This window comes from Pelobates fuscus, chromosome 6 (assembly GCF_036172605.1).
Source record: "Pelobates fuscus isolate aPelFus1 chromosome 6, aPelFus1.pri, whole genome shotgun sequence".
NCBI classification, from domain to species: domain Eukaryota; kingdom Metazoa; phylum Chordata; class Amphibia; order Anura; family Pelobatidae; genus Pelobates; species Pelobates fuscus.
In genome coordinates, this window is record NC_086322.1 from 169,307,493 (window position 1) to 169,379,581 (window position 72,089).

The following is a 72,089-nucleotide window of genomic DNA, read 5'->3' on the forward strand; positions in this document are numbered from 1 at the left end:
ATTCTCTGCCCGAAGAGGTGGCTTCATCAGAGTCTGTACAGAGTTTTAAACGGCAGCTAGATGAATGCAAAGGCATAATAATCAGGGTTATAATATTTTATATGTGGGTGAACAGCTTCTTTATCCAAGAGGAGAGCTGACTGCCATTCTGTGGTTGAGAAGGATTTTTCCCCCTAGATTGTTGCAAAACTGGAAAGAGACTCAAACTGTTATTTTTGCTTTCTTTTGGATCAACTGCAAAAACTAATGCAAGAAAGGCAGAGCTTCATGGATGCAAGTCTCTTTTCAGACTGTGCAACTATATGTATCGGTACATTTTGAAAATTATTTGAATCCCCCCTTTACACTGTATATGGAATGGGGAACAAGTGGGTGGGCAGCATACTGCATATGGTGTGAGGCATTGGCGTACATACCGGGGTTGCAAGGGTCGGGGCCCACCAGGGGGCCCGGCCCCCTTAAGACCCGGTATGTACGCCAGTGCCTCGCACCATTTGGGGTTCCCAGGAGCTGGCGAGGCTGACCCTGGTGTCACTGGGCAGGCTTTTGGGCTGGCTGGCACGCGAGGGGTCAACGGTGAGAGATCATTAAAGAGGGCCACATCGGAACCTCTGTATGTCCAATGAGCGCGGGATCTGGCCTTCCGCATTATTTGTTCTTTGATGGGGAAGGAGTGCAGGTATCAGACTTTATCACGAGGGGTCCCATCAGCTATCTGCGGTCCCCTGAGCGCTCTCTGCCCAGCTCCCTTGCGCGCACCGCACTGATGCCGGAGCCAGAATATGACGTCGTTCCGGCTCCGGCATCAGTAAGCAGTGTGCGAGGGAACTGAACAGGAGGATCTCAGTGCTCCCTTGCGCACACGCAGGACCGGCCGCCCAGCAACACCACTGGACCCCAGGGAATCACCTCAGCACTCCCAAAGGTAGGGAGGCTGGGGGATTCAATTTAAAAAAAAAACGTGTGTGTTAGAGTGTGTATGTGTGTGTGTTAGTTTTTGTGTCAGTGTGTGTGTTACTGTGTGTGTGTCTGCTAGTGAGTGTCAGTGAGTGTGTTAGTTTTGTGTGTGTGTGTTAGTTTGTGTGTGTCTGCTATTGAGTGTGTGTCTGCTAGTGAATGTCAGTGTGTGTGTTAGTTTGTGTGTCATTGAGTGTGTGTGTGTCAGCGAGTGTGTTACTGTGTGTGTCTGTTACTGAGTGTTTTAGTTTGTGTGTGTCTGTTAGTGAGCCTTTGGCGACTGTCAGTGAGTGTGTGTTTGTCAGTGAGAGTGTATGCTTTGTAAGTGAGTGTGTATGTGTGTCTGTCTGTCAGTGAATGTGTATGTATATATGTCGCTGAGTGTGTCTCTGTCAGTAAATGTGTGTCTGTTAGCTAGTGTGAATGCGTCTGTTCGTGAAAGTGTGTGTGTTTAAAACCCCTTCAGCACTTACCTTTCTCCAGCGCCGGACTCCCTTGGCGCTGGGGATTCCTCCGCCCCGATCCGCCTCTCAGCTCCGAATGCGCATGTGCGGCAAGAGCCGCACGCGCATTCAAACCTCCCATAGGAAAGCATTACTTAATGCTTTCCTATGGACGTCTAGTGTCTTCTCACTGTGATTTTCACAGTGAGAATCGCGGAAGCGCCTCTAGCGGCTGTCAGTGAGACAGCCACTAGAGGCTGGATTAACCCTCAGTGAAACATAGCAGTTTAAGTGTGTGTGTATCTGCATGCACTGGCATACATACCGTGGTCGCAGGAGTCGCAGCCCTGCAGCCCCAACGACCAGGTGCCCGCTGCCATGTGTTGCTGCCCCGGCCTGTGCGGAGGGGGCCCACGGATCAATTTTCGCACCGGGGTCCCATGGGTCGTGTCTACGCCACTGGTGTGAGGATATAGCGTGTCAGCTAACCCCTCTTAAATAATGAAGTTCCAAGATATGTATGCATTTTTTAAATACATTTTATAGCCAACATGTGTTTAGTTATTGGAGGATTTTATCATTTTACGTGCAAATATGTATTATTTATTATATATCTATATATAAAAGCAGTTTTAAAAACTTCCCATGTGATACATCTTTTTTGTAAATATAGTTTTTATTGGTTCAACGCATAATCAGATGTCATGGCAAGGATTTGAGACTCGCAGGTAGGAGGGCCCGCTTGACATCCAGGGTAAACAGTGAGAGATCATTAAAGAGGGCCACATCGGAACCTCTGTATGTCCAGTGAGCGCAGGATCTGGCCTTCTGCATTATTTGTTCTTTGATGGGGAAGAAGTGCAGGTAGCAGACTATAGCAGCTATCTGCGGTCTGAGAGCGTGGTGGGCTCAAAGTGGAACTGGTCCGGAGCTTCCTCTCTCAGGATAATAGCTGGGTGAGTGTTTCCTCCACATTTTCCCCCTCACTGTCGGCCTCAGGTATGCCCCGGCCGGTGCCCGCATTTATCAAGATCCTCTAATTGCCTCCTCATAGTGAGGATCAAGGAACCGCATGAAGGGTGGTTGAAACCTGCTGCAGATCCTCCTTAGTGACCACCAGGGCAGCCATGCACTTTAAGTCTGCGCTGATGTAAGCCAGAGTTGCAGGTTCCACGCTGGAGCATAAGGAAGCCGGGTATATCGGCGTCATTTTGGATGCGATGGCCTCGTGCGAGGAGCAGGCCGGCATGTGGACAAAATCATCCATCCAACCCATTTGAGACCCCGATATTTTATTCTTTGGGATCTGTGGGGGGCCTTGTCACTTGTTCCTCCCCATTTGGTTGCGGCAGTCTAATGGTTGCGGCGCTAATTATTGCTGGGTGGTGTGGAGCCGAAGGTTTAGGCAGCCATCACACTCGGGGTCCAGGACACGCCCCCATGTAATACATCTTTATACTTCTTCAGACTTATTGTAAAATCTTCTTTTTTAAAAATGATGCAGTTTTCTGTATGGAAAATTGACGTGCAGGTGATTTTTTAACTCTATAAGGGAAAGAGAAAGCAATAAATACACATTTACAATTTACAAAATACAATTGTATTACTTGTGCTGCATAATTGCTCAACACATGGTATAGAACTGAGCCCTAATATACATATATAGCTTATAAATACTTGAACTCTCTAATTCATTTTTGTTTAAAATCAGAGAAAATAAGTGGATTCATAATTACTAAATAAATATCAAAATGGTGCATTAAATCAGATATGACCAGCACTTTAATTCTGAGCATTGACTGTCAGTTCATTCCAAAGTTTTGATATGTGGTAGGGAAATTACCCATGAATATTAAAATAAGCATATTTATTCTACTACATGCACAGAATAAATGCATGCTGAAGCTATGTGAGCTGAGATTTCTCAGCTCACAAGGGAGTGCTTTGTGCAGGTAGAAACACTCAAAGAAAGTTTTCCTAATTTGTATGTGTGCTGAGAGGCATGATGGAGAGAAATATTTCAGTGTATCAAAACGTTTTTGACATTTATAAATATATCTGAAAAGGATTATTTCAGGGGATTTTCAGGATGGTTGCTACTTAGAAAAGAGGAATGATAGCAACTTAACAGAATCAAATAGTGTCTCTAATGATAATGGCTGGTATATGTTTCAGTGTTTCAATGACATTTCGAATAACTTACAAAAATGTTTGATCAATCTGAAAACGGCCTGGGAAGCCCTAAAATTAAGGGGAAAGGTGCTTATAGTATCGCTTTAACAAAAAAGCCCAAATGCTAAACAGTAAATTAGTGATCAAAGCCCACTGTAGTGGTTATGATGCCAGGAGTTCACTAGTATTGTTATCCAGTAATGGGGCAAAGCGTTTCGCAACAGTTTGATCAGGGTTCAAGTCCTGGGGGGAAAAGTGTGGGAACTCACCGGAGATACCCCCCCCCCCCAAAGATACACTTGTATGCATAGACGCACGCACGCGCGCACGCACACACACATACTGATGACATTCATGCACAAACACTCTGACAGGCTCACACACAAATACACTCACAGACAAATACTCACTCACAGACAGACACACAGACAAACACACTCACAGAAAAACAAACACTCACAGACAAACACACATACACTTACAGACAAAGACACATACACACACTTCCAGACACTCACAGACAAATACACACACACACTTCCAGACATACACACTCACAGACAAACACACACTCACAGACAAACTCACTAACAGCCACACACACATAAGCTCACACTCACAGACACACACACTCCCAGACACACACACACACACACTCCCAGACACACACTCACAAACAAAGATACATACACTCACAGACAAAGACACACACACACACACACACACACACACAGACAAACACACTCACAGACACACACACTTCCAGACACACACACACTCCCAGACAAACAAACACACTAACAGACACACACTCACAGACACACATAAACTCACACTCCCAGACACACACACACACACATACACTCCCAGACTCACACTCACAAACATACATTTTTACAAAATGCTTAACAAATGTCCACCCAGCCTCCCTACCTGGGGTCCGGGGGTCCAGTGGGGCTAAAGCCCAATGAGCGGCTATGGTGCCTGATACACGCGGCGAGGGAGCTGCTGGTCTGTCTCCTCTGCTCCCTCGCGCGCTGTCTATTAATGCGGAGAGCCGAAATATGACGTCATATTCCGGCGTCCGTAGACAGCACGCAAGGGAGCAGAGGAGACAGACCAACAGCTCCCTCGCCGTGTGTATCAGGCACCCCAGCCGCCCGCAGGGCTTTAGCCCCACTGGACCCCATAACAGGGGGAACACGGGGGTTCCTGCAGGAAAAAGTGCAGGAACGCCGTTCCCACGCGCTCCTGCAGGACTCCTGCCCTGAATTTGATGCCTTACCTGGGTCCATGCAGGGCTTCAATGCTCCCTGGTTATCCGTTGTGATTCAGTTGACATTTAGTGGCTGAGAGTGTCAGCTAACCGCTCACTGCTAAGGACTGTCATTCTGTGTTATTAACATGATACAGAATTGACATTAGCCAACAAAGGATTGCAGGTTGATTGACGATACTCCTATGATACAGCAGTAGAGGGGTTAATCTCTGTATGTGAAGCATTTCAAAGCAAAATGTGTTCACACAGACTCCAGGCACCAACTAAGTGGTCAGGGTGCTTAGAGTTTACCCTTTAACCCAGCGGTTCCCAAGCTGTGTTCCGCAGCGCCCTGGGGATTGGCACACAGGGGCGTTGTGGAATGATTCCCTGGTGCTATGATTATAGCACACAGGAAACATAACTGATGAACTAGGGCCTAGTCCTTTAAGACCTGGACCTGGCCCCTGTAGTGTCTTCCGGCAGGGAGGAAGTGACAGCCTGTTTCATCCTCCCATCAGCCAGCAGGATTCCAAGCCACCCTCATGGACATACAAGGTAAGCTAACATGACATATGCATAGTCGCCTTTTGGAATTCGCTTAATTAACCCCTTACCCCCCCCAAAATACTCAGACACCTTGTATTGGGAAAATTAATATCACAGCTTTAATTATATAAAAGGTAACATGTAAAATAAATGGTCATTGTCAACACAATACATAATACACTATTAACCCCCATTCCTTTAACATAGCTACCCTGACAATGACCCACATAAACAATTATTGATACCAACTATAAAATATAAATAAATGAACATAAAACATAAATCATTACCACCAAGGGCATGATTTTCCAGCTTTTCACAATATACTCAGTGTGCACTTCCTGTCAGTCCGGCCGGGTACAGGAAACAGAAACTCCTGTACCGTGGAACGGAGAGGAGCTCGGCCACGCTACAGGCAAGGGGAGGTGTGGAGAACACAGGGAGGGGGGAGGGGGTTAAGAAGAACTGGGGGAAGGGGTGGAGTAAGAAGAAGGGGGAAGGGGAGTAAGAAGAAGGGGGAAAGGGGAGGGGGGTAAGAAGAAGAGGGGGAGTAAGAAGAAGAGGGGAGGGGGAAGTAAGAAGAAAACAGGGTAAGGGTGAGTAAGAAGAAGAAGGGGGTAGGGGGAGTAAGAAGAAGAGGGGGGAGGGGGAGTAAGAAGAGGGGGAGGGGGATAAAAAGAAGGGGGAGGGGGAGTAAGATGAAGAGGGGAGGGGGAAGGGGGAGTAGGAAGAAGAGGGGATGGGGAGGAGGAGTAAGGGGGAGGAGGAGTAAGGGGGAGGGGGAGTAAGAAGAAGAGGGGAGGGGGAAGTAAGAAGTAGAAGTGGAGGGGGAGTAAGGGGGAGGGGGAGTAAGAAGAAGAGGGGAGGGGGTAAGAAGAAGAGGGGAGGGGGAAGGGGGAGTAAGAAGAAGGGGGAGGGGGAGTAAGAAGAAGGGGGAGGGGGAGTAAGAAGAAGAGGGGGGAGGGGGAGTAAAAAGAAGAGGGGAGGGGGAGTAAGAAGAAGAGGTGGAGGGGGAGTAAAAATAAGAGGGGGAGGGGGAGTAAGAAGAAGAGGGAGAGTAAGAAGAAGAGGGGTGAGGGGGAGTTAGAAAGATGGGGGAGCTGGATCAGGAAGAAGAGGGGGTAAAAAGAAGAGGGGAGGGGGAGTAAGAAGAAGAGGGGGGAGGGGGAGTAAGAAGAAGAGGGGGAGAGGGAGTAAGAAGAAGAGGAGGGGGAGTAAGAAGAAAACAAGGGGAGGGGGAGTAAGAAGAAGAGGTGGAGGGGGAGTAAGAAGAAGAGGGGAGGAGGGAGTAAGAAGAAAACAGGGGAGGGGGAGAGTAAGAAGAAAACAGGGAGGGGAGGGGGAAGTAAGAAGAAAACAGGGGGAGAGGGAGTAAGAAGAAAAGGGGGAGAAGGGGGTGAGGAGAACACAGGGAGGAGGAGGTGAGGAGCACCCTGCGAGGGTGTGGGGGGTGAGAAGAACACAGGGAGGGGGGGGGAGTGAGAAGAACACAGGGAAGGTGGGGGCTGAGAAGAACACAGGGAGGGTGGGTGGACATGAGAAGAGACCACTAGGGGAGGGTGGATGAAAGGAGAGACCACTAAAGGGCAGGGGGGAGCTTTAAGGGACAGAAGGGAGAGCTCTATAGGACAGGGGGCAGGACATGGAGCTCTTTCACACTACGGGCACACACACAATGTATCCCTATACATACACAGAAACACACAATGCATCCCTACACACACAGAAACACAACATGCTTCCCTTACACACAAAGAAACACACAATGCATCCATTACACACACACTAAATGCAACCCTTACACACAAAGACAATGAATCCTTTGCACACATACACAGAAACACAATGCATCCCTTACATACACGCAAACACACACACTGCTTCTCTTACATACACACAGAAACACAATGCATTTCTTACACACACTCAAAGCACACACATACAGACAAACACCTTGCATCCCTTATGCATACAAACACAGATTCACACAATGCATCCCTTACACACAACCAGAAATACACAATACATCCCTTATACACAAACACACACTGCTTCCACTACACACAAACACACTGCATCACCTACACAAACTGGTATCCCTATACACTACATTCCATAAGAATACACATTAGATCCTCTACAATAACATATAACACATCCCCTACTCACTCCTGTTCCGCAGCGCCCTGGGGATTGGCACACAGGGGCGTTGTGGAATGATTCCCTGGTGCTATGATTATAGCACACAGGAAACATAACTGATGAACTAGGGCCTAGTCCTTTAAGACCTGGACCTGGCCCCTGTAGTGTCTTCCGGCAGGGAGGAAGTGACAGCCTGTTTCATCCTCCCATCAGCCAGCAGGATTCCAAGCCACCCTCATGGACATACAAGGTAAGCTAACATGACATATGCATAGTCGCCTTTTGGAATTCGCTTAATTAACCCCTTACCCCCCCAAAATACTCAGACACCTTGTATTGGGAAAATTAATATCACAGCTTTAATTATATAAAAGGTAACATGTAAAATAAATGGTCATTGTCAACACAATACATAATACACTATTAACCCCCATTCCTTTAACATAGCTACCCTGACAATGACCCACATAAACAATTATTGATACCAACTATAAAATATAAATAAATGAACATAAAACATAAATCATTACCACCAAGGGCATGATTTTCCAGCTTTTCACAATATACTCAGTGTGCACTTCCTGTCAGTCCGGCCGGGTACAGGAAACAGAAACTCCTGTACCGTGGAACGGAGAGGAGCTCGGCCACGCTACAGGCAAGGGGAGGTGTGGAGAACACAGGGAGGGGGGAGGGGGTTAAGAAGAACTGGGGGAAGGGGTGGAGTAAGAAGAAGGGGGAAGGGGAGTAAGAAGAAGGGGGAAAGGGGAGGGGGGTAAGAAGAAGAGGGGGAGTAAGAAGAAGAGGGGAGGGGGAAGTAAGAAGAAAACAGGGTAAGGGTGAGTAAGAAGAAGAAGGGGGTAGGGGGAGTAAGAAGAAGAGGGGGGAGGGGGAGTAAGAAGAGGGGGAGGGGGATAAAAAGAAGGGGGAGGGGGAGTAAGATGAAGAGGGGAGGGGGAAGGGGGAGTAGGAAGAAGAGGGGATGGGGAGGAGGAGTAAGGGGGAGGAGGAGTAAGGGGGAGGGGGAGTAAGAAGAAGAGGGGAGGGGGAAGTAAGAAGTAGAAGTGGAGGGGGAGTAAGAAGAAGAGGGGAGGAGGGAGGGGGAGTAAGGGGGAGGGGGAGTAAGAAGAAGAGAGGAGGGGGTAAGAAGAAGAGGGGAGGGGGAAGGGGGAGTAAGAAGAAGGGGGAGGGGGAGTAAGAAGAAGGGGGAGGGGGAGTAAGAAGAAGAGGGGGGAGGGGGAGTAAAAAGAAGAGGGGAGGGGGAGTAAGAAGAAGAGGTGGAGGGGGAGTAAAAATAAGAGGGGGAGGGGGAGTAAGAAGAAGAGGGAGGGGAGGGAGGGAGAGTAAGAAGAAGAGGGGTGAGGGGGAGTTAGAAAGATGGGGGAGCTGGATCAGGAAGAAGAGGGGGTAAAAAGAAGAGGGGAGGGGGAGTAAGAAGAAGAGGGGGGAGGGGGAGTAAGAAGAAGAGGGGGAGAGGGAGTAAGAAGAAGAGGAGGGGGAGTAAGAAGAAAACAAGGGGAGGGGGAGTAAGAAGAAGAGGTGGAGGGGGAGTAAGAAGAAGAGGGGAGGAGGGAGTAAGAAGAAAACAGGGGAGGGGGAGAGTAAGAAGAAAACAGGGAGGGGAGGGGGAAGTAAGAAGAAAACAGGGGGAGAGGGAGTAAGAAGAAAAGGGGGAGAAGGGGGTGAGGAGAACACAGGGAGGAGGAGGTGAGGAGCACCCTGCGAGGGTGTGGGGGGTGAGAAGAACACAGGGAGGGGGGGGGAGTGAGAAGAACACAGGGAAGGTGGGGGCTGAGAAGAACACAGGGAGGGTGGGTGGACATGAGAAGAGACCACTAGGGGAGGGTGGATGAAAGGAGAGACCACTAAAGGGCACAGGGGAGCTTTAAGGGACAGAAGGGAGAGCTCTATAGGACAGGGGGCAGGACATGGAGCTCTTTCACACTACGGGCACACACACAATGTATCCCTATACATACACAGAAACACACAATGCATCCCTACACACACAGAAACACAACATGCTTCCCTTACACACAAAGAAACACACAATGCATCCATTACACACACACTAAATGCAACCCTTACACACAAAGACAATGAATCCTTTGCACACATACACAGAAACACAATGCATCCCTTACATACACGCAAACACACACACTGCTTCTCTTACATACACACAGAAACACAATGCATTTCTTACACACACTCAAAGCACACACATACAGACAAACACCTTGCATCCCTTATGCATACAAACACAGATTCACACAATGCATCCCTTACACACAACCAGAAATACACAATACATCCCTTATACACAAACACACACTGCTTCCACTACACACAAACACACTGCATCACCTACACAAACTGGTATCCCTATACACTACATTCCATAAGAATACACATTAGATCCTCTACAATAACATATAACACATCCCCTACTCACTCCACTCCCTGTGAGCGAACATATAGGTGGACTTATGGGTGGGCCTTATGGGCATACTCACCGTCAGGCCCTGGGGCCCAGACCTTGAGCTGTGTAAGGGGTCCCAAAAAATGGTGCTGCTTCCTGTTCTCCCAGAACATTGAATTTTGTGACCACAGTTACAAACAGCCTCCAGAGATCCTGTTCTACACCAGACCAGTGGAGCCAAACTGCAGCCAGAGCCCATCACCATCCTCATCTGGTTGTAAGTAGGCAATCTAGTATATTATTAGCTACATTAATCTCTAATTTACCTCACATTAAAGGGACACTATAGTCCCCAGAACAACTGCAGCTTAATGAAGTGGTTCAGGTGTGTCCCTGCAGGCATTTTAATGTAAACACACACTGTGTGCAGCACTGGCATTAGTTCATATGGCAGATCATATGGGTGGGGCATTGTGATGTCACATGGGGGGGAGGCGGCGGCAAATTTTTATTTTGCCTAGGGTGACACAAATCCTTGCACCGGCCCTGCTCACAAGCAGAAACGGCTGCATTGGGCAGGAAAATACATGAAGACTAATTTTCAAACAGTCCTGTTCACTGATGAGTGCCGTGCAACCCTGGATGGTCCAGATGGATGGAGTAGTGGATGGTTGGTGGACGGCCACCCTGTTACAACAAGGCTGCGACGTCAGCAAGGCGGTGGTGGAGTCATGTTTTGGGCCATAATCATGGGAAGAGACTAGTCGGCCCCTTTAGAGTCCCCGAAGGTGATGACCTCTGCAAAGTATGTGGAGTTTCTGACTGACCACTTTCTTCCCTGGTACAGAAGGAAGAACTATGCTTTCCGTAATAAAATCATCTTCATGCATGACAATGCACCATCTCATGCTGCAAAAAATACCTCTGCATCAATGGCTGCTATGTGGATAAAAGGAGAGAAAGTCATGGTGTGGCCTCCATCCTCCCCTGACCTCAATCCTATTGAGAATCTTTGGAGCATCCTCAAGTAAAAGATCTATGAGGGTGGGAGGCAGTTTACATCCAAACGGCAGCTCTGGGAGGCTGTTCTGACATCTTGCAAACAAATTCAAGCAGAAACTGTCCAAAAACTCACAAGTTCAATGGATGCAAGACTTGTGAAGCTGCTATCAAATAAGGGGTCCTATGTTAAAATGTAACGTGACCTGTTAAAATGTTTAAAAAGTTAAAATGTTGTTTTAAGTTTGATTGAAATAGCTTTTGATTTCAGTAAATATGATGCAAACACAACAAATGACAATTTTCAGTTCTTTACATCCTATAAACTGTTTTGAAACTTACTGTGCGTAATCATTTGGAACAGTGCATTGTAAGTTTTTTATATTTAAAAAAATACTGTTATCATTAGGATGTTTGTTCAATAAAATTTGAATTGTACTCTTAATAGTTGATAACATGAGAATTATGCTGATTGTTATTTACATCATTTATTTAGGTAAATGAGAAAAATATAATTTGCATAATAATTTGGAATAGGGTGTAGAGCTAAGCTGTAGTTAAACTACAACTTGTATGATGATTTGCCAGCTTTAGGGTCTCCCCAATACATTAAACTTGTGGTTCACATCAGAGGTCAGTTATTCTTTAGATTCTAATATGAATATGATTAGCTTGCAGGGTGTGATTAATGACATAGGATGGATGATCATGATATATTTATATATAATTTAGTTTTACATCATAGTATAACAATGCATAAATGTGAAGTATGCTGTTTTCTCATAGTTGGGTGGGCGTTATGGGAAATGTAGCCTACAACAGCTGGAGTGCAAAAGGTCACCCAGCGCTGTGGCAGTGTATCTCATAACTAGCTATATGATTGGCATAATAGTTAACTGTACCTTCATGCCACACATGTACAAACATTAGCATTATATAGTCTGTATCCTCAGCTAAAGGAGTCAAGTTATGGCAAAATGTTTGCTTTCCCATTCCCCAAATATTTATTTATTTATGTGTTAGCATGTAGAGATATATTTTGCTGGGCAAGAAAAAACACAGATTATTCATAGATTAGTTTGTTTAAAAAATATATGCAAATGGTTCATAAATAAGTCTATAAAAAGATCTAGCGTGAAATGTGCACATTTTTTGATGGTAGATTTCCTAACTAATGTCTTTGTTGTAGTTTTGTTATTTGATATAACAGTTTCTAGAGGCTGTGTAAAAACATTCAGGGTAATAACACACTTAATAAGGCAGTCAGCCACCTAAAGTATATTTTTACTTATATTTCGATATAAGATGGCACTCCTGACCAACAACAGTTAAAAGTATGTAACATTGGTCCAAGTTTAAACTGACACTAAAATCACCCAGACCACTTCATCTCAGTGACGTGGTCTAGGTGCCATGACCCTGTCGTTTTAACCCGGCAGCGGAAATAATTGGCGTTCTGCAGGAACAGCAATGTTTACACTGTAGGGTTTAAATGCCCCTAGTGGCTGTCAAACTAACAACCACTAGAGAAGCTTCTGACTAACTGTCTCTCTTTTGGTGGGAAAGTCCTGATTTTGGTGTGCTGTCCCACTTCCCACTTTAGTTCCCTGGTGTCACGCATTTGTAGATACCAGGAAACTGTCCTCATGCAGCACAATGTGAGCACATCATTAGATGCACTCACACTGTGCAGCTGGCACTAGGACCATCAGTGCTTCCTGCATGGTCCTAAAGGCTTGGGGTTGATCAGGCTGCCTGTCAGGTAGTAGGCTTTTGGGACTGACCTACCTCTTTTTTGACATGATCACCCCTTTCCCAGGCGACCCCACCTATTGCATGTGACGTGCTGTGCATCACTGGTGATGCCTCCTTAGGACTCTGTCCACCGTTCCAGATTTGAAGAAGAGCAATGTTCTGAGGTGTGTGAGTGAAACTAGGCTATTTCAATCCGATGGTCTCATCAAATTTGAAATTCACTTTGAATTCTCAACAATTCTCACTTTGGTGAATAATATTTTGTTCTAATTGTATTGAATTGTACTAATAGCAAACCGGCTTGCTTGATTAATTAGAGCTATGAATCTTGTCTATCATGTATGTTACACATATGATGTGCCACATACCTGCAAAAGTAAAGATTTTCCATTTTTCCAGAAGCTTATCAAATTTGACATAAGTGTATTGAAACTTTTTTTTCAAACAAGGTCATTCACTAAAGTGAGAATTCAAGGTGAATTCAAAGTGATTTCCAATTTTAAGGTCAAAAGAGCCAAACTTTAAAAATTCTCTAAGCCAGCTATGCTTTCCGTTTTGCTGCTCTAGCCTTAAATTTGAAATTCACTTGAATTCTCTCTTTAGTGATTAACTCTGATAGTTTTATGGGAGTTTTTTTGCAAACCAGCTTGGGATATTAAAGGACCGCTATAGTGCCAGGAAAACAAACTAGTCTTTAGGTCCCCACCACCCTCAGGGTCCCAATCCCGCCATGCTGAAGGGGGAGGAAGGGGTTAATCACCTACCTTTCTCCAGCTCCAGACTCCCTCGGCGCAGGGGAAATCTCCTCCCTCTTCCGAAGTCAGTGCTGAATGCGCATGCTTCGCAAGAGCCGCATGCGCATTCCATCAGTCCATAAGAAAGCATTTCCTATGCACGTCAGCGTCTTCTCACTTTGATTTTCACAGTGAGAAGCGAGGAAGCGCCTGTAGCGGCTGTCAAAGAGACTGAAACTCTCTGAAACTGCTATGTTTACAGCTGCAGGGTTAAAACTAGAGGGACCTGGCACCCAGACCACTTCATTGAGCTGAAGTGGTCTGGGTGCCTATAGTGGTCCTTTAAGTCTTCCTAATTACCTAAGGTCCCGTGTGAGTATTTCCTTACATATTTCTACATTTTCATGAATTAATATTGCTTTATTAATATTTTGCATAATAAGGAGATTTATACATTAAAGGAATACTATAGTGTCAGCAATACAAACATATATTATTAGTAAGCACTTATTGTTGGACTGAGGAGACAGAGAGCTTTTCAGGTTTTCAATAAAGATATATAAAAAGCCTGTAGGAACCTGAGGGAAAAAAAACTATAAGTCTGACAACAGCTATTCTGTGTGATCAGAGCAGCAGGCCATGACCTCTCATGGGAGTGGTGCAACACTGCTGAAATCCTGTAATGTGATAGTAAAGTAGGTGTGCTCGGGTGAAAAGGAGAATAGCTCTGTCCCCAGCTTCCAGCCAGCAGCCAAAAGAAACTACAAGTGAGGGCATAGAGATGACATTAGCATCATAATCCTGTGCGATTTCCTGTATCTCTGGCTGCCTGCAGGGCAGAAAAGAGATGAAGAATTGTTTAACCCCTTAAGGACCAAACTTCTGGAATAAAAGGGAATCATGACGTGTCACACACGTCATGTGTCCTTAAGGGGTTAAGCAGCGGGACGGAAGAACAGGTATTTTAAGGGATAAGAAAGAAGAGAACAAGTGAAGGAAGGAGAGAATGAAAAGGGGAACAAGTGAGGGTTGGAAAGAAATAAGAGGTGAACAACTGAGGAAATGAGGAGAAAGGAGAGGGGAACCATTGGAGAAAGGGGAGGGGGATTATGAGGTACGGGCATAATTAAAGAAAGGGGGAGAAGAAAATATATAAGGGAGAGATAAATTAATAGAGGGGCTAGAAAGACATAAAAAGGGGCAGATGGGAATTGGAAACTCAGTGCACAAACACAGCTATACATATATACTCACTACCTATACATGCACACTAAAACTTCACACAAATATGCTCCAGCATGCACATACAGGCACCACATAGAAACACATCACTGTATTCCCACACCAGCACGAAATGCAAATACACTTGTCTTTCACACGAACACTCTAAAACTCCACACAAATATGCCCTGATGTACACGTTGCCATTCAGCATCGCAAACCAGCCATATGCTCCAAACTGATCATATTCTGCTATATGCCCACTCATAGATGACTTCCAGTCATAGATACTCACCGTGTCACATTCACACACTTGGCCACATAACACCTATCCCCACCCACCTTGCACTTATTGTCATTCAACCAAACACCTAGTCATACTTACCATACAGTCATACCCCATACAAGTAACATTCATCCATTCAATCATATACCCCAAAGTAGTCACAATCATCCATCCAATAACATACACCAAGCTTTATATTTATGAGGGGCTGGGACACATTAAGTATACTGACCTTGGGGCAGCAGGGAGGGTAAATCTGCATTATCAAGCATAACTGAAGGACACCCACTGTAACACTCAGTCAGCAACCCTGACATTAGCTGAAGTTAATAAGTAAGATAGGTACCTTTCACATCAGCATTTGTACAATAATTAGGCATTTTTGGGGTTGCCCTTTTTAATGAAACAAAATGGCCACCTTCTTGTACCATGCACAGATTTTACGTATGATAAGGTACAGCTGCATCAGGTGATAGTACAGGTCATTGTTTTCTCTATGACTTTATCAGTCTCTCACATTGTTGTGGAGGAATTTTGACCAATACTTCTTTAAAACGTTGCTTCCATTCATTGGGGTTTGCTGGCATTTGTTTATGCACAACTCTCTTAAGGGCCTGCCATTGCATTTTAATCGGGTTGAGATCTGGACTTTGACTGGGCCATTGCAAAACCTTGATTATTTTCTTTAGCAATACATTCTGTTGTAGATTTTCTGGTGTGTTTGGGATTATTGTCCTGCTGCATGACACAATTTCAGCAAAGCTTTAGCTGTCAGACATCCTCACATTTGACTCTTTAGTATACAGAGGAGTTCATGTACAACTCAATGACTGCAAGGTTCCCCGGTCCTGTGGTTGCAAATCAAGCCCAAGTCATTACCCCACCACCACCGTGCTTGACAGTTGGTGTGAGGTGTTTGTGGTTATATGCTGTGTGGTTTTCACCTAAGTGGCTCTGTGTATTATGGAGAACCATCTCCATTTTGGCTTTATTTTTCTTTACAAAAATCATGATACGGTTTGATATGTCATGTGTTGTTGTTCAGGGGTTCTCAAAAAGTGTGGAAGTCTTAGTTCACCGACCGCACAAGAGGCTCCTGCCCAAAACATGAATTCAGTGTGTGCGGTCGGTCAATTTTGAAAAGTGCATAAAAAATGAATAAAATCACGAACGGAGCCTCCTGGCTCATAGGAGTGATTGCTCCCCTTGTTCGTGGGAACCAAACTACCGAACGGCGCTCTCCTAGCTGTTCGGCAACAAAAGGAAGCAGGCGTTTGAATATTTTCAGCGGTGTTCGGGAAGTCGAGTGTCCGATTTTAGTTCCAGACACTCGACGACCAAGTCCTGCTGCTCCCTTTCGTGCAAACAAGATGGCCGCCATTTACTCTTCCCCGTGGCGTTCGACTATGCGGCCGCCAAGAGAGCGCTCAATTGACGGTTCCCTTTGTAGATAATGAGCCAGGAGGGTGGTCTGCGTTTGGTAGTTAAATCTACTGAACCAATAAAACTTAAAATAAATGAATGACAGAAGAAAATCCCGAAATCAAGTCTATTGTCTTCACAATATTCTATAAAAGTAATGGTCCAATTAGTGAACTTCCTCTTTCTTGCTGCTCCTTCAGACCAGCTAAGTATTTTGTGGATAATTTACCTAACTGTGTAAGGCTTTTATTTTCTGTGCCCTACTGGCTTGTAGTCTTTAAAATTTTATTGTATGTTTACTAGTGGCTGGGGTGCACCAACACCCTGCTGGTTGGGCAGACTGAGCCACGGATCTCCATCCCTGCCCCATATTGATCAGGTTTTTGGTTCAGCTCTTCAGTTATTCTGTTACTCAACCCTTTACTTAGGTGCTATTAGGTATCAGGGCTGCCCCATACAGTAATGAGTATTTTCTGAATTAGTTTTGGGGTTATTCTACCTGCCCAGTGTTCTGTACGGCTTCTCTGCCAGATCATAACCACAGAGTAGTGGCTGCTCCCCTGGGTTTCATTACTGCCTCTCCCAACTTTGGGTGTTAACTTTGACCATGCAGGCACGAGGCAGTGAGCTGGAAGGCCCTCCCACTACCCCCATTATTCCACTCCCAGCTACAGGGGGCAAGGAAGGAGTTATGCCCTCGGAGGAGTTTTGACCCGGACAACCTTCGTCATCCACGTTCGGCGTAGTGTGAGCCCCCCCAGCACATAGCCCGATATCTAGCGCTTAGAATGCGCACCCCTTATCTAAAGAGGGGCGCAGTAAACAGCGGGCAGAATGCCCATGCCACTTGGTACCTGATGCAGCCTGTAAGACCCCTGAGGTGGACTCGCAAATAATACAATTTTTGGCAAAAACAGGTTGAAAACCGGGGAAGGGGCTGGAGTTCTCCCTGCATAGCTGTCAGGACAAGATCCTGAACACGCCGGGACCGGCGGCTAAGCTCTTTGAGCTCCTTGAGTCTGCCAAAGTGGGAGAAACATCACTCAATTTTGATGTGGCCATTGGATGGGTACAAAGGCTAATCTGCCTGCTCGACAATGCCAACATTGCTTTGTCAAAAGAACGGCGTAAGGCCATTCTGATCAAAAAAGAGCCCAAGTTGATGCATATGGCAACTAAAGAGCTGGGCCCTTCAGCCAAGGGTTTGCTCTTCGGAGCATCATTTATTAAAGACCTCGGCTCATTTGTGCAGACATTTACAGCCTTGGACAAGGCGCAGGCTATCATTAAGCGGGTCTTTAACCCTCGGGTTTTCACTGGGGCCGGGAGATCAAGGAGCTATCCACCCGGCCATGGATACAGAGGCCCACATAGAGTCAATAGAGGTTCCTTCGGTGCACATAGGGCCTTTCAGGATACCAAGCAATCGCCCTTCTTCCCTTAATGAGGAACTTTGGGACTTGCTGTCTTCAGATGCTTGGGTACGGCAGACGGTCAGGGGTTTCCATCTCTATCTGCTTTCCTCCCCGTATCAGGTTCACCAGCCTTCTGAGCCCTGGCTACCCAAGGATCAGGAGAATCTGATCTCTTCAGATGTGGCAGAATTGTTCACAAAAAATGCGATGGTCATCACCAGCTCTTCATTTCATTTCGGAGACCGCATCTCCCAGCGTCTACCTTTTCACTAGCTTGTTTGATATGTGACGTAATGGCAATGGCGGGAGTGGATACATCCCGGTTTTTGGCACACTGCGTCAGTGGCGCAATGGCTTCAAAAGCTTCTGTTGTGGGTTGCAGACTGGAGGACATTATGAAAGCTGCAGACTGTTCTAAAGACTCTACATTTCGTAATTTCTATTTCCATCCGATTGAGCCTATTTCCTCTCAGGTGATAGCTCAGCTTTGAACTTGCATAATATGAGCCTCCATGTCATTAATACAATTTCCAGATTTTACTATTAACATGACTTAAAGTCATGGTTTTATTAATGACACGGAGGTGAGTATTATTCCCACCCACCCCCAGTAGGGTGGGGGCACCATGACTAGGGTATGTGTTTTCGGATCCTCACGGTAAGTGTGAGTAAGTATGTATCTTAGAATGGTTTATGTTTATTATAGTGTGGTTGTGGAATACTAGCTTATACAGGACATGGTTGTTTATGTGACACGCAGTCATAGAAATTAATATTACCATCTATTTTTATCTCTCAACAGTTTGACTTTTCTGGATGGTTCCCGGATCATGATTGGATGAAGTTATTGGTTTAGTCCATGATACCCTGATCTTCAGTTGTGGAACCCAAGAAAGAGGAAGTTCACTGATTGGACCGTTACTTTTATAGAATATACTCTCTGTTGGTTGGCTGCCCTATCCCTAGGCAGTTTATTGTTTTATACATTTTAAAGGAGCACTATAGGGTCAGGAACACAAACATGTATTCCTGACCCTATAGGGTTAAAACCACCATCTACACACCCTGGTCCCCTCATACCTCCCTAAATATAGTAAAATCTTACTTGTGTTCAAGCCTGAAGCTGCTGGTTTTAGAAACATAGAAACATAGAAACATAGAAACATAGAATGTGACGGCAGATAAGAACCATTCGGCCCATCTAGTCTGCCCAGTTTTCTAAATACTTTCATTAGTCCCTGGCCTTATCTTATAGTTAGGATAGCCTTATGCCTATCCCACGCATGCTTAAACTCCTTTACTGTGTTAACCTCTACCACTTCAGCTGGAAGGCTATTCCATGCATCCACTACCCTCTCAGTAAAGTAATACTTCCTGATATTATTTTTAAACCTTTGTCCCTCTAATTTAAGACTATGTCCTCTTGTTGTGGTAGTTTTTCTTCTTTTAAATATAGTCTCCTCCTTTACTGTGTTGATTCCCTTTATGTATTTAAATGTTTCTATCATATCCCCCCTGTCTCGTCTTTCCTCCAAGCTATACATGTTAAGATCCTTTAACCTTTCCTGGTAAGTTTTATCCTGCAATCCATGAACCAGTTTAGTAGCCCTTCTTTGAACTCTCTCTACCCTTATCTTTTTTGGCCCTGTTTCCTTTAGACCCTGTTTCCCTGTTTTGGCCCTGTTTCCTTTAGACCTGCCCACTGCCTGCTGACATCATCAGAAGTGGTAGCCTGATCCAATCACAATGCTTCCCTATAGGATTGGCTTCGTCATCCACGTTCGGCGTAGTGTGAGCCCCCCCAGCACATAGCCCGATATCTAGCGCTTAGAATGCGCACCCCTTATCTAAAGAGGGGCGCAGTAAACAGCGGGCAGAATGCCCATGCCACTTGGTACCTGATGCAGCCTGTAAGACCCCTGAGGTGGACTCGCAAATAATAAATTTTTTGGCAAAAACGGGTTGAAAACCGGGGAAGGGGCTGGAGTTCTCCCTGCATAGCTGTCAGGACAAGATCCTGAACACGCCGGGACCGGCGGCTAAGCTCTTTGAGCTCCTTGAGTCTGCCAAAGTGGGAGAAACATCACTCAATTTTGATGTGGCCATTGGATGGGTACAAAGGCTAATCTGCCTGCTCGACAATGCCAACATTGCTTTGTCAAAAGAACGGCATAAGGCCATTCTGATAAAAAAAGAGCCCAAGTTGATGCATATGGCAACTAAAGAGCTGGGCCCTTCGGCCAAGGGTTTGCTCTTCGGAGCATCATTTATTAAAGACCTCGGCTCATTTGTGCAGACATTTACAGCCTTGGACAAGGCGCAGGCTATCATTAAGCGGGTCTTTAACCCTCGGGTTTTCACTGGGGCCGGGAGATCAAGGAGCTATCCACCCGGCCATGGATACAGAGGCCCACATAGAGTCAATAGAGGTTCCTTCGGTGCACATAAGGCCTTTCAGGACACCAAGCAATCGCCCTTCTTCCCTTAACGAGGAACTTTGGGACTTGCTGTCTTCAGATGCTTGGGTACGGCAGACGGTCAGGGGTTTCCATCTCTATCTGCTTTCCTCCCCATATCAGGTTCACCAGCCTTCTGAGCCCTGGCTACCCAAGGATCAGGAGAATCTGATCTCTTCAGATGTGGCAGAATTGTTCACAAAAAATGCGATGGTCATCACCAGCTCTTCATTTCATTTCGGAGACCGCATCTCCCAGCGTCTACCTTTTCACTAGCTTGTTTGATATGTGACGTAATGGCAATGGCGGGAGTGGATACATCCCTGTTTTCGGCACACTGCATCAGTGGCGCAATGGCTTCAAAAGCTTCTGGAGTGGGTTGCAGACTGGAGGACATTATGAAAGCTGCAGACTGGTCTAAAGACTCTACATTTCGTAATTTCTATTTCCATCCGATTGAGCCTATTTCCTCTCAGGTGATAGCTCAGCTTTGAACTTGCATAATATGAGCCTCCATGTCATTAATACAATTTCCAGATTTTACTATTAACATGACGTAAAGTCATGGTTTTATTAATGACACGGAGGTGAGTATTATTCCCACCCACCCCCAGTAGGGTGGGGGCACCATGACTAGGGTATGTGTTTTCGGATCCTCACGGTAAGTGTGAGTAAGTCTTAGAATGGTTTATGTTTATTATAGTGTGGTTGTGGAATACTAGCTTATACAGGACATGGTTGTTTATGTGACACGCAGTCATAGAAATTAATATTACCATCTATTTTTATCTCTCAACAGTTTGACTTTTCTGGATGGTTCCCGGATCATGATTGGATGAAGTTATTGGTTTAGTCCATGATACCCTGATCTTCGGTTGTGGAACCCAAGAAAGAGGAAGTTCACTGATTGGACCGTTACTTTTATAGAATACACTCTCTGTTGGTTGGCTGCCCTATCCCTAGGCAGTTTATTGTTTTATACATTTTAAAGGAGCACTATAGGGTCAGGAACACAAACATGTATTCCTGACCCTATAGGGTTAAAACCACCATCTACACACCCTGGTCCCCTCATACCTCCCTAAATATAGTAAAATCTTACTTGTGTTCATGCCCGAAGCTGCTGGTTTTGGCCCTGTTTCCTTTAGACCTGCCCACTGCCTGCTGACATCATCAGAAGTGGTAGCCTGATCCAATCACAATGCTTCCCCATAGGATTGGCTGAGACTGTCAACTAGGCAGATCAGGGGCAGAGCCAGCACAAGTCAAACACAGCCCTGGCCAATCAGCATCTCCTCATAGAGATGAATTGAATCAATGAATCTCTATGAGGAAAGTTCAGTGTCTGCATGCAGAGGGATGAGACACTGAATGTTTGAATGCAGTTTAGGCAGCCATGACCCAGGAAGGATCTCTAACAGCCAAGGAATGTCCAGTAGAGGTATCACTAGGCTGTAATGTAAACATTGCATTTTTTTGTGAAAAGACAGTGTTTACAGCAAAAAGCCTGAATGGACTGATTACACTAACCAGAACAAATTCAATAAGCTGTAGTTGTTCTGGTGACTATAGCGTCCCTTTAAGTAAAAAAAAAATGTTTCTCTCATTTTCTTGCTACTGAGGGAAATAAATAGAAGGAGAATGCATAATACTCGCCTCCGTGTCATTAATAAAATCATGACTTTATGTCATGTTAATAGTAAAATCTGGGAATTATTATTGTGTCCTTATATGTAACACTATAGTATTCATAGAGGGCAGGGCCAGATTAAGAGCCCAGAGGGCCTGGAGCTGACAATTATAATGGGCCTAATTACAGAATATTATTGACAAAAACTCTAAAACAAACCTCCCAAGCGTCATGTATCTGATGGAGATGGCGTTGGAGGGAAACTCAAAGGATGCAGCTATATGAAAACACATACTCTATGCTAATCTCTCTCTAATTTATGCTTTCGTCTTTCAAGTAAATCCAGAACCCCTAACAGCAGTGTCCAGTGAAGCAGGAAGTCAAAGGGAAGGGTAAAAGGGTGTGCCACTGACGCAAATCACGTGACCAGACCTGCCAAAAGGGGTGAACATGCCCAAAAAAGGGGCATGTCTGTCCAAAGAATTGGAAGGCCAGCCTGGCATGAATGCTGTCCAACTAAGGGCATACTATGCAGGCAGCACCCAGAGCTTGACATAAATGCATCAAATGATGCGCCTACCCCACGCTTTCTAAGGACTGTCCCCTAGCACTCACATGTCCACTTGTCTCCTTATCATCTTACTAGCAGGCAGACGTTCCTGATATATAGTCTGGGACAGAGTAAAGGTGTATATAGTGAGTGTAGAAAAAAGAGGACATGTCACAGTGTTAGAGAAACCAAAGTCTGCATTACCTAATTACCTAATTTTATTGTCAGCCAGTCCACACAAGTTTTGTTGCCATACATCCTGCTTAAACAAACTTAAAGGGACACTATAGTCACCAGAAAAACTACAGATTATTGTATTTGTTCTGGTAAGTAGAATCATTCCCTTTAGGCTTTTTGCAGTAAACAATGTCTTTTCAGAGAAAATAACTCCACTGGCCACTCCTTAGATGGCCGCTAGAGGTGCTTCCTGGGGCAGTACTGCCTAGTGTGCAGCACTGCCATTCAGTGTCTCCACCCTCTGCATGCAGACACTGAACTTTCCTCATAGAGATGCATTGATTCAATGTATCTTTATGAGGAGATGCTGATTGGCCAGGGCTATGTTTGACTTGTGCTGGCTCTTCCCCTGATCTGCCTAGTTGACAGTCTCAGCCAATCCTATAGGGAAGCATTGCAATTTGCTCAGACCACCACTTCTGATGATGTCAGCAGACAGAGTCAGTTCAGAGGCAGAGCCAGCAGCTGCAGACTACAGAATACAAGTAAGATGTTACTATATTTAGGGAGGCAAGAAGGGGCCAGGGGGGCTAGATGGTGGTTTTTACATTATAGGGTCAGAAATACATGATTGTGTTCCTGACCCTATAGTGTTCCTTTAAGAGTATGTGAAGAGTAGTTAGGGTTTCCACCTTTCTTGGAAAAAAAAACACTAGCCTTAATCATTTGTATAATTAATTAGTTATGCGTGACATCACATGATGTAAATCACAAGGAGTGACATAAGAGAAAATTCTGTAAAATCACCAACAAACTACTCACAGTTTGATTCTGCTGTATAGAGGAATTGCTCCCAGTGTCGCCCTGTCTCCTAGTCTCGCAAGTCACCCAGTGTCTCAGTGTCCCTATGTATCACAGTGTCAGTGTCCCCATGTAGCCCAGTCCCCTAGTCGCCCAGTGTGTCTGTGTCCCCATTTCTCCCATTGTCCCCATGTCTCAGTGTGTCACTAGGATACTAGGGGACACAGTGAGACATGGGGACACAGTCACCTGGGGACACAGAGACATGGGGACACTGAAACATTTGGGGAAATTAAGACACTAGGGGCACTGAGAGACATGGGAACACAGACAGTGGGAGACTAGGGGACACTGGGAGACTAGGGGATACTGAGACACTACGGACACTGGCTGGGAGACAGACACTTGGGGACACTAGGAGACATGGGTACACTTGTGGACATAGACATGGGAGACATGGGGACAATGGAAGACATGTGGACACTGAGAGACATGGGGACACAGACACTGGGAGACTTGTGGACACTGGGAGACATGGGGACACTGAGGACACTGGCTGGGAGACATGGGGACACTGGAAGACATAGGGACTCTGAGTCAATAGGGACACAGAGATATGGGGACACAGACACTGGGAGACTAGGGGAAACTGAGAGCCATGGGGACACTGGCTGGGGGACATTGGGACACTGTGTCCCTAGAATCTCCGTGTCCCAATGTCTCAGCTTCTCCCAATGTCCCTATGTCTCACACTGTCCCCATGTGTCTCAGCGTCCCCATGTCTCACAGTGCCCCCTGGTGTCTCAGTGTCACCATGTTTTCCAGTGTCCCCAAGTATCTCAGTGTCCCTGGGTCCCCCAGTGTCCCCTAGTGTATGTGTCCCCATGTGTCCTCTAGTTTCTCAGTGTCCCCATGTCTCCCTGCAGCCTTTCACCCTATCCCTCACTTACCTGAGCTGTAGAGCTGCTGTCTGGACTCTCTGTGCTGTGTAGCTGCTCACCCAAGGATCAGTGAGTAGTAGAGAGAGGCAGGGATATGCTGTAACTTCCTATCCCTGCCTCTCTCCACACACAGTGACTGGCCGGTGCTGGTATTGCAGAGTAATGTCCGTTTATACCAGGCATAGGCAACCTTCGGCACTCCAGATGTTTTGCACTACACCTCCCATGATGCTTTGCCAGCATTACAGGTGTAAGAGCATTATGGGGGATGTAGTCCACAGCATCTGGAGTGCCGAAGGTTGCCTATCCCTGGTTTATACTAAGAAAATTACCTGCATTTGTATTGCTGGTATTACTGCAATACCGGCTGTGCCAGGCAGCCTCAAATACCGGCTGTGCCATTAAAATACCAGCCAGGTGGCAAACCTAAGAGTAGTGTGTAAAAAAAAAAATAAAAAAAATAAAAAAAGAAAAAAAACATTTTTATTTTTTTTTATTTTTTTTAAATGAGCCTATTCCATGGGCCTGGGCCTGGAGCTGCAGCTCCATCAGCCCCTATGTTAATCTGGCCCTGATAGAGGGTGTACTCTATTATTCCCATGACTGTAAACGCACAGATCATTACTATGCAATCATACATGTTTTTTTATAGTGTGCACAGTCCTTTGAATCTTTAATTTCTCCTTCTATATATTCTTTCTTGAGGTTAACTGTATTTAGTAGACTTCTGTGGTAAACTGAATTATATGTATCTCTATTCGGATGTGCTAGAGAACATATGAGGGAACTGTGTGACCTTTTGTATTTTCCATTTTAGTTCTTTGTAGGATACACATATATGAGATACCGTATATACTCGAGTATAAGCCGAGTTTTTTAGCACATTTTTTGTGCTAATAAACCCCAACTCGGCTTATACTCGAGTCAATAGTCTGTATTATGGCAATTTGCATTGCCATAATACAGACTGGGGGAGAGGGGGGCTGGCAGAGCTGTACTTACCTCTCCTGCAGCTCCTGTCAGCTCTCTCCTCCTCCGCGCCGTCTGTTCAGCACCTCGGTCAGCTCCCAGTGTAAGTCTCGCGAGAGCCGCGGCTCTCGCGAGACTTACACTGGTTGCTGACAGAGGGAGCTGCACGGACGGCGCGGAGGAGGAGAGAGCTGACAGGAGCTGCAGGAGAGGTAAGTACAGCTCTGCCAGCCCCCCTCTCCCCCCCACTGAACTGCCAATGCTGGACCACCAGGGAAGGAGCCCCCCTCCCTGCTATGTATCAAGCAGGGAGGGGGGACGAAAAAAATAATAATTAATAATAATAAAAAAAAATAATAATAATTAAATAAATAATAATACTAAAATAATAATTAAATTAAATAAAAAATAATAAATAATAATACTAAAATAATAATAATTAAATTAAATAAAAAAATAATAAATAATAAAAAAAATTTAAAATAATGAAAAAATAAAAAAAGCATTGCCCACCCCCCACCAAGGCTCTGCAACACACACACACACACACACACACACACTGCACTCATAAGCACACTGCACTCATACACACACACACTGCACTCATACACACAATGCACTCATACACACAATGCACTCATGCACACACTGCACTCATTCACACACACACTGCACTCATACACACACACTGCACTCATACACACACACTGCACTCATACACACACACACTGCACTCAAACACACACACACTGCATTCATACACACACACACTGCATTCATACACACACACTGCATTCATACACACACACTGCACTCATACACACACTGCATTCATTATACACACACTGCATTCATTATACACACACTGCATTCATTATACACACACTGTAAATAAATATTCAATTAATATATTTTTTTTAGGATCTAATTTTATTTAGAAATTTACCAGTAACTGCTGCATTTCTCACCCTAGTCTTATACTCGAGTCAATACGTTTTCCCATTTTTTTGGGGTAAAATTAGGGGCCTCGGCTTATATTCGGGTCGGCTTATACTCGAGTATATACGGTACTTTTCTCTAGCCTCTTGTTTGCATGAAAATGATTGGCTAAAGAACTTACAAGAGTATATTCCCATTGAATTTTACTGTACTTTAGACACTTCTAGTCTCACTACAGTATTCATGTATGTGTTGTTGTATTCTCACATTTATATGTTGTATTCTCACATTTATTGAATGTGTGCAAACCTACGGTTTATGATAATTAAAAAAAATTGTGTGTGTGCTTTTAAAGGGATGTCTCAATAAAAGTGTATATTTTAGCATGTGGCATACATGTAGTAATTATCTTAGTACATAATTTAAATGAGGGTTATTCCCTTTGTAGGTATTACCTGAATGGTCATCTGTGGTTTCCTAATTTAGGGAATCTCTCTCATTTATTTCTGGGACTCAACAATGCAGATATTTTGGAGGGGGTATAATGGTTTGTAAATTTAGCATTGAAGTGGGAAATTGGGGTTTGCAGTTTCAATAGGTGGTCATACTGCCAATGACCTTTCTGCAGACACTTAGTGTTGTCACTGAAGTGCATAAACTGCAGTATCATTTCATATCCCGGCCTATTTGTTGACTGTAAAAAAGGGTGGTATTGCAAAATGGATCACAGGTAATAAATCAAGCTGTTCTACTGTCCGGTCACTCCATGTAACATTTGCTTGTGGACAGATCATCTTATTTAGCCTCTAACTGGTCTGAAAGGAAGCTGCTTGCTTTATGTCAGACCGACTAGAGAATAAAGAAGACCTCTACCATTGTCTGTGAGGTCACAATACAACAGGAGGTAAGAAGGAATGTAAAAGGGCTGGTAAAAGACCACAAAGGGACTGGGGCAATAAGAGACACAAATGGGCTAGGGGAGGTAGAAAAAGGCACCCTAAAGAGCTCAGAGGAGAAAAAGACATACAAAAGGGCTGAGGGAGAAAGGAACATACAACAGGTCTGGGGTGAAGGAGGCACCCAAAGGGACAGGATGGTAGAAAGAGACACATGAAGGGCTGGGAGGGAAATAGAAACACACAGGGGTTGAGGGGACAAAGAGACACACAAAGGAGCTTGGGGAGTAAGAGACACACAAAAGGCAAAGTGATGTCAGAGACACAGAAAGGGACCGAGGGAAGAAAGAGTCACACAATGGGGCTGGGGAAAAGTAAGAGACATAAAAAGGGGATGAAAACAAGGTGATTGTGCACACAATGGTATAGAGTATTTCTCAGAATACAATGGTAGGTATAACCTGTATAGTGCAAACAAAAGCCTAGTGTACTATTGTCACGGCAAGGGTATATGTCTAATGATTCTGAAATGCGTCTTTGTACTTGCTTGAGGGGCCAGAATCTAATGCTAAGTGAGTCACCATCTTTCTTACCAGAGACCCCCTGGGGCAGAAGTTGTACTTTGAAAACTTGAGTAAGTGATTAGGACTTTGGTTATTGTATCCCTTCTGTTTTTATCATTTGTCAGTGTAACTAATTTGATTGTCATCTATATTTTTGTATGCACTGTGACTATTGTTTGCTCATAATAAGTATTCCTTTATTAAGTTCTGCCTTTGTCTGGTTAAGAATCACATTACCTGAAGGGACTAGTTAGTGTTTTGCAATTTTTTAGATATTGTGCTAAGTTATATTTGGTGTTTTTTTTCTTAAGTTACCTGGGGGACCAAGGCACCCCATTTGAAAATTGTCTTGGTGGTGGCAGCGTTAAAATAGTAATAGTTATATTATTATGCTTAAAGGACCACTATAGTGCCAGGAAAACAAACTCGTTTTCCTGGCTGTATAGGGTCTTTAGATCCCCCCCACTCTCATGGCCCCCCTCCCGCCGTGCTGAAGGGGTTAAGTTCTTACCTTTCTCCAGCGCCGGCCTCCCTCGGTGCTATGGACTCTCCTCCCTCTTCCGACGCCATTCGCCGAATGCGCACGCGCGGCAAAAGCCGCGTGCGCATTCAATCAGTCCAAAGGAAAGCATTCCCAATGCTTTCCTATGGACATTGGCGTCTTCTCACTGTGAAAATCAGAGTGAGAAGCGCGGAAGCGCCTCTAGCGGCTGTCAATGAGACAGCCACTAGAGGCTGGATTAACCCTAATGTAAACATAGCAGTTTCTCTGAAACTGCTATGTTTACAGCTGCTGGGTTAAAACTAGAGGGACCTGGCACCCAGACCACTTCATTGAGCTGTGGTCTGTGTGCCTATAGTTGTCCTTTAAGTGTGGGTGTTGTTAAGGGGGATTTTATCATAATTTCCGGTCTAGTGCAGACAAATAGTGAACTTTAATCCTTTCACCACCACAACTCTTAAAGTAGGGTGCGTTTGTGACAAATATGTACAAACATTATAAAATAATAAAATAACTTGCAGGACTCAAAAGTTTTAGAGCCTATATAAGTCAGCTCTAAACTATGTAGGCATTTCATCAATCTTTTAATTGAATTGATTTTGAAATTGGGTCTATCCTTTTATAATATATGTAGTTCCTGATAAATATGAACTTCGTAGACGCATTTTCAAATACTTTTGAATAAAATGTTTTCTATAAAGAATTTTTATATAACATTGTTATAGTTTTTTTTTTATGTTTTTGGAAATAGTGACAGAGATAATGGAAGTAGTGACAGAGCAACATTTTGACCTTCTGCCAGAAGATTCTTTTTTACCATGATACCTACAGATACAAACACACACAAAATCAAACAAAGACACACAGATACAAACACTGCCACACATGCATATACACAGACACACAGATACACACACTGACACAAATATAGATACAGACATACAGATACAGAAACTGACACACATGTAGATACATAGATACAAACACTGACACACATCAAGATACAGACACGCAGATTAAAACACTGACACACATGCGGATGCACAGGCACACAGATTCAAACACTGACACACATGCGGATACGCAGACACACAGATACAAACATTGACATACGCAGAGATACAGACACACACAAAATCACACAAAGACACACAGATACAAACACTGCCACACATGCAGATACACAGATGCACAGATACAAACACTGCCACACATGTAGATACAAACATGCAGATACACACAAAGACACACATGTGGATACAAATACTGACACACATGCACGTAAATACATGCACATACACTCACACACATATAGATTCAGACACACAGATGCAAGGACGGCCTTAGGGGTGTGCGGGCGCACAGGGCACCATGGCAGTAGGAGGCGCCATGCGGCCGACACAGCTTGTATATGCCCCGTGTAACAGCTGTGAGGGGTGCTCAGAGCATTTCCAAAACACAGGCCACGCTGTGTAACATGGCCACGCGGCACCCGGTTGGAGGATTTCATTATCCTCCATTCGGGTCTATCAGTGAGGGGGCGGGGCTAAGGAGCAGGCAGAGGTGGAGGTGGGGCTAAATGCGGCTGAGCCCTCTGCCTGGTAAGTGAGGAGAAGCAGGAAAAAGACCCTGCACTCCAACCCCCCTCCACTGTTCCCCTGATTTCCCACCTACCCACTGAGCCCCTGCAATCCCAGCTACCACCAATGTGCCCTCTATTCCCACACCTACCACAACTGTGCCCCCTGCTCTACCAGCTACCACCACTGTGCCCCTTGCTGTAACACCTACCACTATACTACCTCTGCTACCCCACTTACCAATACACTACACAAAAAGGTGATACAATACACTTAGGGGGGGTAAAACATTTAATAGAGAAGATAAGAAATAATAAAGGAGGTAAGAAACTGAAAAGTGGGGCTAGGATACACAAAGGTAAAGACGCATTTTTTTGGGGGGGTTGGGAGGGGTGTGACAAAATACATCTTTGCCTGTGTAGCCAAATATTCTTGCACTGAATCTGGATATACAGTATTGTTATTGTCAAACATGCTAATAAACAGTACATTTTATCAATGAGAATTGGCTTAGACTAGTAGCCAGTATTATGCAAAAGACTTGAGGATCATTCAATCCCCTGTTCCATGCATTGTTTTATGAAGGATAAATGAGGTCACATCTGTATCTCAACAGCATGGAAATGGTAAAATAAAGCTGTTCTGTGTTGTTTTAAATGAATCATGGAACCTTTATTATAAACATTTCAGAATTCATATATAATTTGAAGCAAATGTGTAGATGTTGCAGGTGCAGTGAAAGGGAACACATTAACTATGCATTTTACTGATTTATAGCTGGAAAGATAGTTTGTATGTTAATATGGGATATATACATTAAGTATGAGTTTTAAGGTGGTCTTCTTGGTCAGCATGTTCGTGTCTTCTACAAGGTCAAAAACAAATGTTCAAGGTTGATTTCTTTTGAAAATACACAGTTGCTTCAAGCTCAGGCATTTCTGTTGGCCGCCTCAATCAGAAACAGCTTACGTCTTGTAGTTCATTTATACAACGAACTAAGATTTAGTCTGTCAGTTTATTGGTCTTTTCAGGACAAATTTTATTTCCCTCCATTCTGTATATATTGGACTAGTGAAATGCAGTATACAGTATTTTTACAATATATGAGCCTACAAGTCATGTGAAAATTAAGAAATGCAATACATTTACCAGGAAGAAAGGTTTACTGATTCTTTAAAGTAGTGGAACACCCGTGCTTGAGAGCAGACATATTTATTATCATTCACTGTGGTGGTCTTGCACTCAAAACCTGTCCTGTTAAAATAGGGATATTGACATCATGATGTGTGCAGATGTTTGCCCTGTACAACAGATTCAATAATTAGCTTCCAAAACAAAAAACAAACTGTATTTAGAATAAAAAACATTCTCTATCTCCAGGATTTAAAGAAACACTTGCAAGCTCTCAGACATTTACCACCTGGCTGTCTTACAGTAAATGCCTAATTAAAGTAAACGCAGGCTAGCTAGGAGAAATTAAAATTTCTGAAATGGGAGAAAATTAAACAAAGTTTCAAATCAGTGAACTCATTCAGAAATCACAAATCTATTATTATGTTTTGAATGAATCGTGTTGTTCTTCTTTGTTTTTAATTCAGTTCTTAACGTGCTCACTCTCTAAACCTTCTCTTTGTTTTGATTACATGATTGGACCTTCGTGGGGTAATCAGCACAAACAGTAATTGGTTCATTGCTTAATATGAGCAGAAACCCAAAGGCTGTGTTCTCTTGTAACCTGCCAAGATATATTTTACTTTGACAAACTTAGAGAAAATAGCTTTCTGCACTTGTTGGCATTTTTCAGACCATAAAGACTTTTTTTGAGCTATTCTAACGCTTTGAAAATGTGAGGGGGTTAAAGCCTTGCCAACAACATATAATACAGGATCAAATTCATAGCCTACCATATGGTCTTGTAAGATTATATGCCTCTTGTAGGGCAGTAATAATGCACGCGTATACTAATTTTCAATATGTAGATAGAATAAGAGTAATAGGGATAGATTCTATTAGATAAGCATATTTCTTGCAACTAAACAACATTTTATAGCCATAGACATTAGTGGGAAACCTGCTATTCAATGACAGCAGGGCTGATTTCCTATAAGGCTACCGATGCCGGCACCCATGAGAGGGGCGTCATAGCCGGTGAGGAGATCTCCTTCACCGGCCAGCACATTCTCATGCTGAGGGAGCCAGATGCTGTAGCAGTGTGTGCAGAAGCCAGTCCGCACGAGAATGAGGCTACAGACCTGCTTCTTCTCCTTCCTGGTGGGGTGGTGGGCAGCTGTCCCACTGCAGGAATCGGAGGAGAGAGGACAAGGCTCTCCTGTAATAACCCCACAAGATTTCCTTCATGCATGTAAGGGGGCCAAAAAGAAGGCAATGCAGGCAAGAGAAGACCCTCACTCCCCTGCATTACCCTACCATTCTCATCCTCCATACCAGCTAGAGGCCAGTGATATATATATATATATATATATATATATATATATCCAGAGAGCCCCAGATGATTTTTTTTACCCAAATAAGTGGGTTAATCTCATAAGAGCAGACTTTAGACTGTTAGAGTAGGACCTGCCAGAGATGGGGTACATTGATGTTGTGGCAGGCTTATGCAATGTATGATCATGTACTGTAGCTAAACCCCCATTATTTTTGCCTAGGTAAAGTGTTTTTAAAAAAAAATAAAAATAAAATCTGTGAGCTCAACTGAGCTAATCAACCAGGAAGTAACAGGACCAGTTGTGTGGTTGACAGCCACGGGGGAGTAACAAGATTAATTTATAAAAGTGCCAATTTCAGTTGAAATCTGCACTTTTCGTAAATTTAAAAAGCAGACACACTCTTTACACATACAGCATTTCAGCAAGCTAGAGTGCTTTAAGGGCAGGAGTCTTCCTTTAATGTATTACTAAGTATCACATACATATTCACCTCTGAAAAGAATACACAATGTATGTGAAACATGTTGTACATGCCTATGACCAGAGCATATGGTTTATGTCATTATTAGTGTGATGGCACTCTACACGTCACAGTATAACATTTGTAACTATCTGGTAATAACTTGAATGTGTTATTTAATGGTTATTATATCACTGGGCAGATCATATTTTCAAACTCCACAGATAGTCATATCAACAGATTTAATTTACAAATATATATATTTTTTTTAAAGATTGCTCTTCTCTATATTTTTGCCAGAATCTGACACTACTTTTGAGGTCTTTTAAGTTCTGTTTAGTGAATAAGCTGTCACCTAATATGAAATTCCCCATATGCAGTTGTGATAATTAAAACCAATAAACAAAGACGTTTCTCAGCCTGAAATTACAGAATAAGTGCCATCTGAGAGGTAGAGCTTACAAATATTTATTTTTTCATGGTTTTAGTTGGGGTGATGCCAACAGGTATACATTGAAAGGCTAAAGAGGTTATAAATGTGTATATTATTACAGGTCAGCAAACTAATTCTGCTAATTTAATTCTTCCTAAACAAATCCATTTTTGTATAATAGAAAGCAGGAACATCATTTCAATTAACTCTGCTTAGACAATGAGACATTGATGCACACAAGTATTTTCCATACATAAATTATTAGCATTAAATACAGTTAATTATAATTACATTTAAATATGTATTATAATTGAATTGTGTGGTTTTTTTCACTTTACATTTCCAACACTTATCTGCCTTCTGTAACACTAATTCACATTTTTATTTGAATGCTTCCCTTACTGTTTTGTGTAACCAAACACAATTCTTGAAGATAGCTAAGAGTTTTAATTTCTTATTCAACACTAAAGATATAATGTGGTGAATTATTAAACCCTATCATATTAACTGCAAACAGATATAAAGATTCAATATATTCAGTCATCAATACATGACTGTCGGATTTGCCTAGTGGAAAAAGAATATATTCTGATATTGCCCTGGTGCCAAATTAAAGGTGTAACAGATCACCTGGCACCCCGACTGGGTACCTCCATTAATGGATGCTTCCTAGCTGACGCTGAGGACTATAAGCACCGCACCGGACACCACAACCACTGCAGACTCCACAAACGCCGTAGCTTAACTGGAATCTCACCGTCTTCCTTCCACCCTGGATCAACTTCTGACATCCAGGACCATGTGGGAGAGACCTCTCCTCCAGGAGAGCGTAACAGGAACAGCTCTTAGAAGAGCTAGTGATTAGAACCCAGGGGAGTATACAGAGTATAGCAATCCCCAGTGTGATTATAGCAGTTCCCTACAACACGAGACGAGGCTGCGAGTTCAGGGTAAGAAGGTCTGACAATTTAATGGCACACACTGGTCTTTTATACAAGTTTTACAACAAAGGTGATGCCTGGTGGACCTAGTTGGGCACCGAATACAAAACATACAAATCAGTAAAAACAGAGGCAGAAAGATAAGTCCTGCACTCAGTCCCATCACTGGGCGGCAGCAATGACTACAGTACACATTAGCCCCAATATATAGTAAAACCAAAGAAAAACAATGTACCTGCGCTCTCTCCTTAATCCCTATGTATTTTTAAACAAATGGAGTTTTTTTTAGTTACCTCCAATGGCCATGAGAGGATGAGCCCACCTGCCAACGTCAAGGCAGACCCCCCTAGGTGGGTCATAACTCTAACCATTAACCTTGCTTCCTTGAGCCTCTGGCAAAAATCTCTACTGAGACAGAAAGGGGTATTTTGTTTTTTATACACCCCTATATATTATTAACCCTTAATAGGGAACACATGGGATTGGCGGCTAAATTGTAACAAGGCTGAGTGATACAAAAAATGGATACAAATGCAGAAACATGAGTCCTGCGCTCACTCCCATCACTGGGCGGCAGCAATGGTTTATACTATATATTGGGGCTGATGTGTGCTGTAGTCATTGCTGCCGCCCAGTGATGGGAGTGAGCGCAGGACTTATCTTTCTGCATTTGTATCCATTTTTTGTATCACTCAGCCTTGTTACAATGCAGCCGCCCATCCCATGTCCGGGGAGCTATTGTGTGGTGTGGGGTCTGTGGGGGTTGGAGGACAAATTAATAAATATATACTTTAATTTTCTTTTTTTAAATAAAAATGATATCCCCCCTGCCTGCTTACCTTTGGGGGGACATTTCCTGAAATCCCTGGTGGTCCTGTGGTAAGCCCTGGTGGTCCTTGTGGTGACAGTGAACTCTAGCAGCCTCAGGAGCTGCTAGAGCTCACTCTCGCAAGATTCGGAGCGCTGCCATGGTAACCACAGCAACGCTCCAAGCTCCGCTCCTCTCTCCCTCAATCCCCTGCTGGCTGCAGCAAAGGGCTCGCGGGCCACGGAGGGAGATCTCTGATCCTGCAGAGCTGGCAGGGAAGAGCACAGTTCCCGGTGCTATGATCATATATCTTGCGGCGCTCCCTATGTGCCCGTCGCGGTGCCCAAGGGCATGGCAGCACACAGTTTGGGAACCACTGCTCTATACACTAACTTGTTTATATGTGTGGTGTTGAAATGATCAGCCCTTTGGAAATGATAGAAAGAGGAGGTGAGGGATACGCCAAAAAGTCTCGTAGTAGTAAATATACAATTGAAAACAGACCAAACTCGGAGCTTTGGATACTCAGACCGGATTGACGGACACACCTCTCCATTGTTTCCCATAGCGGGGATTGTACCACTTAACGCCCTTCCACCCCAGAGCTGGTTTAAGCTCTTTTAAATGTGACTTAACTACCTGCTTTTTATTCATTTTACCCTTGGATTTTGGCATGTTACACTATCGGCTGTCTGTCGTATCTCCCCTTGTCTCTCCACATATACGGATATTTTAACCATCCGTATGGATCAACTCCTGAGGATTGTACCCCTATTTCATCCTGTTATATTAGTGAGACATTTATACGAATATTTTATTATCCAGACGGATCAACTTCTGAGGATTACACCATTATTTTAGTGAGACTAACCATTTTATTTTGTTGTAGAATCACCTAGACCAATTGGTCTGTTTTCAATTGTATATTTACTACTACGAGACTTTTTGGCGCAACCCTCACCTCCTCTTTCTGTTCTTACATCTTGTTTTAAAGGGTCTAAGAGGGATTCCCTTTTTTGGGTTGCTGCCCCCCTATTTGTGTTGCGCTGACTCTCCCCCCTATTGTGTTGTACTTTGGAAATAATAAGCTAAAACAGTCTTTAACTTTCTTTAGCAAAATAACTTTAATATGGGCCAAGTACATTGAAATATAATCTGGTTTCTGAGATGAAAAAAATTCATGAAAAAAGTATTTATACTAGTAATATTTACATAGCATGACCCTTAGCTCATAGGATGCTGATAAACGTCCAGTAGAACATTGCTGGGCAGTGAATGCATTCAAATATAGATGATCCTTACAATGTAACTTCAGGTCATGATAAGACATTTCTGCATGAAGAGCTTCAGTTAACAACATATTTCTGATTGTTTACATCAGTACCCAGTAGATCACAACCCAATCAAAATTCTACCCTGACACAGCCCTGTGTGATAGAATTTTCCATAGTAAATCATTTTTCGGCAAATGATAGTGATTTCGTCCTTAGCACAAGATATCCAGATCTTTGGAGATAATAATCGGTTGAGAGACCAGACTGTTTTCAGCACTGACATACAAAGCTCAAAACAATGTAATTGATGAAAGTTCTATTCATGCAATTGTCACAAATGTTTGCTCTAATGTAATCTAGACTACATAGAATGTTCATGGAGAGATTTATCAAACCTAATAAATAATATGCAATCACTATGGAAACCAAAAGAATGTTTCTCAACATTATGCACTTTGCCATGAATAATATCTGTTTTACTTAACAAAATCTATCATCTTGTATACGCACAGTCTGCATTTGCAATAATCATCCAAAATTTTAATAGACCTTATAGTATTTGACATTTTAGGTGCACAATATGCTTGTTTGCACATTTGGGTTTGTTTGTCTTCTGGTATATATGTTGTTAAATATATTTTATTTAAAATGTATATAAAGCTCTTAAGCTCTTTTTATGTTATACACAAAATATTTGCTCAGACATCCCTTTATTTAAATTTTGTTCGATAGTTTAGCAAGAATTGAAAACACATTTATTTTGTTTAAGGAAATCAAAATCACATTTCCTATTGGCACAAGAAGTAAGAATTTTTTTAGGAATCTATGATCTTTAAACTTACTTTGTTCTAAGAGAAAAAAGGATAGCCACCTAGCAAGAGCTTGTGGGTAAACTGGCATTCTTCCTAGGAACACACTGTCCAGGGAGTTTAGCACTTCGACCAATGAGGTAAGTGGATCTTCTTCTACAACAAGCAGAGAACCTGGGTACATGTGTTTGCAATAAACATGAGAATACTAGCAAAACATTCCTCAAAACATACAACAATGATTATAATATGATTACGATCACAGTAGAATGATAGGTGTAATGATGAACATGAAATGTTTTCAATAACTAAAAAACATGCAATACCAGTTGTTGTTATTTTTATATAAATTTATATTTTTGCAGGCTGTACATGTATATTTACAACCCTGGATTTTATCTGGTGGTTTTACTTTGGGTCTCACAATACTCCAGACTACCTCTGAGTTCCTGACACTATTTCAGCATGTCGCTTTAAATGTCACCCATTTTGGAGAATAGCTGATGTAAGAGCAGTGACATTTTCATCTTCCATATTATTATGTTTATTACCTATTTTAATTCTTTATGCATTATAGAACAAACCTATATAATACAATTTAGCACAAAAGTTAACCCCTTAAGGACAGACGACGGATATATTCCGTCATGATTCCCTTTTATTCCAGAAGTTGTGTCATTAAGGGGTTAATAAATTCTGAAAGATGTACAAAGCCTATATGAAATAATTTTCACATTTTGCACTCTTTGACAGATGGCTCCTACCTAGCCTGTTTGTTAATAAGAAATACATGATACAAAAAATGTAAACACTATGTAAAGTCAGTTGAATGATGTCCTTTATTAAGAAGATTAAATATCATTACAGCTAGGTAGACAGCTAAGGGTTGGGTTGCCATGAGGAAACTAAAAGATTATAAATTCCTACATAAAGCTAATTGTTCCCTTGGAAAGCTGAGCCACTTGGTGGATGTTCTTCTAATTTTACCACATGACAGGAGGCTTCATATTTGCATAATCTTTCTTTACTTAACAACTCCAGCAGCACTGATCAATCAAATGTTTTAAACCAATCAGAATCAAGAAACGTTTCTACACATGTCTCTGTGGTGCGTGCCTCTCCCTCTTTCTTTGCTGCTCTGGCTAGAGTATTGCTTCTCTTGTATTTACCTTATGATTGGGATTTACCTTTTCTGATTGCTACCTATTAATCACAGCAATTATTTAGTCATTGTTTACCCATCCTCCCTCTGTCCCCTGTCTGGCAACATCTCCTCCTTCTGTCTCTCCATCCCTGCCTGTCCAGGTGGGCAGCCTGGCGTTCCTATGCGCAGCAAAAAAACTTTCCCGCGTGAGGGTAGGCTTGCCGGTCCCGTTACGCTCACAACGCTGTTTCTGCAGGGTAGGGGGTGGCTGGGTGGTGGGTGTGTTTATCCCACCGCTCACACAGACCCAGGGAGTTGTTCCCGGTGGGTCCCCGTGCATGGCGGCCATTTGGTTTTCTCGCGGCCGTGATACTCACGGCAGTCATCTTTTCACTTCTTTCAGACGGTCTGCCGGCAACTAGTCTAACTAAAGCCAGACCTTAGAGACACCCTGTGCTGACACCAGGGCATCCCTAATCCACACAGGCAGTGTATTTCTCCACAGTGTACCTTCTCCAAACAAGTAAGGACTTGGATTTACATTTATTGTGCCACCTGCAAACACATACCTGCCAACTGACATTAAGCTTACATATGCCTAAACCTTTTACTACCTACACTGCCACTATATACACAGGGGTGGACCCAGTAGTACTCTCCGGGTGAGCCTTTAGTAAAGGTGGCCAGGGCCTTACCGGTACCATAACCCTTACTGAGTATCCTCTCTGACACGCAGATTTGTCCCGCTTGCTTGGTACCTCCCCATTGGAATCACACAGGGTATACCCTGCTGTACTAAAGGCTTCCAGTGCCTCCCCCCAATTCAGGGCTCCGCATGCGCATCGACTTCGGTCAGGCTGAAAGGGAAGGAAACGGTCAAGCGCACCAAGCGGACGTTGATGCTCTCCCCTGAGGACGAGGATGAATATCCGCATACACTTGATATACTTGACGAATGGCAAGCGGATGATTCCACATCAGAAGGAGACGAGTGGCAAGTCCTAGCCCCACACGACTCCACATATGTGAAGGAGTCATATGCAGGCGAACCCTCTCCACGAGGGTCCTCACACAACCTCTCCTCACTAGAGACAGAGGGTCTGTTCCTGGACACCCACAGCTGTCCTCTTTTTGACCCTCGAACCATTAGGCACACGAAATCCTCCGAATGGGGCCTTCTTAAGTCACCTGGCACAATTTGTGCACTACTGGATTCGTAAACCTCTTCACTAAGAGGTCAGGGCGAGACTACGGGCGGAATGCCCATGCCCTATCCTGCCGACAAGGTGGCAGTGTCACGTCCTGTTCCTGCTGCGGATCATTTCTGGCGATGGCTTCTGGTATCCAGTACTCTTTTTATGATTCTTGTATAGTTTTTTTCTGGTTTTCTATTCTATGTCTGGTTTTCTTTATGCTGGGGTTTCTGGGTTCATTCCTTTATTCTGTTCCAGGAATTCCCAGTCTTTTGAATTCCTTTATATGTTTGTTTTTTGTTGCCACACCCATTCCTTTGCCATTAATCCTTTTTTTTCAGTCTGGTCCTGCAGGCAGTGGTTTCACTTCCTCTGTTCATTCCTTTGCAGGTAAGTGCTGTGCTTGTTTTATTATTGTTTTTTTAGTCATGCATATCTAGGCAGTTAGCACCCACCGTAATTGGAGTACTTTGGCGCAGTGGTGGGCTGCATACATCTTGGCCATTATGTATGTCTAAATCTCCAATGTTTAGTACACATATTAGTACTTAGTTATGTCTCCTCTTGTTTTGCCTTGTATCTCTTTTGTCTTGTTTTATTTTGTCTTCCCAGTTCATGTACAGTACTGTCCCATCCATGCCTAGTTCTGGTTTCCCTCATGTCTTGTGTACATGTTCTGGACTCTGCTTTCTGTCCTGCTCTGGTTCTGTGTTTGTCTAGTCTAGTCTTGTCTTATCTTGTTTGGTGCCTGTTCTAGTCATGCCTTGTTTCTAGTTCTGGATACATATCTGTTGCAGAGCCTCCCTATCCAGATCCTGGGAGGTCTGCATATTTTCTCCCTGCCCCTGGGATCTCCTAGCTGCATCAGGGCCCTGGTATGTGGTTGCACAAACCCTGGTGCTTAACACCAGGGGGCGTGTGGTTATCCTGAACCAGGCCCTGATTGTTCATTTCCACGAGGTTGACTCCTATCATCATCAGGCACACAGGGGTCCCGGTATCCGTACCGCCAACCATGACAGGCAATGACCCTGGAATTCGACCAAACTGTGCACTTTTTTATGTCCTGGACGGGACCCCACAAAAGGGGCCGAATGAGGGCTGAAATCCATGCAGGACAAGCTGCTCGACATCCTGGGTCCCTTGGCGAAGATCCTGTATTTTGCCAACATGGCCTTGATCCAGGTCATGCAACTAGACCCCCACACACTGTGCGGGAGTGGGCGCAACGAAGTATATACCTTCTAGGCAACATAAATGCTGCCCTCTGCACGAAAAGACGCAGAGAGGCGCTTGTCTGCATGGATGCCAAACTCTTGAACATAGTCACTAAAGAACTAGGGGTGGCCTATTGTTTGGGGACAACTTCATCTCCGAACTGAAAAAGCACGTGTCTCTCTTCACGACGCTTAACAAGGCCCATATGAACTTAAATCAGGTATTTTGACCCCCATCCTCATGTGGTGTTTTTGGAAGGGCTGGTCAGCAGAGGGGCTGAGCCATCAGTCGTTTTTGGTCCTCTTGACCCAGGCCCAATGCACCTTCAACTTTGTTCTACCCAAACTCCACTTATCGACTGTCCTCCAACTACTGAGGCGCATCCAGGACTAGAGGCTCCCACGGACGTGGACGAGGTCACTTCCCCTCAGGTGGGTCCCAATTTACATTCCCCTCACTCTATCCTAACTGCAGGGAGATTGTATCTTTTCTTCCAGAACTGGAGGGACATTTCGTCGGATGCCTGTATTCTACACACAGTGCAGGGATACATCATAGAATTCTCTTCCACGCCTCTCCAATTCGGGTTTCTGAAGCTCAGGAACTCATAATAGACACAGAGAAATGTGCTCTTTTCTCCAAAGGCGCGGTCCAGTTTGCCCCCCGACGACAGAGTTTTTTTCAGCAACATCTTCCTACTGCAGAAGAAAACAGGCGAATTCAGACCAGTCATCAACCCACCGGCATTTAAACGTGTTTGTGATTTACTGTCATTTCAAGATGGAGGGTATCCATCTACTCCGCGACCTCCTACTGAAGGACGATTGGTTCACACATCTGGATCTCAAGGATGCTTACCTTTCAGTTCTCATTGCACCATCCTGCCGATGGTTTTTCGCTGGAGAAACACCGCCTGCCAGTTCACCTGCCTGCCGTTCGATTTGAGCTTGGCACCTTGGTATTTCACAAAACTACTGAAGCCCATCATGATGCATCTACGTACCATGGGAGTGCGGTGTCTGATTTACCTAGACGATTTTCTGATCTTCTGAAATTCAGCCTCAAAACTTGTGTCTCAGACGAGATGTATCATGGACTTTCTGGAATCTCTGGGTTTTGTTGTGAATCAAGAGAATTCGGCTTTCAAGCTGGCGCAAATAGTTTAATTCTTGGGATTCGAAATCGACTCCACGACATGCCTCCCGCGCCTACTATTGTCAAATATTGCTTCCATCCGAAAGGAGATCCAGAAAATTCTATGGCTGGACCCCATCCCACTTCGACTCCTAGCCTGGGTTGTGGGTCTGCTGTCCGCCTCCATCCAGGCAATATACTCGGGACCTCTCCACTACAGAGCCATGCAACGGCTTAAAGCACGCTACCTGCGAGCAAGATATTCGTACTATCAGGTAATACCGCTCAACAGAGAGGTACGCACCGAACTCCGTTGGTGGCTCCTCCATATGCAAGCCTGGAATGGGAAAGCCATTTTTGGTTCCTCACTAGATTTCGTAGTAGAATCAGATGCCAGCCTCTGGGGCTGGGGGGCGCACTGTGCAGACTCCTCCACGGGGAATGGCTTCACTGAGAATCGGAGACACACGTCACTTGCTTGGAACTGATAGCGGGCTCCTTTGCCATCCGGAGCTTAGCCAAGCACATGTCGAATTGCTGTATTCTACTGCGCAAAGACGTGTAAGCGGTACAGTATATCAATCGCCTGGGAGGGGCTCAATCCCGGACACTGTCGGAGGCGACCAAAGACATTTACACTATTTGCCTCTCCAGAAACATCACGCTCAGAGCAGAATACCTGCTGGGGACGTCGAACCTCACAGCGGACTGGTACTCCTGCCACTGGAGGGACAACAGTGATTGGCGACTGAATGTGGAAGTCTTCGAGACTCTTCGAGACTTCGAGACTGGAAGTCTTTGACACTGCACAGGGGTCCACTACAGATAGACCTATTCGCTTTCCGGACGAACCACCAACTGCCCAGATTTTACAGTTGGCTCCCGGACCGAGAATGCGAGGCAGTGGACGCATTTCCTCAGACGACAAAGGACTTCCTATGGGACTTGTGGGCCCCAGGCACTCGACGGTGCTACCTGGCAGCCTGGAACAGATGGGCTCGCTGGTGTATGGAGGGGGACTTGGATCCCTTTTAAGCCCCTGTTCCCGTTGTTTTGAACTTCCTATCATCCATGTTCTCGGCGGGTCAATCCTATCGTTCGGTTAACGTTACACGATCTGCGACAGGACCCATTGGTATGCCGCCTCATGAGAGGTATACGCCTATCCCGTCCACCGGGCCCGAAGTATTCACGTCTTTGGAAAGTCAAATTGGTTTTGGAGCTTATTCGGAAATGGCTAGACAACGATTCACTATCTTTGCGACATCTTCCCTCCGCTCCACGACTCTGCGTGGTCAAAACTCTCCTTCATTATGTGGAAGTCGCCGCGCCCTCAGGACAATAACTTGTGTCATATGTGCAACTGCATGGACCAGTCTCATCCACGATCCTCGCTAGATGGGTCAGATGGCTGTTAACCCTGGCAGGCATTGAACCGTCATTTGGGGCGCATTCTGTACATGGCACAGCAGCTACGCAAGACTTTTAGTTGGGTGCCTCCTTGTCGGATATCATGCGTTCTGCGGACTTGTCTCGCGAAGACACTTTTTGGATTTTTGATTTCTGACCTGCTTTTCATGCTTCTTTTGCTCTTCTTCCATAGCATTAAAAATGCAAAATATGAAGCCCATATCCTGGATAGGACGCATACACACAGTAAAGATGAACATCCTGCCCTGGGTGCTATTCCTTTTCCAGGCCTTGCCCATCCCACTCACTAAAGCGACACTAGCACCACTACAACATGCAATAGATACATTTGTTTGGCAAAATCGGAGGCACAGGATCTCTAGGAACATACTACACAGACAAAAAAAACGAGGGGGACTGGGACTGCCACACCTATACTTTTATTACCTAGCAGCTCAACTCTCCCAGGTGGCAATGTGGCACACCCCCTTAGAAGAAAGGAGTGGATCTCGAATCCCTGATGACTGGGGTAGATCTCCCCCAATTCCACATGTGGGTACCAAAAGAGGACAGGTCCATCCTATGCACGAATTGCCCGGCGATCCTAAACTCCCTGGGAATTTGGGACGCCACAGCTCGAAAATACAAACTGATCTCTGTCCCATCACCGCTCACTCCCCTACTGAGGAACAGAGCTTTCCCTCCCGGTATGACGGCGAGAGACTTCGCACATCTCGAACAAGCCGGCATCCAACGGATCTGCCATATGTACAAGGGAGATACACTGGTGACCTTCAAACAATTGCGACAGGAGACGCACCTCACCCCAGCTGACTTCTTCCGATACATACAATTGAAAGACTACATGAAACACCCACACATCCAACAGGCAGCAAAAGGGCACATGTCTTTCTTCGAAAGAATGTGTCTGAATGAAAGCATGCCACCAGGCCTCATCTCACGACTATACGCACACATTAGCTCGGAAACGGAGGAATGGGGCACACTCACCTACACGGACACATGGGAGAGGAAGCTGGGTGAGGTACTGGAGGGGCTAGAGTGGCAGGAGATTTGGGAGGCGAACACGGCTGTATCGATATGTGTGTCTCTCCAGGAACAGGCTTACAAGACGCTCTTTAGGTGGTATACCACCCCTGTTAAACTGCGCCAAATGGGGAAAACCCCTACCGACGACTGTTGGAGGGGATGCGGCCTCAAAGGCACGTACCTCCACATGTGGTGGGAATGCCCCAAGGTACAAACATTTTGGAAGGAAATACACAACCTGATTGTACACATCTTTCAAAGAGCACCGGTCCTAAGCCCATGGACATACATACTTAATAGACCTCTAGAGAACTGGACGAAAAGAGAACAAAAACTACTGCACAAACTGACGTTAGCCGCTAGGAGAGCATTAGCCCAATCATGGCTGAAAATAGACGTTCCCCCAGTGAGCTCTGTCCTAACCAATATAAAAGAGGTATGCCTCATGGACAACCTAACAGCAAAGGTGAGAAGGTCTATGTCACGGTTCGAGAAAATATGGGAACCCTGGACTTCCAGTGACCTAGCATAATGGGCATCTTTATAGACAGGTAGAGACCGTCCTGATACCGCCCCATGAGGGTAAGCTCCCTAGAGGATCCCAACTCCAAAGGGGCCGCACAAAATCCACTCAGAGGAGGCGCCACCTCCCGGCTCGGCGAACCCTGCCCCCCCCCCCCTCCCACCCCTTCTTGATCCTTCTCTTCTTCTTACTTCATTTCTCACTCTCTCTTACCTGCCGCTCTGGTGAAAACTGGGCACATGGGCCGACGCCAAATGTCGGGATTATGGGCATACAAGACCCATCCCTGCCCGGTGGCAGTGGAAGGGGAGACGGAGGCCTGGGGCCTAACCAGAGAAGCAGACGTACAGACAAGTTTCCATAAACACGGGCGATAAGCCACGTTACATAGATAGTAAATAAGAGTTTACGGGTAGAATGGCACCATAAAATAGTAAACACGCAGCAAACACAGGGTACATAGACAAAGCGAAACAAGGGTGAACCTAGGACAGGGACACCTGGCACAGAGATCAACACCAAAAATTCCAACTGCATAAATATGACTGTAACATTGTGCCACGTCAACTGTATACCTCTGTATTTGTCAAGCGCTTTATCCTTAAATAAAGTATTTAAAAAAATAAAAAATAAAATGCAAATATGATGCCTCCTGTCATGTGGTAAAATTGTAGATTATTTAACGGAATGTACCCGCCCCTTTTGTCTTTACCCTTCCTAGATGGGGTTTTTCTCTGCTATGTTATTTATTTACGTGTCTTCTCTATGTTTCTATTGTTTCTCGTATACTGCTACTGTTTAGGCTACATTTCCTCTTGGTTATGTCTATTAGATCACAATTTATGTTTACTCAGACAGTATTACGGTATAGTATGCTCACTATAGCATGCATGAAATATGGTCATTTCGTTGCCTTTCACTTTTTTCTGTTCTTTTCAATATGAACACTGGCTATATACGCTGAGCCACCACGGATTACTTGTCTGTTCCACTGCGTTATTGGAGTTATTCTTGTTCGTTGTTCTACTAGTTCAAAGACAGAGGAAGAGGTAGGCACCACAGAGATATATGTAGAAACGTTTCTTGATTCTGATTGGTTTAAAACTTTTGATTGATCTGTGCTGCTGTAGTTGTTAAGTATAGAAATATTATGCAAATATTCACCTCCTGTCATTACTAAAATTAAGATTAAAGTTACACTCCGTTAGCATAATCTACAAGTATGCTTCATCAGTCTTTGATGGTTTTAAGAATATTTAATCAACATTTGTTTAGAAGACCAAAGATCGGCTGCCCTCACAGAAGACAAAACAAGTAAAGAAGCTGTAGAGAAGAGATGTCTCATGGCAAATTAGAGTTGCCGAAAAAATGTTGATCTGAGGCGATTTCCCTTTAACCCCTTAAGGACCGGAATTTTTTTGCGATGTTGTACATTTGCGACCAGGCATCTTTTTGACACTTTTGTGGTGGTTGTGTTTAGCTGTAGTTTTCCGCTCTCTCATTTACTGTTCCCATACAAATTATATATTGTTTTTTTCAGGACAAAAGGGGCTTTCTTTACATACCATTATTTATATAATCTCATGTAATTAAATTTTAAAAAAATGGAAAAATATGATGAAAAATTGAAAAAAATACATGTTTTTTGACTTTTATGTAAAAAATCTTTTACTCATCTACAAAAGCGAATGAAAAAAAACTGCAAAATAGATTCCAAATTTTGTCCTGAGTTTAAAAATACCCAGTGTTTACATGCTTTTTGCTATTTTTTTGCATGTTATAGGGCTATAGGTACAAGTAGGATATTGCGGTTTCAAAACCTATATTTTTAAAATGTATCAATAGTGACATTGTAACACTATTATCTGTCATAAATCGCTAAATAACACCCCACATGTACATATTTTTGCATAAGTAGACAACCCAGGGTATTCAATATGGGGTATGTCCAGACTTTTTTAGTAGCCACTTAGTCGCAAACACTGGCCAAAGTTAGCGTTCATATTTGTTTGTGTGTGAAAAAGTAAAAAACTAAATTGAACGCTAATTTTGGCCAGTGTTTGTGACTAAGTGGTTACTAAAAAAGACTGGACATACCCCATTTGCAATACCTTGGGTTGTCTACTTTTGCAAATGGTATGCCATCATGGGGGTAATTCTCATTCCTGGGCTACCATACGCTCTCAAAGGCAACGTAACCAACCTGGCCATTTTCAATGTAAAAATATGACCCATATATTTGACCCTGTAACTTTCAAAAACGCTATAAAACCTGTACATGGGGGGTACTGTTATACTCAGGAGACTTTGCTGAACACAAATATTAGTGTTTCAAAACTGGAAAATGTATCACAACAATTATATCATCAGTAAAAGTGCTGTTTGTGTGTGAAAAATGCAAAAAAAAGTCACTTTCACTGACAATATCATCGCTGTGATATGTTTTACTGTTTTGAATCACTAATATTTGTGTTCAGCGAAGTCTCCCGAGTAAAACAGTACCCCCCATGTACAGGTTTTAGGGTGTCGTAGAACGTTACAGGGTAAAATACAGTGATAGCAAATTAAATTCTCTGGACTTTCGGCCTGGGTTGGCAGGCAGGTCCCTTAAATTGCAATCAATAAAATAACTTAATTATGTAAAAATATTACATAAATACGCACGTAGAATTTAAATATATATGCATATTTATATATTTGAAGTCTACGTGTATATTTATATAATTATTTATGTAATTTTGTATATGGACATATGAATAGTTCGTATTCTTTTTATTTATTTATATATACATAGATATATATACAATTTCATTCTAAGTGTATTTTGATATAAATATATATATATTAATATCAAAATACAGTTAGAATAAAATTTCGTATAGATATATAATTTTTTTTTAAATTTTTATTATTATTTTTAATTTTTTTAGTTTAATTTAAATTACTTATTATTTGTAGTTTATAATAATATATATACAATATATATAGTTATTATATATATTATATATATACACATGTGTAATTTAATTATAAGTGTATTTTTATATTAATATATGTACATATTAATATAAAAATACACTTAGTATGACATTATATATATGATATTTAGACGTATATTATATATATATATAATATACGTCTATATATCATATATATATATACACATATATAATTATTATTTTTATTTATTAACTTTAAACTTTATTTTTTTTATGATTTTACACTAAGCAGGGAGACTGCCTGTCAGCACAGACAGTCCCCCTGCAGGCAGAGACTAGGACACCTATTGTGACCATGTGGTCGCCCTGTTGGGCGATCACATGGCCACAGGGGTCCTAATCCGCCATGGGGAGACTGTCTGGGCTGCAGGCAGTCTCCCCACACCGGGAGCACCGCCGATCGCCGCCGGGGGAACGACGGCGATCGGGTAAGTACATTGGACCGTTAGGACGGTTCAGGACCGTCCTCGGTCGGCAATGCAAAAATGCCGATGACGGTCCTGAACCGTCCTCGGTCCTTAAGGGGTTAAGAAGTATATATATATATATATATATAAGGTGTTATCTCTTCGATTTATATATAACCTGTGCCGCTGTCCTCTATTTCCCCCTAAGCATAAAAACTCAGAATTCAATTTTTACAACAATGAATTAGCGCACAAAATTGGTAATAACTCTCAAATTGAGAGAACAAGATATAGATAGAACTTATTAAAAATTGGCATCCAGCAGAAAGTTAATGCAAATCAAAATATGGCCCCAGTGTGTATGTAATATTATTTTAATGTGTCCAAGTTCTTACTGTGTACACTGAAATAAAGTAGCCCTTTTCTAAATGCTCCAGGACTCCAAGGGTTATAACATGGGTGGGTAACCTTTAGAGATTAGAACTGAAATGGTATAATAACAACATGTGAGAAACCTCCACCTTATACACCCTATGTGGAGCTCTCACCTAGTTGAATATTCTTATATGTTCCATCCCAATTGATATCTCCAATTAGATCATAGATCTTCCAACAGTACAGCACTGCGTGAGAAGGGGTTAACAGCACTCCCCCTATGTACCCTGCTCACCTGATGCAGGGACTTGAATTGGTACCACAGTATATTCACGATATAAGCAAATGAGCCTTCAGTGGTTAAGTTGTCACCACACTTTATTAGCTTCCATAAAATAAACAATAAAATCTACACAGCTAGCTTACAGTTCGTAGGGTAATTGATAAGACCATGATCAGTTTACCGTCCACCGATATCGCTGCTTGATCCTCTCCCCTGAACGCTAGGAATGTAGGCAACATGTGACTTACGCATTTCGGCCTGGGTGGGCTTTCTCAAAGTATATTGGTGCTGAACGCCGATCTCTGTTAAATACAATCTCACTTATCTGCAATCTATTACAGATGCATATCATTGAACAAGTTAACCCCTAATGGCAAACACAACAGAAAGAAAAATAGAACTACTTTGTAAAACAATGAGATAAATTTACATTTAACGCATACATCTATCCTGAAGACAAGTTGTCACCACCATCCATGGTTGGCCAACATTCCAAAAAATCAATTCACAAGCATCAGAAGGAATTGTACTCAAGATGACGATTTTATACATCTAGCACATTTTTGAAAAGGAAAATTTGAGGAAGATGGTGTAAACAAACCCCTAGGAGAAGTCATGAGAATTAATAGAGATGATCTTCTTGAATATAGAAATAAGGAAGACCTAATACAAAGAGACATGGATATCCCAATGATTTTTAACTATAATAGTCAAGCAGAAGAAATTAAGACAATTTTAAATAAATGGTGGCCAGTCCTGAGACAGGACGAACAAATACATAATATTCTACCAGACAAACCCAAGATAATCTTCAGAGGAGCACCAAATTTGAAGTCGATGCTAGTTCCAAGCCAATTACCAGAAGAAAAAAAAAAGGCATGGAGAACCCTTTTAATTTAGATAAAGGATTCTATAAATGTGGATCATGTAGTTGCACTTGTGCAAAAACAATTTTTAAAAAGCACCAAATTTACATCATATCATACTGGAGAAGAGTTTAAAATCCATAATGTTATTATGTGCAATACTAAGGGGGTGTTCTATTTGATATATTGCACATGTGGATTACAGTATATCAGACGAACTGAAAGATAATTGAAGAAACGACTGTACGAACACGTATACAATATAAAAGAGTTTTTGAATGCCATAGTGTCTCAGCGCATTTTAAATTGAAACATGAAATGGATCCAAGTCATTTATACTTCTGTGGAATCAAGAAAGTAAATAAGGATGCAAGAGGAGGAGCTTATACAAAAAAGAGGGCATTTTGGGAAATGCAATAGATATTCAGACTTGGGTCCTTAGTACCCCATGGTTTGAATATTGATACATATTGCATTGCAAAGTTCTCAATTGGTGGTCAAATGTATACATTTTAGAAATATTTTTTTTTAGAAATTAAGTTGAATCTATATTTGGGTTTAAATAGCTGTTGTGTAGGAGCTACATCCTGTTCCAAATTATTATGCAAATTATATTTTTCTCATTTACCTAAATAATTGATGTAAATAACAGGCAGCGTAATTCTCATGTTATCAACTATTAAGAGTATGATTCAAATGTTATTGAACAAACCTCCTAATGATAACAGTATTTTTTTAAACATAAAAAAAACTTACAATGCACTGTTCCAAATAATTACGCACAGTAAGTTTGAAAACACTTTATAGGTTGTAAAGAACTGAAAATTGTCATTTGTTGTGTTTGCAGCATATTTACTGAAATCAAAAGCTATTTCAATAAAACTTATAACAACATTTTAACTTTTTAAACATCTTAACAGGTCACGTTACATTTTAACATAGAACACCTTATTTGATAGCAGCGTCACAAGTCTTGCATCCATTGAACTTGTGAGTTTTTGGACAGTTTCTGCTTGAATTTGTTTGCAAGATGTCAGAACAGCCTCCCAGAGCTGCTGTTTGGATGTAAACTGCCTCCCACCCTCATAGATCTTTTGCTTGAGGATGCTCCGAAGGTTCTCAATAGGATTGAGGTCAGGGGAGGATGGAGGCCACACCATGACTTTCTCTCCTTTTATCCCCATAGCAGCCATTAATGCAGAAGTATTCTTTGCAGCATGAGATGGTGCATTGTCATTCATGAAGATGATTTTATTACGGAAAGCATAGTTCTTCCTTCTGTACCAGGGAAGAAAGTGATCAGTCAGAAACTCCACATACTTTGCAGAGGTCATCTTTACACCTTCGGGGACCCTAAAGGGGCCGACCAGCTCTCTTCCCATGATTCGTGCCCAAAACATGACTCCACCACCGCCTTGCTGACGTTGCAGCCTTGTTGGAACAGGGTGGCCGTTCACCAACCATCCACTACTCCATCCATCTGCACCATCCAGGGTTGCACGGCACTCATCAGTGAACAGGACTGTTTGAAAATTAGTCTTCATGTATTTTTCTGCCCAATGCAGCCATTTCTGCTTGTGAGCATTGGTTAGTGGTGGCCGAATAGAAGGTTTATGCACAGTTGCAAGACTCTGGAGGACTCTACACCTTGATGTCCATGGGACTCCAGAGGCACCAGTAGCTTCAAATATCTGTTTGCTGCTATGTAATGGTATTTTAGCAGCTGCTCTCTTGATCCGATGCATGGATCTGGCAGAAATCTTCCTCAATGTGCCTTCATCTGCACGAACCCGTCTGTGCTCTGAATCAGCCACAAATCTCTTAATAGTGTGATGATCACGCTTATGTTTTTGTGAAATATCTAATGTTTTCATACCTCGTCCAAGGCATTCAACTATTTCACTCTTTTCGGCAGCAGAGAGATCCTTTTTCTTCCCCATATTGCATGAAAATGATGCTCTGCTTAATAATGTGGAACACCCTGCTTTAGTAGTTTTTCCTTAATTGGGCTCACCTGGCAATCTAATTATCACAGGTGTCCGAGATTGTTTTCAGTGATCAAAAGAACCCTGAGACACAATGCCATCCATGAGTTAAACTGAAAAACAAAATATTTAATCTTTGTGACACTTAAATAGAATTTGCATTAAAAATTGGAACAGGGTGTATATACACCTTGTTTGATAACGAGTGTTATCACATTTAAAAACACAGGTTGCACCTTATGGATTGAGAGACAGTATATATTCTCCCTTTTTTAGTTTAAAGAATATATCATACCAATAGGTTTATTCCTTTAAATATAGATTTGAATTACTGCTGGATGTATCCGTAGCGGATGGCATTGGACTGTCCTAAAAATTGCATTTATGTCTATGTGTTCGGTTGAATTGTAACCTGTATATGTGAAGTGTATGTAGCATAAAATCACTCCAGTTACTATGCAAGTGAAACTACCGAACAATCAGACCACCCCAGGAGTAAGTGTGCCTCCAATTACTGTTCGCAACAATGTTGCAAACAGTTAATTGGCGGTTCGTGTAGTGGGTTCTTTGTTCTCTGGGTGGCCGCCATTCAGGAGACGAACACGTGGCGGCAGCCTTTTTAAACTCCCGAACAGCGGTGTTTTGCCGTTGAGTGTCTGGAACCCATATCGGACACTCGGTTAGGCGAACACCGCTGAGGCCTCCATACTGCCGCCAATTCGTATACAAACTACCGAACGATTTCCCGTTCGGTAGTTTGAAACCCACGAACAAGGGAAATTACCCGAAACCTTCCCAGCTCTCCTAACATAAGCCATTCGTGTGTTATATTCCCTTTTCTGTGACCGACCGCAGGGCCAAAACACATGGAACCCTTTTCGGCTGTTAAGCCCAGCGCGGTCGGTCATTTTAGTACTTCCATAAATTTCCCGAACCCCTGGTCTGATCTGGGTGATTTTTGGATATGTGTCTCACCCAGATCAGGGCTACCAGGGGATGTAACATTTAAAGGGGTACCCCTATGTTTAGGGGTACATCCAGAAACTCAGGGAATATGTGTGCTGTATAATGGGATTATGTGTCACACTAAGGGGAGGGGATGTGTGGGTGGCAACCCGTGGATGATTGGCTACTGTAATAATTATTGCAAACTCCTCCCTTGCATGGGAGAATGCTTTATAAGGAAGTTGTGTGAATTAAAAGCGAGTTCTGCTCCTGATGCTGTGTGTCGTCCAGTCATTGGGATCTGTATGGGGATATTCGTGGATTACTTTGTTTGCTGGAATTATTGCTTCATGGTGTTTTTACTACTTGTTCCTGAGCCTCACTGGGATCTTTAGTGGAGTTAACCTGTGGAATACCAGGCCTCCGCTACAGTATCCCTTTAAATGTAGATTTACACTGCTGCTATAAACTGTGGAGCCACTGATACTTATGGCATACCTGTTATCAACAGGTTATGTTTAATTTATACTGAGGAGATTCACTCATGTGTGAACATTCTATTACAAAAGGGGTATATATACTTTTGAAGCAGAATTGTTGTTAGACGTATGCTTTAAATGTAAATTTATCTCATTGTTTTACAAAGTACTCCTATTTTTCTTTCTGTTGTGTTTGCCATTAGGGGTTAATTTGTTAAATGATATGCATCTGTAATAGATTGCAGATAAGTGAGATAGTATTTAGCAAAGATCGGTGTGCAGCACCAATAGATTTTGAGAAAGCCCACAAAGGGCGAAACGCGTAAGTCATATGGTGCCAACATTCCTGTCATTTAGGGGAGAGGATCAAGCAGCAATATGTGTGGACAGTAAACTGATCACGATCTTATCAATTACCCTACAAACTGTAAGCCAGCTATATAGATTTTATTGTTTATTTTATGGAAGCTAATAAAGTGTGGTAACAACTTAACCACTGAAGGCTCATTATTTGCTGATATCGTGAATATACTGTGGGACCAGTTCAAGTCCCTGCATCAGGTGAGCAGGGTACATAGAGGGAGTGCTGTTAACCCTTTCTCACACAGTGCTGTACTATTGGAAGATCTATGTGTGTTCATTCCTTAGACATGGTAAATGGTGAGAACCGCACTCAATCCCAATGGCCAAGGGTGCTCCAGAGCAGGACCAGCAATCCCAGAACAATAATCCAAGAAGAAAAACTCACAGGCACTCCAATTTCAAGCCGCAGGCAGTTTTATTGTGGCAGAATGCAACGCAACGTTTCGACCGGAAAGGTCTTTGAAAAAAAAGCTTGAAAAAGACCTTTCCGGTCGAAACGTTGCGTTGCATTCTGCCACAATAAAACTGCCTGCGGCTTGAAATTGGAGTGCCTGTGAGTTTTTCTTCTTGCATTCCTTAAACATGGACCAAAGAGATACCAATTAGGACGGAACATATAAGAATATTCAACTAGGTGAGAGTGCCACATAGGGTGTTTAAGGTGGAGGTTTCTCACCTGATGTTATTATACCATTTCAATTCTAATCTCTCTAGGTTACCAACCCATGTTGGAAACCTTGGCGTCCTGAAGGATTTAGAAGAGGGCTACTTTAGTTCTATCTATATCTTGTACTCTCAATTTGAGAGTTATTACCAATTTTGTGCGCTAAGTAATAGTTGTAAAAATTAGAGTTGCTGTTAATCGTGACAAAACCTTGCAGAGTTATTCACTAAGGACTACATTTGATCTGAATCAGCAAAATGCAGTTAAAATAACCAAATTGTAACTGAATGAGTAGATCTCATTTATTACCATTCATTGTCTGCTTTAAATTCAGTAATTCTCACATGTCAATCTTATATAAATTATATGGATTTAATTTTTTTTCAACCAGATTCAATCACACAATTGTTCACTAAAGTGGGAATTTCAAATGAATTCAAAGTGAATTTCATATATTACGTTCAAAATAGCCAAACTGGAACTTGTCCAAGTTAACTATGCTTTCAGTTCAGCTACTCTAACCTTAAATTCGACATTCAATTTGAATTCACTTTAAATGATCAATTTAGTAAACAACCCTGTGAACAAATCTGGTAAAAAAAAAACAAAAAAAGGAAAATCGCAAAATAAATTCACCTGCTTTTTGCTTCGACCCTACAGAAATACACAATATTTACGCAATGGCAGCACAATCAGCCAGAAGCAAATTAAAAAATATTGAAAAATAAAATGATATTGACTTAATGCATAAACTTTAGAATGCAACCATAAACTATGCATTTTATAACCTAAATTCTATATTTTAATTACTGGGGTACAGCATACACCTCTATGAAGTCAATGTTTTCTCTCTAGGTGTTTGTTATCTAAATGGTGTTAATCGCAGATATCTGAGGCTATAGTTAAAAATGTTTAGTGCTGGGTAAAAGTTATGCAATGATGGTATTTACTAGTGTCTGTATTTAATCAGTGATGCTGGCATAGAAAACTCTCTGAGCGAGTTTAAAAACTCCCATATAAAACATAGAAATAGCTCTGGGGAATGGTATTTATTAGATAGACTAAGCAACGTCCGCACGAAAATCGGATACATTTTCATTAGAAATCTACGCCTAACTAAAGCTACTTTTTACCGGCCTGCTGCCACTTGATAAAGTGCCTGTTTTTAGCAAAAAGTGGCTGTTTGATATCTGCCAATTACACATGTAGCGGCAGAGAGTTACTGGCAACTGCTATTAAAAAGCCAGTCACCAACAGCTCCCATTACTCTCTATGGAAAAAACTTAACAACTGGTTCCTACTCTGACTCCACGTTAACTTCCTGCAGATATACCTCCAAACTGAATAATTGCTAATTGATAAGAAGCAACATTGTATTGTTCTTTTACCTTAAATGAACACAGTACTGCTCTGGTATATCTCATATTGTCTCTACTTTGAAGGCTTAACCCCTTAAGGACCAAACTTCTGGAATAAAAGGGAATCATGACATGTCACACATGTCATGTGTCCTTAAGGGGTTAATGCCAGGAAAATGATAACAAGTGTACAAGTGTAAATCGTTCAAGTTCTTACAATGGATTTTAAGTGAAATAATAAGTTGAGCCAAAAGGTTCATCCTCTAGCAAATCTTGTGTTTCCTCTACACAGTCTGACAGGAAGTTGTTCGGTGACCTCAGCAAGCAGCTTCCTGTCAGACCGTGTAGAGGATACAGAAGATCCTCTACCATTTCCTGCTCAGCCATGCTACATGGAGCTAAGGAGGTAGAGAGGGAAGAGATCACAAAGGGGAAGGGGGAGAAGTGACACAATGAGAGGCAAGGGAAGAGGAGAAAGAGACACACAAAAGGTACTAGGGGAGAGACACACAGAAGGCTGCAGAAAGGGAGAAAGATGCATAAAAGGGGTTGGGGGAGTAAAAGACAAAGAGGCTTGGAAAGTAAGAGACACATAAGGGGAGTGGAAGGCACACAAATGATAAAAATAGGGGATAAGATAAACTTATGGGTGTAAGACACAAAAAGGTGATACAACAAACTAAAGTGGGTAAGACATTCAAAAGAGGGGATGAACACAAAAGTGGGTGAAACAGTCAATAAGGGGACTATGAGGCACACAGGAAAAGATACATTTTTGTGGTGGTGGGGGGGGGATGCATCTTTTCCTGTGTACCCACACAGGAATGCTCTGTGAGGGGTCCTAGTGCCCTTAAATAGTGTGAGCGTGTCTAATGATGCACTTGTACTGTGCTTGCTAAGACAAGTTCCAAAAATCAGTTCCACCAAAGACGGCTGGGAGGCCTGTAATGATTGGATCAGTGATTAGAAGCAGCTAACGTAGCAAATTGGTTTCAGCCCCCATAGCCCTCATAATCTATTGTTTAAAAAAAATGTTAATTTCAAAGAAAACCATACATTGCAGATTGATCATCTTTTTATACTTGAAACAAAAATATATGTTATGCATTGTTTTTTTTTTTTTTTTTTAATAAAGTGAGAATGCGGTGTGATTTTCAAATGTAAGGCCAGTGTAGCCAAAATGAAAGCATAGCTGACATATCATTTTTCCCGTTCGCCTATTTTTACCTTAAATTTGAAATTCTCTCTGAATTCCCACTTTGGTAAATAAACCTGATTGAAATAGATGTAGATGTGCTGTCTTGTGCAGATAAACTATGGAAATGTATTGAATAACAAAACAAATGACCTTAACAGTCTTTCTATCTGTATGTTGCTCTTTTGACTAAACAAATTCTTCTGGCTGTATATCAGGAATTCCCTTAGTGATGCATCATGGGTGGCCTTGCACATGAGAGAACATTTATTAGGTGCACTGTTTGTGGATTTCACAACTGTAACAGCTATGTTGTGTCTGGAGGCTCCTTAAGGACGTGTGCACCTGGTCCACACAATAACAGGTTGATCATGGAGATTTTTCTCCAGCACAGAACAGGGGCCGCTGCATTAGCACACAGCTTCTGATTCTTTTGGAACTGCAGCATTTTCACAGCATGTGGTTAACACAGAAAGGAAAGGCTTTTTGAATTAACCAATTATCAGTAAAAAAATATTCATTGCAACAAAGAGAGAAAGATTGCATGTTTGAGTGTGGTGTGGTTATGTAACAGTTTATCTCTGGTTCTAAAGCTAATCTGAAACATCGGTTGTTAAGCAGGATTGGGATCATTGGAGGGCTGGCAAAGGGGGAAGAGGGTGCAATTCCTTCATAAGCCACTAGTACAGAGAGAATATTGGGTTGCTGCCTCAACGCACTATAGTATACAGGAAGATACAATAGTATTCCGTTTTATTATTAAACTCTAGTTGCTGAAGTATTAGTATGAAACTTTTATTATATAAATGAGGACACCGAGTGAAGTTTGCTGGTTTTGGTCTCAAACTGGGATATTTGATGTTAGTTACCCCCCATGACAAATGTTACCAGCCCTTCCCTGATTGGGATCATCCGTGAGTAACAATAAGGCATGTACATAGTACAGCATTATTGGTGGGTGCTTCAGATGTGAGACATGTAGGCAACTCTCAATTTGAGGCTGACTAAGGCAAACAAAAAATGCCAACATTGCTGCAGTTTTATTGTTAAAAATAGCGCCAGTTCTTCTTCTTCTTCTTATTATTATTATTATCGCCATTTATATAGCGCCAACAGATTCCAGAGCGCTTTACAATATTAAGAGGTTAAATAAATATGCCAAGCTGGATTATGATGAAGTATACAATATATATATATATATATATATATATATATATATATATATATATATATATATATATATATATATATATATATATATATATATATATATATATATATATATATATATAAAAACATGACATGGCATTTATTGATCAACTCACAACACATTTAAATTTCAAAACTGCTTTGAATTTATTTGGGGACAAAAGCTTTATTTTGTAAAATATTATTTATTATTATTGTATAATTTATTATTATTTATATTGTAATGGTTGAATGCTGTACCATTCTGGGGCATATTAAGATCTTAATGGGCCTAGTGCTGATGATTAGATGGGCATTTTTTATGGAAATCATTAAGATGAAAATGTATTTTTTTATTTTTCAAACATCATAAAAAATTTAGTAATCTTTACAGCGTGATAATAGAACAACCTTTTGAAAGTCTCCCTTTTAAAAAAAACTGCAATAAATACAACTTTATTGAACAAAAAGCAAAAAGTAGGATTTCTTAGCAATTCCAAGGGGAAATACAACTGAGGGCGAGCCAGTACAGCAACTCAGTACGTTTCACATTTCATAGATATACAGAGATACTTTCATAGACACATGGATTCACTCTCACTTGTGAATTCACACACACAGATACACAGATAAAAAAAATAAGGAGTGTGGTGTACATCAACTTAACTTTTATTATAAATCACATTTAAAAAACACCAAATACAAAAAAAGTCTAATTTTGCACAAAATAGTTTCAGTTAATATTCTATTAAATTATATTTTCCCTTCAGTCTTCAAATAATCATAATTGAAACAGTTCCTAACATATCCCCATGTAAATCTAAAGAAAATGTTACCCTAGCTTACGTTAAAATTAAGATTAGAGGCTTAAAGGACCACTCTAGTGCCAGGAAAACATACTCGTTTTCCTGGCACTAGAGTACCCTGAGGGTGCCCCCACCCTCAGGGACACCCTCCCGCCGGGCTCTGGAGAGAGGAAGGGGTTAAACTTACCTCTTTTTCCAGCGCCGGGCGGGGAGCTTTCCTCCTCCTCTCCATCTTGATCGCGACGTCATCGGCTGAAGCGCATGCGCGGCAGGAGTCGCGCTCGCATTCAACCGGTCGCATAGGAAAGCATTTACAATGCTTTCCTATGGACGCTTGCGTGCTCTCACTGTGATTTTCACAGTGAGAAGCACGCAAGCGCCTCTAGCGGCTGTCAATGAGACAGCCACTAGAGGATTTGGAGGCTGGATTAACCCTTATTATAAACATAGCAGTTTCTCTGAAACTGCTATGTTTATAAAAAAAAGGGTTAATCCTAGAGGTACCTGGCACCCAGACCACTTCATTAAGCTGAAGTCGTCTGGGTGCCTAGAGTGGTCCTTTAATATCTAAATATGGCACAAATACACACAAACACTGATACTCTAATACAGACACAAAGATTCACAGGTTTAGAGACACACAGATTCAGAGACACAAAGATTCATACACACTCTGACAATACATACATATACATATATATATATATATATATTGTATATATATATATATATATATATATATATATATATATTGAACATTGAATATTTTCAATCACACACAAAAAAAAAAGAGTCTAACCAATCTGTTAACTCAATTCGGTACAGCCAGCACTAGAACTGGCATAGGGCATAACCCTTAAAAACATAATGGGACACCAAAAACCAACTCAGCCATCACACATACCCGCATACACCGCTCTGTGTTCTGCTCACTGTGCCCACCTCTACCACAGCCTCTGCATGGTCATACTCATTAGCTTGTGCTCTCTCTCCAACCTTAGCATGACATTTTTCATGGCCTGTAGTCTGTTCCCTCTCTCCAATTACCTGTGCCCACTCTATAATCCTAGCATGCCACTTTTAATGACTTGCAGCTTATAACATGTCTCCACAACCCCAGGATTCCACTCTATGACCTGCAGTGTGTGTCCTCTCCAACCTCAGAGACACACTCACACAGTGCCAGAGACATACATACACACACAGATTTACAGACTGACACAGTGCCACAAACATGCATACACAGATTACCACACTCACACAGTTCCAGAGACATAAATACACAGATTCACACACTCATACAGACACTGTACTCGTAGACATATACACACAGATTCACACGCAAATACAGACACTTTACTCATAGACATATATAAACAGATTTACAAACTTACACAGACAACAGATTGTAGCTTATTACTCACCAACCAAACAAATCTTAAACTCAGTTACTTTTTCACGCTAGTAATTTTTGATAATGAAATTGGAGAAAGTAAAATAAATTAACATCTGCGATCCATATCTTCCACTGTTAAACATGTCAGTAATAGCATGACTTAGAACAGTAGTCACATACTGGACATCATTTTATTTGATTATCAATAGTTTCACAGAATACAGGAGCAAATAACCAGTGGAGTTAGGTTGAGAAGTAAGGGTTATATTTGTTGTTGCAGAAGGAAGCAGAAAGAAAAGACAACTTCATCTTGGTAGAGGGCTGGCAAACCCAGGTCAATGAATCAGGGAATTCTCAAAGTTTGGTCCAAAGAAATGCAGGAATCAAACTAAGACTGATGGTATAAAATTCCAGGTTAATATCAGTAAAGCATCATGCAAGCAAAATAAAAAAGGAGCAAAAGTATGTTAGGCTTGGCATTCACTAAATTGAGAGTTTAAAATAAATTTGAAATTTAAGGACAAAGTAGCTGAATTGGAACATTCAACCAAGTCAGCTATGCTTCCAGTTTGGCTTTTTTTAGTCTAAAATGTGAAATTCACCTTGAATTAACTTTGAATTTCCACTTCAGTGAATAACCCTGTAGGTGTTTAGTATTGGAAATTACTCAGTTTTATAAATCACCTTGTATGAATTTCATATTAAGCCAAATGTTTCTAAAATTCTCTCATTGGAGACAGCAGATTTAGAAATGCTCCATCTATACAGTTCTTACAACTGTACTTCTTAGCCTAGTTTGACATAGGTCCAAATGATATGCATGTTATGAGAAAGCACACCCTTAATTCAATTCAATTATTGATTCAGTTACTAATTTTTCCACTATAATATAAAACACAATCCATTCTGCAAAACACCTTAAAAGATTTCCTAGTGAAGGAAGGTTCTCCAGTTTACCGTGGAATCAACATGACAGGAGTGAATAACGTATTTGTGACAATTCCCTGAGTCTTAAAGGAACACTATAGGATAAGGACCACAAACGTGTATTCTTCACCCTATAGTGATTCAAACACTATTTAGCCCCCTGGCACCACTTTGCCTACCCTAAAATATAGTAATAACTCACCTTTTTTTCAGCGCTGCACGGGTCATTCTGCACTGGTTTCACCCACGCTTCACCCCCTTGGCTGACATCATCATAATTGATAATCTCAGCCAACAACAATGCCTTCCCATAGAAAAGCATTGGGTTGGCTCTGTACCCTCTGCCTACAGCTATATGTGGATATAGGGAAAGCTTTTGTCTCCCTGTTATTTGTTAAGATTCAATAAAGATTTATCACTATTATTAGTATAACAAGGACATTTTTCCCTGTAACATCCAAGCTATACTCCCTAGGACATGTAGACAATTTTTATTGTTACTTTAGGTGTCATTGTTACTTTATTGCCAGCATAGGAATATCCCTTAGGGGATTTTTTCCTTTTCTTTGCTAATTTTTGTTCATTAATCTATTTGGGTACAAGCCCTTTGGTGGGAACTGGCACCACCTCCTGACCACACTTCCTTGTCTCCCCTGCCCTCGTGATTCCAACTTTGAGGGCAGTTGGCAAAAGACAGGGCAGAAACTGTTTATCTATAATATTGTCAATTCTAATTATCTCAGACAAAGAGGTGGCCAGGGGCAGAGCCAAACACTGCCCTGGCTAATCAGCATCTCCTCATAGAGTTGCATTGAATCAATGCATCTCTACAAGGAAAGTTCAGTGCCTCCATGCAGCACTGACCCAGGAAGAACCTCTAGTGGCCGTCTGAGGAATGGCCACTAGAGGCGTTACTAGGCTGTAATGTAAACACTGCCTTTTTTCTGAAAAGACAGTGTTTACAACAAAAAGCCTGCAGGGACTGACTATACTCACCAGAACAACTACATTAAACAGTAGCTTTTCTGATGACTATAGTGTTTCTTTCAATGAGTAATGTCCTAGTGCCAGTCTAGACCCACTATAACTGCATTGGGGACCCAATTTATCCAGATATTAAGAGTAGAACTGTTTTCTTATTTAACTGAAAATAAATATATAGATATATCTAAGATGTAGACAGTATGCTGGTTTGAGCAGGGTCCTCATCAACCTGTTGCTCTTGTAACATTTTGTAATTGTCTTGTTTATTGTTAAATGTCCCCCTTTTATAATATTTTAAAGAGCTGCAGAATATAAACGCCCAAAAAATTATAATAATGTACTTAGATAGTTGTTATGAAAAAACATGGTTTCAGTTGCAACCCAGAGCAGAAAAAGAAATATATGAAATACAAAATGCCCAGAAGACAGTCTAACCCAGTCCCATAGAATGACAGTATTGAATAAAAAAAATTTCAAGTTTCAACTGGATTCTGGAGAGAGTTACAATGTTATCCCATTTTACAAACCATTGTTCTATGTCTCCTGCCATTGAATTTACAGTAGTTCAGCTTTTGAATCAATTTATTATGCAGTAAATTATGATACAAAGCACCTGACCTGCCTTTCAATCTTAGTATCTACACTATACAGCTTCCATAGTCTATTTGTGAAGTGAAGACCACCTTGTATGTCAACGAAAATACAATTTATCGATGATGTCATCTTGATTTGGAGGGATGAACAAAGTAGTTTTATGAATTTTCTAAAATATCTTAACTCTAATGAGTACAATCTACATTTTACAGTGGATATTCAGACCACCAGTAGAAAATGGTTCTATTGAGTCTAAATGTTATTTCAGACCCACTGACCTAATGGGTGTGTATATTTTAAGAGCAGCCATTATTATCCCTGGTTACAGGGAATACTAAAAAAGCCACAATTAGAAGAAACGTTATCAAAATATTGTGCTTTCAAAGAACAGTCAAAAAACAATTACAAAAAAATTCGATCCATAAGACGCACCTAGTTTTTAGAGGAGGAAACCCAGAAAAAAAATATTCTTAACAAACGGTCCCATAGTATTTCTTACCACCCACTCCCCTCTCCTGTTCCATAATGATCTTTAACCCCCCTCCCCTGTCCCATAGTGATCTTTAAACCCCCCTCCCCTGTCCCATAGTGATCTTTAAACCCCCCTCCCCTGTCCCATAGTGATTTTTAACCCCCCTTCCTCTGTCCCATAGTGATTTCAACCCCTCCTCCCCTGTCCCATAGTGATTTTAACCCCCCCTTCCTCTGTCCCATAGGGATTTCAACCCCTCCTCCCCTGTCCCATAGTGTTCTTTAACCCCCTCCTCCCCTTGTCCCATAGTTCACTTTCCCTCCCATAGTGTCCCCCCTCCCCTTGTCCCATAGTGTCCCCTCCCCTCCCCTCGTCCCATAGTGTCCCCCTCCCCTCGTCCCATAGTGCCCCCTTCCCTCATAGTGCCCCATAGTGTCCCCCTCCCCTCGTCCCATAGTGTCCCCCAATTAATTTCTTGTCTTGAAGCGTGGGCCGGCTTCACATCGCGCACCGCGGTACTGGAACTTAAATTTCAGGTTCCGGTTTCCGGCGGGACTGAAAGGAAGTGTCCACACTGAGTGCGCACTTCCTTTCAGTCCCGCCAGAAACCGGAACCTGAAATTTAAGTTCCAGTACCGCGGTGCGCGCTGTGAAGCCGGCCCAAGCTACAAGACAGGTAAGTAAAGCTTCATATTCGCTCCATAAGACGCACAGACATTTCCCCTCACTTTTGAGGGGGAAAAAAGTGCGTCTTATGGAGCGAAAAATACGGTACTTGAGAAAAAAAATGAATAGCAATACAGTGGCAAAAATGTATCAAAATGTTGGAAAGATAGCGCGTGGCCAAACAGTTTGGAGGTCATTAATGTGGTGATGTTTTATATTGATATACTTTGAACATTTTAAAAGAAGTTAAGTGCAATAAAGTTTTTTTTTTTGTATATAATATAGAAGGTTCGGCACCATCTTTTTTATAATTTGTTCATAGTGCTATACCAAGATTCATGCTGATTGTCCATCTGGGAGTATACCATATCAAGAATGTCTCAGATTAATTTACTCATGTTTTCCACTTTGTGGTTTGTAAGTGCAATAACTACTTTTTGGGGGACAGATTGTCTAAGAAGTGCTCCGCTACAAAGTTTCTTTTTGTTCCTTTTTTTGGGGGGTTGTCTGTATCTCTATACATTGTGTATCTACTAACTGATAAATGTTTCTACCATGACTACCTAAAAAATAGATTTCCAGCTTTGAGATTTTAGTCAAAATTTTGCACGTTGTTTGTCAGGTCACACAAATCACAGTTTACTGAATAGAACCCACAGTGACAGAACACACAATCCATCGATAATATTATTTAAACTTCAATATAAATATTGTTATTAAATACATTTCTATATGACATTTATATTGTAGTATGTATAAGAGCAGTCTAAGGGTATTTGAATGCTCATTTCGAAAATGCTCATCAGTTAAATTTAGTTTCACATAATAAAAATTGAGTCCATTCTTTTAACATGTTTTTTAATTTAAAAAAGAAAAAGTCTAAACTGGAACATTTAAAAAAAATCAGTTATATATTTTAATCCATTATACTGTGACCATATCATATATGGCCTGGCTGCCTAAATAAATATGATTAGTACTATATAAATATAAAACAATAATGCAACAATTGTTTGCATAGCATTATATTGGCTCATGTAGATTCTCTGTTGGCTGCTTGCTCAACCCTACTGAACAAGGACCTGGGCCGTTTCTATTTATGTAATCCTCGCGCAAGTGGATGAATAAATATTTCTTTAATAACTCACTGTTCGTGGATGATGGTTTTGTTTTAAATCATTTAGGATGAAGTTCATGCAAAAAACAATCTGTCAGGTTCGTTAGTGTGCCAAATCACTTGCTTGGTATGTTCTCCAAGAAACTTGAAGAGCTAGTGGGTGGCCTAGTTATGCAGAGATATTTCAGAGTTTACCATGCTTTCTCTAAACAGATTAAATATGTATTGATATCTACATCATAACTCCAAATGCACTGTTCTATATACAGCCCATTTTAAATACATTCTATCTTATTTAAAGAAACTAGTGTGAACAAGATGACTATGTAGGAACATTAGGAACAAAATAAATTCTTAGGTGTTCACAATGTTTCCCAAACAGTTTTATTCTGTAAAAAGACATATGTATAGACAGTTTAATAAGCTCTTTGTATATTTTAGTCTTCATCCATTCAATGCATTATACTAGCCTGAACACAATAAATGTAATAGGATTATATGAATGAAAATTAATAGTCATAGAGATGTGTGAAGCATATGATATAAAAACATTGATGCATTCAATAAAGCGCAAAAATAAAAAATTTATAATAAACACAGGCTGTTTGTTAACTCATTAGCCATTTTTTTATTTTAACAATTTTAAAAATACGTATACAAATTAAAATCCTATAGCTTTATCCCAGGTCTCCAAAACTTGCTGTTTAGACACTGGCTAGTGAATATATTTATTATTATTATTACTGCTATTTATAAAGCGCCAACAGATTCCGCAGCGCTGTACAATTAGTGGAGAAACGTACAATATACACAGACAAATACAAGAGGTAGATATACAGCTGTGATTGGCATATTTATCTGTATGCTTGTATATGTATCCACTATCTGTATATTTATCATATGTATCTGTCTAGAGTTGTGTTCTGCATGAAAATGAACGGGCTTCAAGAGGAGATAGTATACATACTTTTATTTCTGCAAATTTCTCATAAAATCCACAACATTTTGGTCGCTATTGCCTTAATCATGTTTTTTTTAAATACTTAATAACCCATATATTTCTACCCATAAAAAATGCAATAAACCTTAAAGTAATGACATAATCAAGTACAGAGAAGTTTAAGAAAATCACGCGACCCTCATAAGTCATGTCATACAAGAAATAGCACATACATGTGTGTATATAGACAAACAATGATTTGAGAAATAAGTAGAAGCACCAACAACCTCAAACACCCATAATTAATACATATATATATATATATATATATATATAAAAAATATATATATATATATCCACGATGTACAAAATGTGTATACATTTGCAATAATACGCGTACAGAGGAAGATAAGATTGTGACTGTATTCCTACGAGTACATAAATCATCACTGCAAGCACCTCTGGACACTGTAAAACAGAAACTAAAAATGTTTTTGTTTAATCCAATGAGTCACTGAAATACACCCAGATTAAACTCCCTGTTTAGACCCTCTGGGTAAAGAGTGCTTAATGTATAAATCCAATATTTTTATCTTTGCTTTAACAATTAAAAATCTACCATTAGAATTAGCAAAATTGAATTACCTATACCAGTGCACATTATTGCTAAAAATCATACTATCTTATAGTTGATATATCAGGTTATTGCTCATGTCATGTACCACCTTTATGAAGAGTGGAATGGAGTAACAAAGTTAAATTGTTGAAGCAAAGAGAAAAATATTGGTTTTATACTTTTGTTTTTTTTATTTCTGGTTTTTGGTCTGTAATGTTAATGACCTGATTTGATCAATTGATATCTGCAGTGTTATTGGTTTAACCCCTTAAGGACACATGACGTGTGTGACACGTCATGATTCCCTTTTATTCCAGAAGTTTGGTCCTTAAGGGGTTAATAGCGGTTTTTCATTTTCTTTTGTATGTCCAGTATGGATCACACCCTACAAAAAGAAGTATCATGTCAAATTTTGACTTTATATAACCGTCTTCTTCTCTGTGGAAATTGTTAGTAAGCTGTTTTTTTAAACACAACATTTTCTAGCAGAAATCAACATTGCAATTTAAGATATTCGTTGTGGGAATCTATGATGATTTGATTTTCCCAAAAAATCTTGTAAAACCTCATTCATCAATATAATTAGAGTAACGTTCAACCACAGTGTTACATTATATATGAAGGTGAAGTAAATGTAGGTGGCCAATGATAACCGCACATACCGCATTTTGTACTCTTTTGGATGTAATAGGATGTTAAAAAGTTGCTAAAGAAGTATTTCTGGAAAGTAATTTAGCATATATTTACATGATACTATACTTATCATAATTGTGGAGCCTGCAGACCACATGATAATAGGACCACTTTCTGGAAGGATTTTCCAAGCTCGCAGTTCGAAAGTCACTGATTGGTGTTTACAATAAATGTTGTTTTATTTAGATTACATTTCAACATTCCTCACCAGTGAAATACGTGAGAATGCCTAAAGTATACAAATGTTGATAACAAAAGAAATATAATTAATATATGCAGTGTAAGAGGATACTAAGTGGAGCTGACAAAAGTGTACCAAGGTTATGGTGATGATGCCATACAAGTATGTCCTTCAGCTTAGGTCTTTCCAGAGTTGAGTTCTTCATGTTGAGTGGTATGAGTAGAAGAGAGATAAGAAAGAGTCTTGGGTTTTATAAAGCGTAAGAACTCATAGTGGCACTCAAAGTAGCATAGCGGCAACAGCAATTTATAGTGGTTATGGTACATTATGCCTTTGCACACCATCCCCAGGCTTAAATAAATATTTTGATCAAATAATGTTGCTGTTCCAGGATTTAAAGCGCAACCCCACTGCAAAAGCTTGGCTATTACAATAGTGAACTTCTGTCCTTCTAACATTGGGCAGCAAAAAAAGCAATGGGGGATTTTTATAATGTTCCTACATAGTCATCTTGTTCACACTTGTTTCTTTAAATAAGTTAGAATGTTTTTTAAAAAATTCCAAAACCTCTATAGCACTTTTGGAATCTCCAGAGTTATTTCACGATCAATCGTAAAAATGGCTTTTTGAGAAGCCATTCCTACTCATAACTTATCTAGCAGTCATTTTAGTGGGTTGGGTTTAAAAAATACATGATTTTTGTATCTCTAGTCAGGAGTAGTGTCCACTCTAAAGTGGTATAGTTTATTTTGGAGAGTAGTACTTTCGGGCTGATGGTATAGGTTAAGAGAAATCTGTTGGAGGTATTCATAAGTGAAAATTGTCAAGAGTTCAAAGTGAATTTCAAATGTAAGGACAAAATAGCCAAACCGGAATAGTAGCTGACTTGGAGAATGATTCCAATTTAGCTATTTTGGCCTTCAATATGAAATTTAATTTCAATTCCTTACAATTCCCCTGTAGTGAATATAAGGACTTTATTTCCAGCAAGCCACAGGAAAGCTGATGGAACAAGAGATATATTTATAAAATTATTTGATATGTGAAATCTGCTGAACAAGATTCTTCCATTGCCACATGCATACCTAAACTCAGGATACATAGTAGATAAACAAGTTTGTTTTATCCCCTATTCTCCAGAGGTAGCAAAAACCTTTATATCTAGTTACATAGTTACATAGTTACATAGCTGAAAAGAGACTTGCGTCCATCAAGTTCAGCCTTCCTCACATATGTTTTTGCTGTGGATCCAAAAGAAGGCAAAAAAAAAACCTAGTATGAAGCACTTCCAATTTTGCAACAAACTAGGAAAAAATTCCTTCTTGACCCCAAAATAGCAGTCAGATATCTCCTTGGATAAAGCAGCTATTACCCAATTAATTTGAAATTATATCCCTGTATGCCTGTATGTTCTGTTTTTGCAAGTATTTATCCAATTGCAGTTTAAACATCTGTATTGACTCTGATAAAACCACCTCTTCAGGCAGAGAATTCCATATCCTTATTGCTCTTACTGTAAAAAAAAACTTTTCTTTGCCTTAGATGAAATCTCCTTTCTTCCAGTCTAAATGTGTGACCTTTAGAGATGTTCCGAACGGTTCGCTGGCGAATAGTTCCTGGCGAACATAGCTTGTTCGCATTCGACACAGATGGCGAACATATGCAATGTTCGGTCCGCCCCCTATTCATCATCATTGAGTAAACTTTGACCCTGTAACTCACAGTCAGCAGACACATTCCAGCCAATCAGCAGCAGACCCTCCCTCCCAGACCCTCCCACCTCCTGGACAGCATCCATTTTAGATTCATTCAGAAGCTGCATTCTTTTTTTTTTTTGGACATGCGTATATCATGGCTAGTTGCACTGAGGGTATGAGTATATTGCAGTACATTGTTGTGAAAGATGGCTGTCATGTTTAGGGTGTAGCTTGCACGTTATCAACTGTGTATTGATATCAGCAGCTCCACCACTAGTTATAAATCAAGTGTGAGTCGCCCCATGAGATGAGACTAGTGAATAACATAATATATGAATGGTTAAGGTAAAGGCATGTATGGAACTACGAGAATAAACTCTTTAGGAGGTGAAATAATGACATGTTTAAAAGCTTGATACTTTACGATTAGTTAATGTGCAGAGAGCAGTTCATGTGATCAAAGGCATGGTGTGGAGGATTGGCTATAGTGGGACATGCTTGGCAGGCTGCTGTTTACTGCTTGTGTTCATCCAATCCCTTCTGGGCGCCAGGTGCAGACCCTGGGAGTCCCTGATACCTGGAACAACAAAGGCAAGTCTCTGGCTGAGGTGGTGGAAGCTTGTTTTGTCGGGTGGTCGGATCTGTCCCGGTGGTGGTTCACGTCCGGTGCGGGATTGTGGTGGCTTAAGGTGGAGGCGAGTGCTTGACGTGGGGCAGGCTCTGCATTTCTGTTTGTGCCTCCAGTCCCGTCTTCGACGCCTTTTGCGTTGGTGGATTTTAATGAGTACTGCTTCGCTTAGCTGTGGTGGAGCTTGTTGGGGCTGTGGTGGAGCTTGTTGGGGCTTCCCCTGCTTGTGGTTTGCTTCCAAAATTGATTAAAGAGTCTGTCCAGCTTAGACTCAATATCCTGCGATGCTTTGCTGGTACCAGGAGGACACGTGGCTGCCGCGATATTGGGAGAGTCGCAGATGAGTATGTCAGCCTGGGCGGCTGTGCTCTGTGCGTCCATTAGCTCCAGACAGCCTCTCAGGGGTGGACCTGGATAACCCCCACCGGTCCGAGGGGGGGTAATGGAGCTCCTGCCAGGAAGCAGCTGCGGCACCAGGTCACACTTGCCACGCGGAGGTAAGTAAGACTCTGTCGAGTTGTTGACCGCTATTAAGCATGTTGGGTCAGTCAGGTAGGAGCAACATTGCTGGGTCATCCCCTTCTGGGGTGAAATTCGCTTGTTGATAGCTGCTTAAAGTGAGATATTGAGGGAGCTCACACGAAGTGCGTCTTTCCTCCATGACAGCTAGGCCCCGCCCCCCGGAAGCTGCATTCTTAGTGAGAGGAGGGACAGTGTAGCTGCTGTGTAGCTGCTGCTGATTTAATAGGGAAATCGATAGCTAGGCTAGTGTATTCAGTGTCCACTACAGTCCTGAAGGACTCATCTGATCTCTGCTGTAAGGACAGCACCCGAAAAAGCCTTTTTTAGGGCTAGAACATCAGTCTGCTTTTTTTTTCCTGTGTAATCTAATTGCAGTTGCCTGCCAGCATGTGTGTCAGGCTCACAGCGTATACTGTGACCACTTGCCCAGTGCCACCACTCATATCTGGTGTCACAATAGCTTGCATTTAAAAAAACAAAAAACTTTTTTGACTTTAATATAATAGCAATCAGTTTCCTTCACACGTGTGCGTTTCAGGGCCTGCCAGGGCACAGTGTCACACCAGTGCAACTCATATCTGGTGTAACAGTAGTGTACATTTAAAAAATAAAAATAAAATTTTGACTGTAATAGATTGAATAGCAGTTAGTTGTCTGCCAGTGTGTGTGTCAGGCCTACAGCGTCTACTCTGCCAACTTCTGCCAGTGCACAGTGCCACTCATATCTGTTGTCACAGTAGCTTGCACGCATAGTACCACTAATCGAAAAAAAAATGGCAGGCAGAGGCAGGCCACACCGCAGGGGCCGTCATGGTCGTGGTGCTGTGATTCCCTTTGGCCCTAGAATAATGCCCAGTGTTCAGAGGCCACGTACCCTGAACTCAAAAAGTTTTGAGGACATAGTTGACTGGCTAACATAGGACACCCAATCTTCTACAGCTTCCGCTCGGAACCTTGACGCACCATCCTCCTCCTGCTTAGCTTCGGGCACCTTAAGTTACCACTCGCCCGCCTGCCCCCACCACCAACACTAGCACCACAGCCGCTTCACTTGATCTGTCAGAGGAGTTATTTGGAAGAAATGAGTGATGCGCAACCATTATTGAAAGAGGATGTAGATAACAGGGATATGTCTCAGTCAGGCAGCATTACACACATGGACGTACGGTGTGATGATGATGTTGTCATCAGTGAGGACAAGGAACGGGACATGGCTAGCTTGGTATCCAACCTTGTGCAAATGGGGAGTTTGCGGTTGTGCAAATGGACTGTTTGCGGTTGTTTGCGGTGCGTTAAACGGGGAGTTTTGTCTGTCACTGTGAAGCGGGCGTAACCCTTACACTAAGATATGGAAGGGCTGCGCCAAATAAGGGTAGATAGTCCAGTAAAGTATTGATAGGGTGCAAATAGATGGTCTAGGATACTTGATAGAGTTCCTCTTTGGATGCGTCTAGTGTAGACCGTTCCGTATATGAAAATACAAGAGAGGTAGAGGCGACTAATGGTATAGTATGAAAGTTCAGGGTGTGATAGGTAACAAAATGTAGAGAACTCACATTCAAGAGAGCTATGGCCAGCTCTGGTGTGGATTGCGTACAGCGGTATAATCCCCGCTTATAGGATATGTAGGGAGGGGGTCTCCGTCAACACCGTCTGGTAGTCCAGAACTGGGAAAGGAAAGACAGAAAGGGACAATAGTGCTCTCAATTTTGATGTGGTTCAGTGTGCAGATAAGAAGAGGTAAAAAACTCACATTTGAGGGAGCTATGGCCAGCTCTGGTGTGGATAGCGTACAGCGGTATAATCCCCGCTTATAGGATTTGTAGCGGCGATACGTCCGTCAGCACCGTCTGGTGATCCAAGGCTCCAATATAGAAAAATAAAAAGCAGAAATAGTGCTCTCAATTGTGATAGGTTAAGAGAGTAGTAGAGGAAATAAAATAATACTCACAAAGATAGAGCAGAGGTACTGCTCTATGGATAGGCGCTGGTGGTATGATCCCCACCTAGGATTTCTTGGAGTACTGGAGTACTAAAATTGCCAGTGGAAGTAAAAGTAACCAGGAAAGGTTAAAATGCCAGGAATAGGTAAAAAAAAGTTTAAAGTGCATAGAGAGTGCAAT